Source organism: Mustelus asterias, chromosome 29 (assembly GCF_964213995.1).
Source record: "Mustelus asterias chromosome 29, sMusAst1.hap1.1, whole genome shotgun sequence".
NCBI classification, from domain to species: Eukaryota; Metazoa; Chordata; class Chondrichthyes; order Carcharhiniformes; family Triakidae; genus Mustelus; species Mustelus asterias.
This window is the reverse complement of record NC_135829.1, coordinates 3,714,704-3,772,002: the sequence shown is the minus strand read 5'-3', so window position 1 is coordinate 3,772,002 and position 57,299 is coordinate 3,714,704. Positions and strand designations below refer to the sequence as shown.

At 49.3% G+C, this 57,299-nt stretch overlaps 1 protein-coding gene across 1 annotated transcript; it reads right to left on the bottom strand.

The window, feature by feature from the left end:
* Positions 1–9,024: 9,024 nt before the first annotated feature.
* adamtsl5 (ADAMTS like 5) lies at positions 9,025–54,321 on the bottom strand. The gene is made up of 13 exons (XM_078199828.1): positions 54,295–54,321; positions 49,845–49,917; positions 46,786–46,904; positions 43,594–43,654; positions 41,289–41,400; positions 33,147–33,274; positions 28,232–28,355; positions 27,456–27,539; positions 24,252–24,415; positions 21,565–21,757; positions 19,600–19,692; positions 10,975–11,046; positions 9,025–9,517 (listed from the first exon to the last, which is right to left on the bottom strand). The coding sequence occupies exons 1-13, from the start codon at positions 54,312–54,314 to the stop codon at positions 9,183–9,185; spliced, it is 1,578 nt and encodes a 525-aa protein (XP_078055954.1). The 5' UTR covers positions 54,315–54,321; the 3' UTR covers positions 9,025–9,182.
* Between the last annotated feature and the right edge of the window lie 2,978 nt (positions 54,322–57,299).

The following is a 57,299-nucleotide window of genomic DNA, read 5'->3' as shown; positions in this document are numbered from 1 at the left end:
CCTCACAACGCCAGGAACCTGGGTTGGATTCCCGGCTTGTGGGGAGTTTGCACATTCTCCCCGTGTCTGCGTGGGTTTCCTCCCACAGTACAAAGATGTGCGAGTTAGGTTGATTGGCCATGCTAAATTAACCCTAGCTTTGGGGGAGATTAGCAGGGTAAATATGTGGGGTTATGGGGATAGGGTCTGGGTGGGGATTGTTGTTGGTGCAGGCTCGATGGGCCGAATGGCCTCCTTCTGCATTATAGGGATTCTATGATTCAATCAGGTTCCCTCCCTCAGCCTTCTCTGTTCCAGGGAAAATAATGCCAGCCTAACTGGCCTCTCTTCATAGCGGAAACACTCCAGTCCAGGCAATGTCCTGGTGAATCTCCGCTGCACCCTCTCCAGTGCAATAAGGCCTGGCCAAACATCCCACGGTGCATCACAGCAGCGCAAGCAAAATCTAACCGAGCTGCACAGGTAACCAAAACCTTGGTTTGAAGGAACATTGTAAAGGCAGAGAGAGTGAAAAGCTTCACACCATGCTAAGGATGTGAAAGGCGCTATTTAAATGTACTCATGCCACATAATCATGTGTTTTGGTTCAGTTGCATGATTTTTGGAAAGTTCCTCTCTAAAAACTCACCCTCTGCCTCATCTTCCAAATCCGGCCCCTCTATCATCTCCCCCGGGAATGATCAGTAAAATAGTCACCAGCTGGCGGGGAGGAAACGTCAGACATTGAGACACAAAAATACATTCCCTCCCCATCAGATCTCAGCATCAAACCTCCAGGGCACAAACACAGGAACAGAGCGAGGCAACTGCACAGAAAATACAATCCCAATAATCTTCTAGTGACATTTCCAACCATACTTAAAAATAGAACAAGAAGCTATGGTTATAGCAGAACAAATCTATGGGGCTGAATGGCCTCCTGCTGTTCCTGTGCAACAGGTTCGAGGGGCTGAATGGCCCCCTCCTGTTCCTGTGTAACAGGCTTGAGGGGCTGAATGGCCTCCTCCTGTTCCTGTGGGATGAGCAGCAATGGGTTAAACGGCCTATCTGCTTATTTGGGTTTATTTTTGGTATTTCTCCCTTCCTGCACTCTTTTCCTTTCCCATCTTGCCGCCTCTTTGCTCTCCCGCAGTCCTTCCCCCTTTCATCCTTCGCTCTCTCCATTCCTCCTAATTCTTTCCCTGATTCCCCCCCCTGCTCTCCTTCCAATCCTATCCCACCCCTTTCCATCTCTCCGCCGCTCACCCTCCTCTCTCTGCCTCTCTTCTCTCCCCTGTTGACTCGAAGTGGGCTTCAGCGTTGGCTACTCCCAACGGGTTCAAACTCTTTCCTGGGAATCTCCAGCTTCCAGCAGGGAGGGGCCGTGTAATCGATCTCACCTCTGACCCTCCGTCAAGTAACACGGATGTACACCAGAGAATAAATATTTACAGTTAGCCAGTAAAAGAACTCCACTGGTTACTCTTCAAACCTCTCGACTGAGAAATTATCTACCTTCCACATTCCTGAAATGTTTGGATATTGGGTTAGCTTGAAGCTGAGGAAAGCCCCTCACGGAATGAGGGCAACAAGAATGAAATACAACAACAATAACATTTTAAAACACCTTCAGCAGCAACACACACAAAACCCTGAGCTGCTGCTGGTAGGGTTGCACCAAAACCGGGGTTCAAAGACAGTGGACTGTTCAGGGAATCCTTCGAGTTCAGTCGTTTACCCAGTTCGAGATGACAAATCAGGATAACACTGGCGCACAGGCGCTGAGATAAATGCAGACACACTGGCGCAGAGATAGACACACAGACAGACACACAGGCACAGAGCTAGAAACAGACAGACACACAGGCACAGAGCTAAACTCACAGCTAGACACACACCATAGTATTTTACACAAACATTCATGTGTATCTCCACTGTTCAGTTTGTGTGTTAACCTCTAAAGAATCGATGTTTAACACATCTCCACCCTCACAGTTCGGGAAACAGCTCATTCATTTTGGAAAATCAGGTTATTTTTCAATCACTGACACAAAAATACTTCCTTTCTCAAAAAATAACTTTTTTCACCTGGTAGGAATTGGTTCTTGCTCTATGGCAGGGGAAGGAGCAAACTATTTGCTGAGTATCTGGTGAGTGGTCAAGGTCTATTCTATTTCTGAGGTTTAAAACAGTACAGGAATTTGTGATGATGACTTATAATTAATAAGATTAATAAAAATTGAATTAAATAATTAAGTAATTAATTGAAGCACTCGAGTCTGGCAGGGGAGGTGATGCGTCAAGGGTGCAGCATGTGGGACTTTCTGGGTATCAGGCCACTCACCTGAAGAAGGGGCTTGGAGCTCCGAAAGCTTGTGTGGCTTTTGCTACCAAATAAACCTGTTGGACTTTAACCTGGTGTTGTTAAACTTCTTACTGTGTTTACCCCAGTCCAACGCTGGCATCTCCACATTATCAGTGTTAACACAGTAAGAAGTTTAACAACACCAGGTTAAAGTCCAACAGGTTTATTTGGTAGTAAAAGCCACACAAGCTTTCGGAGCCCCAAGCCCCTTCTTCAGGTGAGTGAGTCACATCAGTGTTATCCAGGGCAAACATGTCTGCAGTAAGTGTCTGCGGCTCAGAGTAACTGAGCTGGAGGCTGAGCTGCAGACACTGCGACACATCAGGGAGGGAGTAACCTTGATGTTTGAAACCTACAGAATACTGAGAGGCCTAGCTAGAGTGGAGAGGATGTTTCCACTAGTGGGAGAGACTAAAACTCGAGGGCACAACCTCAAAGTGAAGGGACACTCCTTTAAAACAGAGATGAGGAGGAATTTCTTCAGCCAGAGGGTGGTGAATCTGTGGACCTCTTTGCCGCAGGAGGCTGTGGAGGCCAGGTCATTGAGTGTCTTTAAAACAGAGATAGATTGTTCTTGATTGATAAGGGGATCAGGGGTTACGGGGAAAAGGCAGGAGAATGGGGATGAGAATCATATCAGCCATGATTGAATGGCGGAGCAGACTCGATGGACCGAATGGCCTAATTCTGCTCCTATATCTTATGGTCTTTGTACCAGGTGGTGCTCACACCTCATTAGGATAGGTTCTTCTGATTTGCAAAGTGGTCAGTGGACAGGAGAGTGTGAGTGCTGCTGAGACAAGCAATGGGACCCAGGGGCAGCAGTGCAGGAGTGTCAGCCTCTGTAATCATCCAGCAGGGTCCGAGGTTCTTTCAGCTTGTTTGGAGGAGTGTGTGGAGGGCTGCACGGTGGCTGAGATGACAGACCAGGGCACCGTGGTACAGGAAGATGTTACGGTGGGGAAAGTGTAGGGATCTGGGTGTCCGAGTGCATGAATCACAGAAGATGAGTATACAGGTACAGCAAGTTATAAAGCTAATAGAATGTTATTGTTTATTGTGAGAGGAATTGATTAAAAAAGTAGGAAGGTTATGCTTCAGTTGCACAGGGCATTGGTGAGACCACATCGAGAATACTGTGTACAGTTTGGTCTCCTTATTTAAGGAAAAAAGTAAATGTGTTAGAAGCAGTTTAGAGAAGATTCGTGAGACTGAAACCAGCAATGGACGGTTTATCTTCTGAGGAAAGGGAGCGCAGATTAGATTTGTATCCACTAGATTTTGATTTGATTTATTATTCTCACGTGTATTAGTATGCAGTGAAAAGTATTGTTTCTTGCACGCTATACAGACAAAGCATACCGTTCATAGAGAAGGAAAGGAGAGGGTGCAGAATGTAGTGTTACAGTCATAGCTAGGGTGTAGAGAAAGATCAACTTAATGCAAAGTAGGTCCATTCAAAAGTCTGACGGCAGCAGGGAAGAAGCTGTTCTTGAGTCGGTTGGTACGTGACCTCAGAGTTTGTATCTTTTTCCTGACGGAAGAAGGTGGAAGAGAGAATGTCCGGGGTGCGTGGGGTCCTTGATTATGCTGGCTGCTTTGCCGAGGCAGCGGGAAGTGTAGACAGAGTCAATGGATGGGAGGCTGGTTTGTGTGACGGATTGCGTGATAATTCAGAAGAGTAAGAGGGGACTTGATCGAAACCTTTAAGATCAGAGGAGAGCATTGACAGGGTTGGATGTGGAGAGGGTGTTCCCTCTTGTGGGAGAATCTAGAACCAGAGGTCACTGTTTGAAGGTAAGGGGTCGTCCATTTAAAACAGGCCGTGGGTCTCTGGAACTTTCTTCCTCAAAAGGCAGTGGAAGCAGGATTTTGAATCTTTTTCAGGCAGCACCAGATAGATTCCTGATTAACAAGGGGGTGAAAGGTTATTGGGGGTCGGTAGGAATGTGGAGTTGAGGTTACAATCAGATCAGCCATGATGGTATTGAATGGTACAGCAGGCTCGAGGGGCCGAGTGGCCTCCTCCAGCTCCTAATTCGTATGTGAAGAGGCAGAATGGGCTATTTACAGAATATACACATTAAGGAAAAGAAACCAGGCTTTTTTAAAATCTGTTCTATTTATTGGATTCATTGCTGCTGGTTACAAGGCAGACGGGGGAGGGGGGGGGGGGTTAATCTGCTGCAGTCAGCGTAGACAACACATTTCAAACTGGCTAGAATACACACCTCAGTTCAGGAAGCCCTGGATAGGTCGCTTTGCCCCTTTCCTGCCCCTCGCCAGCCTCCCTCTGCCACTCCCCAGACCGCCCCCACCTCTCCCAGCCTCCCTCTGCCCCTTCCCACCCCACTACTGCCCCTTCCCCCAGCCTCTGCCTCCTCCCCACCCAGCTACTGGCCCTCCCACCCCGCTCCTGCACCCTCCCGTTCCCGCTCCTGCCCCTTCCCCCGCTCCTGCCCCCTCCCCACCCCGCCCCTGCCCCTTCCCCACCCCGCCCCTGCCCCTTCCCCACCCCGCCCCTGCCCCCTCCCGCCCCTGCCCCCTCCCCACCCCCTCCCCTGCCCCGCCCCTGCCCCCTCCCCGCCCCCTCCCCTCCCCTCCCCACCCCGCCACTGCCCCCTCCCCTCCCCGCCCCCTCCCCACCCCTTCCCCTTCCCCTTCCTGCTCCTGCCCCTTCCCCCGCTCCTGCCCCCTCCCCACCCCGCTCCTGCCCCCTCCCCACCCCGCTCCTGCCCCCACCCCTTCCCGCTCCCGCCCCCGCCTCACCCCGCTCCTGCCCCCGCCTCACCCCGCTCCTGCCCTCGCCCCACCCCCCTCCCGCCCTCTCCCCACTCTCGCCCCCTCCCCACTCTCGCCCCCTCCCCACCCCCCTCCCGCCCCCTCCCCCTCCCCCCCCTCCCCACCCCGCTCCCTCCCCCTCCCCACCCCGCTCCCGCCCCCGCCCCACCCCGCTCCCGCCCCCTCCCCACCCCGCTCCCGCCCCCGCCCCACCCCCGCCCCCGCCCCACCCCCGCCCCCGCCCCACCCCGCTCCCTCCCCAACCCGCTCCCGCCCCACCCCCACCCCACCCCTTCCCCTTCCTGCTCCCTCCCCACCCCCCTCCCGCCCCCTCCCCACCTCCCTCCCGCCCCCTCCCCACCCCCCTCCCGCCCCCTCCCCACCCCCCTCCCGCCCCCTCCCCACCCCCCTCCCGCCCCCTCCCCACCCCCTCCCGCCCCCTCCCGCTCCCGCCCCCTCCCCACCTCGCTCCCGCCCCACCCCCCTCCCGCCCCCTCCCCACCGCGCTCCCGCCCCCTCCCCACCGCGCTCCCGCCCCCTCCCCACCCCACTCCTGCCCCCTCCCCACCCCCTCCCCCCGCCTCTGCCCCCTCCCCACCCCTGCCCCCACCTCTGCCCTCTCAGCCCTTCACCCTGCCCCCAGTTGTTCATCGCTGAATCTCTCAGATTTGCTTCATGTTATTAAATCCAATTACTGAATAAAGTGTGTGCCCCAATAAATACTTTGATATACTTTAAACTGTGCATGATTTCTATAGACTGTTTTATACATTTAGTTTCAAATACTGAATAACTCTATGCCTAATCAGTCACCATTTAAAATAGTGACATTTATCTACTTGTAGATTTAACAGTTTAAACAGAATAAAGTTCTTTTACAATCTTAAAATGTTCAGGCTACACTTACACAGTGGGAAGATTCACTCTCTCGCTCGTTGGCTCATTTACATACTCCTCACCCACCCACCTTCCAAATGGTGCGGCACGGTGGCGCAGTGGTTAGCGCTGCTGCCTCACAGCGCCAGGGACCTGGGTTCGATTCCCAGCTTGGGGTCACTGTCTGTGTGGGTTTCCTCCCACACTCCAAAGATGTGCAGGTTAGGGCGAATTGGCCGTGCTAAATTCTCCCTCAGTGTAACCCGAACAGGCGCCAGAGTGTGGCGACTAGGGGAATTTCACAGTAACTTCATTGCAGTGTTAATGTAAGCCTACTTGTGACTAATAAATAAACTTAACTTTTAACTTCCAAATTCTCAGTGTACAATTCTGTGGAACTGGTTTTAGTCACGCACCAACACACAGACCAAGATGATAAAATTGCCTTCACTAGCCCTGTGTCACTGAAGGATTCCCCGACAGTGGTTTGCTACCTGTCCAACTTGATATCACAGAACTATTACAACACAGAGAGAGGCCATTCAGCCCATCATGTCAGCACTGGCTCTCTGTGTGAGCAATTCACCTCCACATATCCCTGCACATTCTTCCTTTCCAGATAACATTTTAATTGAACCTATAGAATCCCTACAGGCCATTCGGCCCATCGAGTCTGCACCGACCACAATCCCACCCAGGCCCTATTCCCGTAGCCCCACGTATTTACCCTGCGAATACCACGACGCTAAGGGGCAATTTAGCATGGCCGATCGACCTAACCCGCACATCTTTGGAGTGTCGGAGGAAACCCGAGCACCCGGAGGAAACCCACGCAGACACGGGGAGAACATGCAAATTCCACACAGACAGTGACCCAAGCCAGGAATCGAACCCGGGTCCCTGGAGCTGTGAGGCAGCAGCGCTAACCACTGTGCCACCCTTGTTACCTGCCTTCACCACACTCTCGGGCAGAGCATTCCAGACCTCAACCACTCACTGCGTGGGATTGATTTCCCTCATCTTGGCTTTTGCTTCTTTTGCCAATCTCTTTAATTCTGTGCCCTCTCGCTCTCGATCCTTACAGCAATGGGAACAGTTTCTGCCTATCGATTCTGTCCAGATCCCTCGGGAATTTGAATACTTTCCTCAGATCTTATCTCCGCCTTCCCCCTTCCAAGGAAAACAGTTCTAACTTTGACTTGTAAATGTTTGTACTCATAGATCATAGAAACCCTACAGTGCAGAAGGAGGCCATTCGGCCCATCAAGTCTGCACCGACCACAATCCCACCCAGGCCCTACCCCCACATATTTACCCGCTAATCCCTCTAACCTACGCATCCCAGGACACTAACGGGCAATTTAGCACAGCCAATCAACCTAACCTGCACATCTTTGGACTGTGGGAGGAAACCTGAGCACCCGGAGGAAACCCACGCAGACACGGGGAGAACGTGCAGATTCCACACAGACAGTGACCCAAGCCGGGAATCGAACCCAGGTCCCTGGAGCTGTGAAGCAGCAGTGCTAACCACTGTGCTACCGAGCCGCAAGTTAAATATAAGTGCGTTCATTTATCAACTAGTGTCTTCCACAATTACAGAGCATCTCAAAGAGCTCTGTAACGCGGTCACTGTCGGAAACATAGAAACCAATTTGTACACAGCAAGCGCCAGGGACCCTGGTTCGAATCCCAGCTCGGGTCACTGTCTGTGCGGAGTTTGCACAGTCTCTCCGTGTCCGCGTGGGTTTCCTCCGGGTGCTCCGGTTTCTTCCCACACTCCAAAGATGTGCAGATTAGGTGGATTGGCCATGCTAAATTGACCCCTAGTGTCAGAGGGGCTAGCTCGAGTAAATGCATGGGGTTATGGGGATAGGACCTGGGTGGGATTGTGGGTCAGTGCAGACTTGATGGGCCGAATGGCTTCTTTCTGTGCTGTAGGGATTCTATGATTCCATAAGCTCCCATAAACAGCAATGTGATAATGACCAGATCATCTGTTTTAGATTATTATTTGAAGGAAAGCTATTGGCTGGCCCTGGCCCTTCCTTGACATAGTGCCTCAGAATCTTTTATTTCCACCCGAGAGAACAGATGGGGCCTCAGATTAACATCTCGGGCAGGATTTTATGGCCTCGCTCGTCCCGAAACCGTAAAATCCCGCCCGAGATTAACGGACCTTCCCGTTGTCTGCTCCTCACCCGCTCCGATTCCCGTGGTGGGCGGGGCGGTATAATTCCAGCCCTCATCTGGGAGACATCACCTCTGACAGTGCAGCACTCCCTCAGTATCGCACGGGGGAGAGCCTGGGTTCATGCTTCTGGAGTGAGGTTAGGAGGAGATGGTGCATTCCACTGTGGCAGTCTGCAGACATTCGCACTGGTTACCGCATTGAGTAGAAATACAGAGAGACCTTTATCAGCTGATGACCATTGTTAGATCAGGCAGTAGACGCAGTTTGAGAGCCTGAATATAGAGGAATATCATCCCGTGAGGGATTCTAGTTTGCAAACCTTCGGATAGGTTTATGTCAGGGGGAATTAGCTTAGGGGCTTTAAAAAGAAAAGGGCGGCATGGACAAGTTGGGCCGAAGGGCCTGTTTCCATGCTGTAAACCTCTATGGCTCTATGAATGCAGGCTGCATGCCCTAGTCAGGTTATGGATAGGTTGGGATTGGGATTGTTTGTTCCGAAAGCTCCTGTAATGTCAGGAATTTCAAAGCTGTCCACCGGAACACTTCACTACACACAGTCCAATCTTACTGGTCACAATGATCCCAATCTGTCGAGCCGGACTTTGGCCGGATTGGGTTTGGATGGGTTTAAAAGGCCGACGCTCTTCTCCCGAACCTTCCCGTGGTACGGAAAAATCAATGGGCTTCATTACACAACATGTCTCTGGGTCAGGAGAGACAGGGTTTTAACCCCATTCAGCACAAACAGGGGCTACGTAAAAGCATGGATCAGTTTGGTTCTCTGCTGCTTGGAGGTGAAGCAAACACTTACAGAGGGCAGAGAGCCCAACGTGAAGTTTCTAACTGCTCTGTAGAGCCACCTGATCCACAGTTTGTTGCCTATTTGCCAGAGGTGCCAGAGATCCCATTGGTCTCTAGGTCTATCTTGAGTCCAGTCTCAATCAGCCTGCACGATGCCCGCAGACCGCAGTGCTGTGGGTTTGAGCTCTATCCAGGTGCGTTCACCCTCAGCTGGTACCCCTGCTTCTCACACTCTCTGTCCAAACCTTTCAGGAGTTTGTCCTGCCGGGGCCTGTAGGCTCGGACAAAGCTGTCCCCCTCCAGTAGAATCCTGTTCAGTGTCCGCTCATAGTTCACGTGTCTAAGTGCCATCACCACATACTCCCTCGTGGCGAAGAGCCTGGGACAGTCGCAGACGTTTGGGACCCACAGGAATTCCCGCGTTAGGACAGGGAAGTTTTTCTTGTAGGCAGTCACCACATGTGCATCATAGCGCGTTTCTGATCCAATGATTCTTTTGCTAAGAATCTTCACATGTAAAACTGGCAGGAAAAGAGAAAGGAAGATTCAGTATCACTGCTCAGGACAACAACAAACCCATGGTGGAACTGGTGGGGTCGGGATTCGTGTTGCTGTTTACACACCATCTGATTCCATCCCTCCTCTGCACAAATAAATAGACACCAATATCAATCCGAGTGTAAAGTCAACATTTCACCTAACTCCGCTGGCTCCTCACTCAGCGAACTCAGTGAAAATCACCCCCATTGAATCTGAAAATGGACCCAACATTACTTCCCTTTCAATGTTCTTCCCTGCTGACCTGAAGGTGTTGACTCCTCATGGAAATACCGTAAGATTCCAATAGCACCAAGCTCCTACTCCAGCAGCTCACTATTCCGCTTGTGTGGATATCAGCACCACAACCTGATCCTGTTTGTCCACGCATAAACCAATGTAACATCGAGAACCCAGCCCATTTCACAGAATCTCTACAGTGCAGAGGGAGGCCATTCAGCCCATCGAATCTGCACCGACTCTCCGACAGAGCATTCCACCCAGACCCTATCCCCGTAACCCCCATATATTTACCCCACTAATCCTCCTTAACATTCAGATCTTGGATGGCAAGGGACATTTTAGCATGGCCACTCCTGCACATCTTTGGAGTGTGGGAGGAAACCGGAGCGCCCGGAGGAAACCCACGCAGACACGGGGAGAACGTGCAGACTTCACACAGGCAGCGACCTGAGTCCGGAATTGAACCCAGGTCCCTGGCACTGTGAGGCAGCAGTGCTAACCACTGTGCCACCCCAGGTAACCCACAGGATGGTCACATTGGCATTCTTCAGGCCAATGAGTCTCTGGATCTCCATCCACAACCAGCCTGACCATCGTAAGTTGGGTTTGGGGTTGACATTGTCCCAGTGATGGAATCTAAATAAATGTGTTGGTATCAAATTTACAGAAGATGTGGAGATGCCGGTGTTGGACTGGGGTGGGCACAGTAAGAAGTCTCACAACACCAGGTTAAAGTCCAACATGTTTATTTGGTATCACGGGTTTTTGGAGTGCTGCTCCATCACCTGATGAAGAGGCAGCGCTCCGAAAGCTCGTGGTTCCAAATAAACCTGTTGGACTTTAAGCTGGTGTTGTGAGACTTCTTACTGTGCCAAATTTGCAAGAGTTTGCAGAGGGTTCGCTAGTCAATTGGTTCGATTGGAATTAAGGGGTCTCTCGATAGATGGGTCGGTCACTTTACTCTGCCTGTGAGCCAGTCGTGGAGTTTGTTGATCCATCCTTTCCCAACACTCGACAGTGCCTCATTCCTCAGGATGAAGCAATGAGGAATTGTTAGTGAATAACATCTCTGAAATTTCTGGCCAGCAATCCAATCTGGAGAGTTGCTGAAGAAGCAGGAAACCTCTGTTAATGCAAACCAGAGACCAGCAGAACCTCAGCTTGATTGAGGAGAATGAATATCCAAAGAATGACTCACCAAAATCTTTCTCACAGTACTGCCTGACGCGTTTCGATTTTCCACGAACCTTTCGACACTTGCCGCAGTTGTCTGGGGATACAAAGTGAGAAAGCAAATCACAGTATAGGATGCAGCAACTCACCAAGGCACCTTCCACACAATCTTCCAAACTTGTGACCTCTTTATCATCTAGAAAGACAAGAGCAGCAGACTCATGGGGACACCACCACCTGGAGGTTCCCCTCCGAGCCACTCACCATCCTGACTTGGAAATATATCGGCCGCTCCTTCACTGTGGCTGGGTCAAAATCCTGGAACTCCCTCCCTAACAGCACTGTGGGTATACCCACACATCATGGACTGCGGCAGTTCAGGACGACAGCTCACCATCACCTTTTCAAGGACAGGTGGGCAATAAATGCTGGTCTAGCCAGCAATGCCCACATCCCGTGAATGGATAAGAATAGGAACTGGGTTGAGATTGGTAATGAGGGAGCAGAAAGGTTTGCCCACATTTGTATACTGCCTTTTACATCCTCAGAAAGTCCCACAGTACTTCATTGCCATTGGAGTACTTTTGAAGCGCAGTCACCGTTGTAGGAAATGTGGCAGCCAATTTGTGCACAGTAAGATCCCACAAACAGCAATGTGATCATCTCCAGATCACTCTGTTTTTTGTGATGTTGGTGGAGGGATAAATATAAAGCTTATTTATTAGCGTCACAAGTAGGCTTGCATTAACACTGCAATGAAGTTACTGTGAAAATCCCCTAGTCGCCATACTCCGGCGCCTGTTCGGGTACACCGAGGGAGAATTTAGCATGGCCAATGCACCCTAACCAGCACGTCTTTCGGAGTGTGGGAGGAAACCGAAGCACCCGGAGGAAACCCACGCAAACACGGGGAGAACGTGCAAACTCCGCACAGACAGTGACCCAAGCCAGGAATCGAACCCAGCTCCCTGGCGCTGTGAGGCAGCAGTGCTAACCACTGTGCCACCATATTGGCCTCAGAACATCACTGAGAACTCCCTGCCCCTTCTCCAGTTAGTGGCCCGTGTAATAATTCTTTTGACTCTGGGTCAGAGGTTACTGGGTTCAAGTCCCACTCCTGGGCTTGATCACAAAAGGAAATCTGGGCTGATACTCTCAGTGCAGTGTTGAGAGACAACTGCATCGTCAGAGGTGCCAAATTTTGGATCAGACTTGGAACCATGTCTGCTCTCACGGTTGGATGTGACAGATTCTATGCTTCATTTCGAAGAGAAACTGGGGAGTTCTCCCGGCTGTCCTGGCCAATATCTAACCCTCAACTAACATCATTAAAAACAGATTATCCAATCATTCTCACATTCCTGTTTGTGAGATAGACTCATAGAATCCTGACAGTGCAGAAGGAGGCCATTCGGCCCATCGAGTCTGCACCGACCACAATCCCACCCAGGCCCTATCCCCGTAACCCCACATATTTACCCTACTAATCCCGACATTAGGGTCAATTTAGCATGGCCAATCCACCTAACCCGCACATCTTTTGGACTGTGGGAGGAAACCGGAGCACCCGGAGGAAACCCACGCAGACACGAGGGAGAATGTGCAGACTCCACACAGACAGTGACCCAAGGCCGGAATTGAACCCGGGTCCCTGGCGCTGTGAGGTGGCAGTGCTAACCACTGTGCCACCGTGCCACCCAATCTTGCTGTGCATACATTGGCTGTTATGTTTCCCACATTACAACAGTGACTACACTCTCTCCACTCACATTGTCTGTACCTTTAAGACTGATTACCTGTAAAGACTCGCATCCCAACCATTATCTTGCAATTGAATTTGTGTCTATATATGCCCCTGTTTGTGAAACAAATCCTACACTCACCTGACGAAGGAGCAGCGCTCCGAAAGCTCGTGCTACCAAATAAACCTGTTGGATTTTAACCTGGTGTTGTGAGACTACTTACTACACTTTGGAAGCATTTCATTGGCTGTAAAGCACTTTGGGATGTCCCAAGGCGCTATATAAATGCAAGTTATTTGTTTCTTTTAGTTTTGGATATGTGTTACCAATGGAGACAAAGATTGAAGCCACCATTTTTAACAGTGTGGTGTTTACATTGGTTGCTATTGACTCCAGAGTTGATGTTGGCATTTGCCCAGTAGTGCAATGTTGAACTATCTTGCACCATTGCCAATGTCCTTGGCACATGTTTCCCTTTCACAGCTGCCTCCTTCTGTTACTAAGTATAAAATGTTGGGGAATAGTTAGTGGGCTGCAGCTGTTCGCCAAGAGTGCGGCCGCACTTGGAGTACTGTGTGCAGTTCTGGTCCCCACATTACAGGAAGGATGTGGAGGCTTTGGAGAGGGTGCAGAGGAGGTTTACCAGGATGTTGCCTGGTATGGAGGGGAGATCCTATGAGGAGAGGCTGAGGGATTTGGGATTGTTTTCGCTGGAAAGGCGGCGGCTAAGAGGGGATCTTATTGAAACATATAAGATGATTAGAGGTTTAGATAGGGTGGATAGTGATAGCCTTTTTCCTCTGATGGAGAAATCCAGCACGAGGGGGCATGGCTTTAAATTGAGGGGGGGTAGTTATAGAACCGATGTCAGGGGTAGGTTCTTTACCCAGAGGGTGGTGAGGGATTGGAATGCCCTGCCAGCATCAGTTGTAAATGCGCCTAGTTTGGGGGCGTTTAAGAGATCCGTAGATAGGTTCATGGACGAAAAGAAATTGGTTTAGGTTGGAGGGTCACAGTTTTTTTTTTAACTTGTCGGTGCAACATCGTGGGCCGAAGGGCCTGTTCTGCGCTGTAATGTTCTATGTTCTATGTTAAGAGAGATTGAGATAATTCCTTTTAAGAAGTGTTTATTTTCATGAGGGGTCTTGACAGGGTGGTCGGGGAAAGGATGTTTCCTATTGTGGGAGAACCTGGAACCAGGGGTCACTTTTTAAAAATGAGGGGTCACCCATTTAAAACGGAGACAAGGCGAGCTGTATTTCTCTCAGAAGGTTGAGAGTCTCTAAAACGCTGCTTCCAACATCTTCTCAGGAAGAGAGTCTATGAATATTTTTAAGGCAGAGGTGGATAGATTTCTGGGAAGTAAGTGGGTGATAGTTTATCAGGGGTATAGGCTGGATGACTTTGAGGTTACTATCCGATCGGCCATTAAGCTTGAGGGGCGGAATGGCCTTCTCCTGCTCCTTGTTCAATCAACATGAATGAAGCAACATCACAGAACGTGGCCCTCACTATAATCTCTGTCCGTACCTCTTGGCATTCCTCGGTAGATAGCTTGGCATTCTCTAATTAATCCTATCACAACATTACCTCACCCTGTTTTACACTGATGTCATCTCCCTTGTTCCTCTCACTCTCTACCTCTATCCCCAGCGCAGAACCAAGATTCATCAAGCGCGGTGGCATAGTGGTTAGCACCGCTGCCTCACAGCCCCAGGGACCCGGGTTCAATTCCGGCCTCAGGTGATTGTCTCTGTGGTCTCCTTATCTGAGGAAGAATGTCCTTGTTTTAGAGGGAGTACAGCAAAGGTTTACCAGGCTGATTCCTGGGATGGCAGGTCTGTCATATGAGGAGAGACTAACTTAGTTAGGATTGTATTCACTGGAGTTTAGAAGAGTGAGGGGGATCTCATAGAAGCTTATAAAACTCTAACCGGGTTAGACAGGATAGATTCAGAAAGAATGTTCCCAATGGTGGGGGAGTCCAGAACTAGGGGTCATAGTTTGAGGATAAGGGGTAACCTTTTAGAACTGAGGTGAGGAGAAATTTCTTCACCCAGAGGGTGGTGAATGTGTGGAATTCACTCCCACAGAATGTAGTTGGGGCCAAAATGTTGTCTGATTTCAAGAAGAAATTAGATTTCGCTCTTGGGGCTAAAGGGATCAAGGGATATGGCAGGGAAGGGGGGAATCAGGATATTGAATTCGATGATCAGCAATGATCATAATGAATGGCGGAACAGGCTCGAAGGGCCGAATGGCCTACTCCAGCTTCTAGTTTCTATGCACATTGTTCTCGTGTGTGCGTGGGTTTCCTCCGGGTGCTCCGGTTTCCTCCGAAAGCCATGCTGGTTAGGTGGATTAGCGGGGTAAATACATTGGGTTACAGGGATAGGGCCTGGGTAAGATGCTGTGTCGGAGAGTCGGTGCAGACTCGATGGGCCGGATGGCCTCCTCCTGCACTTTGGGATTCTATCATTCATTACACTATTTCCTGATTTAGCGAGCAGGAATGATTGAATTCAAACCTGATCAAGGCTTTTCAATCCTGAAAGTGTTTGATTGGATATAGAAAATATTTGTGAACAGACCAGAGAAAACTATAACAGTCGCAACTAAAGCTAATGGGCAACACAGAGAAACCTGTTCGCCCAGGGACTGGAGAGAATGCGGATGCCTACATCCCATTGGAGAATGAATTAATAAAAGTCTGCAGTGAGTAGTTGAGTCGAACAATATTGGAGCAGTTATTGGGAAGCAGGATAGAGACACATGGGAGAAAGGGAAAGAAGGGAATGCAGATAGGGTGAGGAGGAAGGTGGCTCGTATGGAGCATAAATATCAGCATAGACCTATTGGGCCAAAGGGCCAATCTTTAACAAATTCACCCTTGGGACATGGGTGTCGCTGGCTGGGCCAGCATCTATTGCCCATCTCAAATTGCTCTGGAGGTGGTGGTGGTGAGCTTCCTTCTTGAACCGCTGCAGTCCCGGTGGTGTAGGTACATCCACAGCGCTGTTAGGGAGGGAATTCCAGGATTTTGACTCAGCGACAGTGAAGGGACGGCGATATATTTCCAAGTCAGGATGGTGAGAGGCTTGGAAGGGAACTTGCAGGTGGTGGTGTTAGTATGTGTTTGTCCTACTAGATGGAAGTGGTCATGGGTTTTGGAAGGTGCTGTCTAAGGAGCCTTGGTGAGTTCCTGCAGTGCATCTTGTGGATGTGTGTAAATTCTATGTAATTCTTTCGTGAAGCTTCAAGGTTATGAAGCTGGACTGAACGGGGTTAAACTCATTTCACCCTTTACTGGCAGTAGGTTCAATCCCAGGAGTCCTGGACTTGAACCAAGTTTGAGGAGGTTCTTAGCCCTCAGTCCCTGACCCTCTCTGAAACCTTTCCATGTTGCTAACTTCTCATCTTGATGAACATCACAGCAAGACAGTTACTTTACAGAAATAATAGGGGCATTCGGAACAAAAACATTATAAGCTTGTCAAAAAACAGCAAACTCTTTGGCATCCATAACCATCACCAATTAACTAGGGATTTGATTGGTTCATTAGGGTTAAATCATTTACTGAATACTTGCCAGAAATCTTCCTGCAGTTTGACAGTATAAGCAGCAAGAGTTTGAAAGGCAGAGATTCTGGAACATTCTCTCAGGCATGAACACAGCACCATATTAGGAAAAGGTATGGTGGTAAAATGGAGCCAAGCATTTTCCAATAGATCAGTGCACTCACCGTCAATTTCCCCATCCTATTACTGTCTTCTGCATCATAATGTCACCATCCAAACTTGACTTCCCCAAATTCCTTCATCCTCTCTCTCACCAACAACCTGTCCTGGTCCCCCCCATGCCGACACTATAGTTAAGAAAGCCCATCAACGCCTCTACTTTCTCAGGAGGCTAAGGAAATTTGGCACGTCCGCTCTTACCAGCTTTTACAGATGCACCATAGAAAGCATTATTTCTGGTTGTATCACAGCTTGGTATGGGCTCCTGCTCTGACCAAGACTACAAGAAACTACAAAAGGTCGTGAATGTAGCCCAATCCATCACGCAAACCAGCCTCCCATCCATTGACTCTGTCTACACTTCCCGTTGCCTCGGCAAAGCAGCCAGCATAATTAAGGACTCCACGCACCCCGGACATTCTCTCTTCCACCTTCTTCCGTCGGGAAAAAGATACAAAAGTCTGAGGTCACGTACCGACCGGCTCAAGAACAGCTTCTTCCCTGCTGCTGTCAGACTTTTGAATGGACTTACCTTGCATTAAGTTGATCTTTCTCTACACCCCAGCTGTGACTGTAACACTAAATTCTGCACTCTCTCGCTTCCTTCTCTATGAATGGTATGCTTTGTCTGTATAACGCGTAAGAAACAATACTTTTCACTGTATGTTAATACATGTGACAATAATAAATCAAATCAAATTATCCGCGGTTGAGGTCTTGCATCTTAATCTTGAGACTTTCAACACAAGAAGACTTGGCAAAACCATGGTGCCCCCCCCACCCCCGGCCGGCTAGGGGATATTATATACTGTATGGTGAGCTACTCTAGGTGAGCGAGTAAGGGCAGAGGAGACATCAAGTGAAGTTAGTATCATCTGAGGCACTCTTTGAAGAGTGACATTAAATTGAGGTCCTCTGCTTTCCCCCTCAGGTGGTTGTCCAAGATCCCAAACCACTGGTCAATGAAGCCTCGGAGTGTTCTCCCTGGTGACTTTTTAAGAATTCATTTGTGGGACATGGGTGTCGCTGGCTGGGCCAGCATTTATTGCCCATCCCTAGTTGCCCTTGGAGGGCAGTTGAGAGACAACCACATTGACAACCTCACCCTGCAGTATAAATATCGCCCACTTTCTATGCCTTTTAGCTTTGACAAAGGCCAGACCGGGTAAGGACGGCAGATTTCCTTCCCTAAAGGGACATTAGTGAACCAGATGGGTTTTTCCGACAATCGACAATGGTTTCATGGTCATCAGTAGATTCTTAATTCCAGATATTTTTTATTGAATTCAAATTCCACTGTCTGCCGTGGCGGGATTCGAACCCGGGTCCCCAGAATATTAGCTGAGTTTCTGGATTAATAATCTAGCGATAAAACCACGGTCAATATTTACCTAATCAATATCTACCTGGTCAATATCTGCCCTTCAACAAATATCACTCCAAACTTCTATTCTCTCTATGGACTGTCATTAGCAGCCTTTCCCCTTGTTTTAGTGGTAATGACCCAACCTCCCCCTGCAGTATAAATATCTCCCACTTTCTCTGCCTTTTAGCTTTGACAAGGGGTCATCTGGACTCGAAACGTCAGCTCTTTTCTCTCCTTACAGATGCTGCCAGACCTGCTGAGATTTTCCAGCATTTTCTCTTTTGGTATCACGCCAACCAGATTAACTGGTCATTATCGCATTGCCATTTGTGGCATCTTGCTGTGCACAAACTGGTCATGTTGGACAGACAGCAGCCAAAGCAGCTACACCAGTGAAAGCATTTCACTGGATGTGAAGCAATTTGAGACTCCCGGGGTTCACGAAAGGTGCTACAGAAATGCAAAGGTGTGTTGGGAGGTAAGCGGGCACTCTGTCCTTCACGACAGGCGGACGCTGATTTACATTTATTAACTTTAAGTGGAGCTGACATATTTAATCCTCTTTAACCAGCTTCCCGCGCCTTGTGAACCATATCCCCTCACGCAGCTTTTGTATAAAAAGGTCACTGCTGTGTGAGTTTAGGAGCTGTGGAGGCAGATTTTAAAGGATTAAGTTCCAGGGGGATCCAGCGGTGAAGCGGACAGAACTCCGAATCCCAGCTGTTGATGCAGAGTGTGTGTGTCAGCAAGTACAGAGGTTACACGGCTCACCAAAACAGCTCCCTCTCCCGTACCTCACCATCATTACTGGGACACAAGACAGGCTCTTTCCCTCTGTTACTGACAACTCCCTTCGGTGTGCGTACGCATGGTCACGTCTGCGTTATAGTGTGCGTTAGCATCTGTGTGCGTCTGTGTCTGTGTGCGCACCTGTGTGTATGTGCGCACATGTGAATTGTGCAAACGTGTGTGTGTATGTGTGTGTGTATATGAGAGAGAGACTGTGCTATGATCGCACAGGTCATAGAGTCATAGAGGTTTACAGCATGGACCCAACTTGTCCATGCTGCCCTTTTTTTAAAAAAAAACCTTAAGCTAGTCCCAATTGCCTGCATTTGGCCCATATCCCTCTATACCCATCGTACCCATGTAACTATCTAAATGCTTTTTAAAAGACAAAATTGTACCCGCCTCTACTACTACCTCTGGCAGCTTGTTCCAGACACTGTGTGTGTGTGTGCGTGCGTGTACACAGGTGTGTGTGCATATATCTGCCTGTGTGCTTATGCTAAATATAACCTCATTGCTTTTCATTTCTGTTCAAGTAATTAGCCCAAATATTCATATCTCATGGGTTTGGTAATCAGTGTGGTTACTTATAGAATCACAGAATCCCTACAGTACAGAAGGAGGCCATTTGGCCCATCGAATCTGCATCGACCACAATCCCACACAGACCCTAACCCCGTAACCCCATGTATTTAGCCTGTCAATCCCCCCTGACATTAGGGTTAATTTAGCAGAGCCAATCAACCTAACCCGCACATCTTTGGACTTTTAATGATTTGTGAATCTGTATCTCCAGATCCCCCTTGATCCTCAGACACTCTCACGCACACTCAGATTCACAGTGTGGAGGGCGCTGCCTCTCTCAGTAGCTCAGATTCTTTTCCCATGAATTAGGAGCCCTTCTTGCCGTCCTCACGGAAAACGCAGTCTCACGCTGACCTATGTTTCAATTCATTTGGCAATCACACAAGTTAAGTTCGGTCTCCAAGTACCCCAGGCTGGGAGCTGCACGAACCTGGTCTAGACGGAGATGGCAGGCGGTTTCTCTGTGCCCAGTCTTGTCTCTGTGAAGCTGTGCTGTAGCGAGGACGTGCGGGGGCCCTTCTAACTGAGAATATAAAAATAACAGCACCGTAAGAAAGATCAAAAATAGGCGCATTTCTATAGCGCCTTTCATGACCTCAGGACCGTTTCCACACTGCTTTATGATCAATGAAGCATGTTTAATTTGTAGTCATTGTTGTAACGTAGGAAACGCAGCAGCCAATTTGCGCACAGCAAGATCCCACAAAGAGCAATCCATTAATGACACATAACTTGCCTGATTTCAGCGATATGGGTTAGGGGGTCAATATTGTCAAGGGCACAAGGGAGAACTCCCTCTTTTTCTTTACCGCCCTCCCCCCTATTTTTATTTTGCATTTTATTCCCACAGTAATGAACCCCCAGTGCACTGGTTGCATCTTTATGGCCTTAGCAACTTGTTTTGCTGCTGTCAATGATTTGTGATTCTTGCTGATTATTTTGCTCCTCTGTCTCGGACAATTCCACCTTCGATGGAATCCCTGCCCCCCCCTCAAATAAAATTCCTCACCTCATGCTTCACGAGCTTGAGTTTCATTTGCCCTTTATCCATTCACTCTCTCAGCCCATTTATTTTGATGTGGTTCTCTACTTTCTGGGCGGCATGGTAGCACAGTGGTTAGCACTGCTGCCTCACAGCGCCAGGGACCCGGGTTCGATTCCCGGCTCGGGTCACTGTCTGTGTGGAGTCTGCACGTTCTCTCCGTGTCTGCGTGGGTTTCCTCCGGGTGCTCCGGTTTCCTCCCACACTCCGAAAGACGTGCTGGTTAGGGTGCCTTGGCCGTGCTAAATTCTCCCTCAGTGTACCTGAACAGGCGCGGAGTGCGGCCAACTAGAAGCCGATGAAAAGTCATCCACACTCGAAACGTTGGCTCTATTCTCTCTCCACTGTCAGACCTGCTGAGATTTTCCAGTATTTTCTGCTCTTGTGTGTGGCCACAACGATGGACATTTTATTTATTCATTCGTGAAACATGGGCGTCGCTGGCTGGGCCAGCATTTATTGCCCATCCCTAGTTGCCCTTGGAGAGCAGTTGAGAGTCAACCACATTGCTGTGGCTCTGGAGTCACATGTAGGCCAGACCAGGTAAGGATGGCAGATTTCCTTCCCTAAAGGGCATTAGTGAACCAGATGGGTTTTTCCGACAATCGACAATGGTTTCACGATCATCAGTAGATTCTTAATTCCAGATTTTTTTATTGAATTCAAATTCCACCATCTGCCGTGGCGGGATTCGAACCCGGGTCCCCAGAACATTAGCTGAGTTTCTGGATTAATAGTCTCGTGAGAATACCACTAAGCCATCGCCACCATGTTGAATGATCAATGGTGTAAGAGTGAGTGTGTGTGTGTGTGTGTGTGTGTGTGTGTGTGTGCGTGCGCGTGGTGGTGGTTGGGGGGGCAGGGGGCAGCTGTGTGAGGATGGACATGTTAGCACTGCTGCTCCACAGCTCCAGGGACCTGTGTTCAATTCCTGGCTTGAGTCACTGTCTGTGTGGAGTTTGCACATTCTCCTCGTGTTTGTGTGGGTTTCCTCCGGGTGCTCCGGTTTCCTCCCACAGTCCAAAGATGTGTAGGTTAGGTGGATTGGCTGTGCTAAGTTGCCCCTTAGTGTCCCGGGATGCGTAGGTAAGAGGGATTAGAGGGGTAAATATGTGGAGTTACGGGGATTACGTGGGATTGTGGTTGGTGCAGACTCGATGGGCCAAATGGACTCCTAAACTGTAGGGCTTCTTTGATTCTATAACCAATGGTGTGAAGGGATAGGGCCATGTTAGGATGGACATGTTGAATGACCAATGGTGTGAGTGTGGGGGCAGGGCAGTCATTGGTGTCAGGAATCCTCCAGGAATATCACTGACTGACGCTGGCCACCCCAGTGGTGAAGGAACTAACCTGAGACGGTTGTACTCGTCACCGGGATGGTGGTGGCCTCAATCCTCGGCGTGCGTGCGAGTGAGTGAGACATCTCAATCACGGTGTGATAGGCTCCTTGCGCAGCACTCCGATCTCCGTGGTACAGTCGGTATCGATCGTTGGGAAGCCAGTATTCGTAATCAATCCCAGAGTCTTGCTCCATAGATAGGACCTGTGAAAAGAAAGGCTCCCAGTTAAATTACACTGCGAACAACCTCCAGATGTTCCAAAGTGCTTTATAGGCAATGGCATCGTTTTGGAAACCTACTTACCAGTATCGGAAACTCAGCAACCAATTCATGCACAGCAAGATCCCACAGAGAGCAGTGTGACAATAATCAGACAATCCGTTTATTATCAAATTGATTGAGAGCTAAATATCAGCCCGGATTCTCGGGAGAATTCCCCTGCTCTTCGTTGAAATGGTGACCCCGGGATCTTCTACATCCACTGGAGAACGCAGACAGGGGTTTCAGTTTAAATTCTCACCAGGAGGAGGTGTAACACCAGTACAGCACTGGAGTGTCTGGCACGGGTTCAGGATGTGGAGTTGCCGGCGTTGGACTGGGGTAAACACAGTAAGAAGTCTCACAACACCAGGTTAAAGTCCAACAGGTTTATTTGGTAGCAAATACCATAAGCTTTCGGAGCGCTGCTCCTTCACTGACGCAACGACAACGGATGAATGAACACCGCTCGACAATCACCAGGCAAGACTGTTCTCTTCCTGTGGGGGAGCACTTCAGCAGTCACGGGCATTCAGCCTTGGATCTTCAGGTAAGCGTTCTCCAAGGCGGCCTTCACGACACACGACAGCGCAGAGTCGCTGAGCAGAAACTGATAGCCAAGTTCCGCACACATGAGGACGGCCTAAACCGGGATGTTGGATTTATGTCACATTATCAGTAACCCCCACAGCTTTCCCCCTGGTCTTGCAGAATCTCACTAGCTGTTCTGTCTGGAGACAATACACATCTCTTTAACCTGTGTTGAATGCTCCCTCCACCCACATTGTCTGTACCTTTAAGACCTGGCTGGCTGTAGAGATTCGCATTCTAATTAGTATTCTGTAACTTGATTTCTGTGTCTGTGCACTGTTTGAGAGCAGATATCCACTCCATCTGACGAAGGAGCAGTGCTCCGAAAGCTTATGGTATTTGCTACCAAATAAACCTGTTGAACTTTAACCTGGTGTTGTGAGACTTCTTACACAGGTTCAGTAACCAGAGCACACAGGAGGTGTAACACCTAGTGGAGGCGACAGCCTAGTGGTATTATCACTAGACTATTAACCCAGAAACTCAGCTAATGTTCTGGGGGACCCGGGTTCGAATCCCGCCACGGCAGATGGTGGAATTTGAATTCAATAAAAAACATCTGGAATTAAGAATCTACTGATGACCATGAAACCATTGTCGGAAAAACCCATCTGGTTCACTAATGTCCTTCAGGGAAGGAAATCTGCCGTCCTTACCTGGTCTGGCCTACATGTGACTCCAGACCCACAACACTGTCCAAAATGTCCCATGAATAAAACCCACAGTACTGCGCTGGAATGTCTGGTAGCGCCTACAGATCGGCAAAAGATCCAAATGAGGAGCTGGCGAGTTCTTTTCCTATGCGGCGAGTTGTGATCTGGAAGGCGCTGCCTGAAAGGGCGGTGGAAGCAGATTCAACAAGAACTTTCAACAGGGAATTGGAGAAACATATCATAAAGGAAAAACATTTGTAGGATTATGGAGAAAAAGCAGGGCCTGAGGGGGTTAATTGGATAGATCGTTCAAGATTATCAGGGGTAGATGAGAATGTAGAACTCAAAACACAAACAGACCAGCCATGAATAAAAGCAAATTACTGCGGGTGCTGGAATCCGAAACCAAAAGAGAAAATGCTGGAAAATCTCAGCAAGTCCGGCAGCGTCTGTAAGCTTTGACAAAGGGTCGTCCGGACTCGAAACGTCAGCTCTTTTCTCTCCTCACAGATGCTGCCAGACCCGCTGAGATTTTCCAGCGTTTTCTCTTTTGGTTTCAGACCAGCCATGATCTTATTGAATTGCGGAGCAGGCTCGAGGGGCCGAATGGTCTACTCCTGCCCCTATTTCATGTGGTCGCATGGAGCTGGCACAGGTAAAATGGACAGCATGGCCTCTTTCTCATCTGTAAGATTCTGATTCACTAATTCCGGTTTGGGCAGTGCACACGGAGAGTCTGTGCGAGAGAGCGGGCGCCAACGCTCCTTCTGCACAAAACCACCTTCTGTGGAGTTTTGCCAATTACATCTGTTCAGGACAAGATCAGAGAGAGTTTTATCTGAAGCACATCAGCAGAAATATTTCAAAGGAATGGCTGGAACCTTGGCACTGTTCCTTCACTACCTCTCCAATCCTTTCAGATCTGCTGCTTCGCTCAATTGAACACATCTGTGGCAAGATGTTTTGATTCCTGAGGCAGTGTTAGCTGAGAACCAAACATCTAAATGTTAGCGCAGGAGAATGCTCGGGAGAATTTAGACACCAAACTCAGCTTTTAATATTCATCAGATAGTGCAAAGTGAGGAAACCCACAGGTTCAAAGTCTTCAGAGTGATTGAGTTGGAGACAGAGTGAGGAGTCTCCATTTCCAGGCAGTGGGTGAGGAGTTCTGCTTGATTGCAATGATTGATTTTACCATCAAATGCAGGTCCTCTTTCGTGGGTCCAATCGCCTCCAGACTCTCTCCGTGGTCGGCTGACCGCCTGTAGTGGACCTTGGTCCCAGCTGCAGCGTACGTCCCTGGCCAGTTAATGGCCCAGTTCCCGTTGATGATGTAGTTATAGTTTCTGCTCTGTAAAGCTAATGGGAATTCAACAGGTGAAAGACTGAATTACAAATGCAAAACTTGCTCTACCAGAGTTACCGGTGAAACACAGAGAGAGGCAACAGCCAAGGGCTAACTCTTCTCCCAAACCACCCCCCCACCCCGGCTGAAGACACACAGTCGCTGGGACCCTGGTTCCATGGACACAGTGTATCTATCCCACCCCATTAGCATTCATTCACTTAAGCAACTCCTCCCTCCCCCCCAAGAGATGGTGACAAAAATCCCAAACACACCCATCTATTGCGCAAATCAAAACTGCCAATGGCTTATTCGATCGTTGGGGTTATCCAGTCCTGTCCTGCACCTGACACTCACTCACACACACACTCCAGTGGGGGAAAGCTGCCTCGTTGGGTCCAGGATCCAGTCAATCAGCTGCCTCAGTGTAGGCTGGAGTTAGTGTTCACTCCCTACAGGGGACACCGTAGCCTCACCTTCATCCCGGATCAACAGGTTTTTGCGGAAGGAAGTTCTAGATCCCCACTCCCTTTTGTGTGAGAATTGTTTTTTTATTCTTTTATGGGACATGGGTGTCACTGGCTGGGCCCAGCATTTATTGCCCATCCCTAGTTGCCCTCGGAGGGCAGTTGAGAGTCAACCACATTGCTGTGGCTCTGGAGCCACGTGTAGGCCAGACCGGGTAAGGACGGCAGATTTCCTTCCCTAAAGGACATTAGTGAACCAGATGGGGTTTTTCTGATAATCGACAATGGGTTTCATGGTCATCAGTAGAATCTTAATTTCAGATTTTAAAAAAAATTGAATTCAAATTTCACCACCTGCTGTGGCGGGATTCAAACCCGGGTCCCCAGGACATTCTGGGTTCATAGTTTCTGGATTCATAGTCTATCGATAATACCACTAGGCCATCGTCTCCCCTGGGTGTTACACCTGTGTGCTCTAGTTCCTGAACCCCTGCCAGTGCTGTGTATTGTCAGTGATGTTACATCTCCCCTTCCTCAGACGGCAGTTGAGAGACAACCACATTGCTGTGGCTCTGGAGTCACATGTAGGCCAGACCGGGTAAGGACGGCAGATTTCCTTCCCTGAAAGACATTAGTGAACTGGATGGGTTTTTCTGACAATTATTTCATGCCCACCATTAGAATTTTAATTCTGGATGTTTTTATTGAATTCAAATTTCACCATCTGTCAGAGCGTAACCCTGGGTCTCTGGATTACTAGTCCAGTAGCAGTGTGGGGGAGGCGATGGCCTAGTGATATTATTGCTAGACTATTAATCCAGAAACTCAGCTGATGTTCTGGGGGACCCCGGTTCGAATCCCGGCACGGCAGATGGTGGAATTTGAATTCAGTAAAAAATATCTGGAATTAAGAATCTACTCATTATCTCAGAGGGTCTAAAAAATAATGAGGGGTATAGATAAGGTGGATAGTCAACATCTTTCCCAAAGGTAGGAGAGTCTAAAACTAGAGGGCATAGGTTTAAGGTGAGAAGGGAGAGATACAAATGGGTCCAGAGAGGCAATTGTTTCAAACAGAGGGTGGTGAGTGTCTGGAACAAGCTGCCAGAGGCAGTAGTAGAGGCGGGTACAATTTTGTCTTTTAAAAAGCGTTTAGACAGTTCTATGGGTAGGATGGGTATAGGGGGATATGGGCCAAATGCAGGCAATTGGGATTAGCTTAATAATAAAAACTGGGAGGCATGGACACCGACAGGGCAGTTTTCATGCTGCAAACTTCTATGACTCTATGACTCAACTGATGACCATGAAACCATTGTCGATTGTCGGAAAAACCCATCTGGGTCACTAATATCCCTTTAGGGAAGGAAATCTGCCGTCCTTACCCGGTCTGGCCTACATGTGGCTCCAGAGCCACAGCAATGTTCTTGACACTCAACTGCCCTCTGAACAAGGGCAACTAGGGATGGGTAATAAATGCTGGCCCAGCCAGCGATGCCCATGTCCCACGAATAGAAATATCACTACGCTATCACCCCCCTTCTTCCTGATATCACCCCAACTGGTCCAGTTTAAATCTATCCCCTTGGTCAAGACTCCCCCGCCCAGAGGAAATAGGTTAAATCACCTTAAACACCTCAAATCGATCACCCCTTCATCTTTCAGATTCAAGATTAGTCTGTGCAACCTGTTCTCATCATTTAACCCTTTTAATCTCACCAGAATTTATTCAATGACCCCCCCTCCTGAGGAGAAACTGAGTAGACTGGGGCTATACTCATTGGAATTCAGAAGAATGAGGGGAGATCTTATAGAAACATGTAAGATTATGAAGGGAATAGATAAGATAGAAGCAGGGAAGTTGTTTCCACTGGCGGGTGAAACTGGAACTAGGGGGCATGGCCTCAAAATAAGGGGGAGCAGGTTTGGGACTGAGTTGAGGAGGAACTTCTTCACGCAAATGGTTGTGAATCTGTGGAATTCCCTGCTCAGTGAAGCAGTTGAGGCTACACCTCATTGAATGTTTTTAAGGCAAGGATAGATAAATTTTTGAACAGTAAAGGAATTAAGGGGTTATGGTGAGCGGGCGGGTAAGTGGAGCTGAGTCCACGAAAAGATCAGCCATGATCTTATTGAATGGCGGAGCAGGCTCGAGGGGCCAGGTGGCCTACTCCTGCTCCTAGTTCTTATTAGACACATCCTGTGTGAGTTAATTCACACAACCCGTACTTCCCTCTGTGGTGATTGCCCCCTTAAGGACAACACAGTAGAGTAAGGGTCACCTGGCTTGGGGGACCAATTGGGAGTCAGAGTGGGTAATCACCCCAGGGGTGGGGGTCTCTCAGGCAGAGAGACAGGTAGGGGACTTGGTGCAGTCGTGTGGCTGCTGTGCTGTTGAACACGTCTTATTAATAAATCCTCTTGTGTTTCTAATGAAGTCGATGAAAGTGCATAATTTCACCCTCCCGGAACAGAACATTGGAGACAGGGTCTCCCCAATGTTGACCTCAATTCCAAACTGGATTGTGGCATCAGGTGTCCGTCGAGGTTTTTAAATATTAAAGTTTAGAGATAAGTCATTACTCACCCAGATAGTTGCTGCTGTTATCAGTCACTTTAATATAAGTGGCACCGGCTGGGATCATGGTGACCTCGTTATATTCCAGTGAGCCTGAAGGGAGAGGTGAATCGGCCCTTATACACTGAGACAGTCCCACACACAGAGATACACGCATAGGGTGAGACACACTGACACACAGACCTGACTATTCAGGACAGCACCGACACACTGCCACACATTCCCACTGGATCTAGCAGGGCCGAGTGATGATTGGCAGAATCTCCACCTGTCATCGGGAGAAAGTCCCGCCTTGGAGAGCTGCCAGCCAATGAGGGGGTAGGGATGGACTTGGGGGGGGTGGGGGGGGGTGTCGGGGTCACAAAGAGGGTGATTGGGGTGTCGGTGGTGAGTTGGGGAGGGGAATGCGGGGGAGGTCTGGTGGTCTCTGGGCTCGAAGGAGGCCCAGTCAGGAGAGGACTTCTGTTGGAGGCAGAGGCTACTTCCCAGCCAAGATCAAACTTTGATGATTCCCTCCCCCGATCCATCAGCCTAAAAACTCAAGCTGAGGAGGAAAGGCCTTTATGCGGTTATTAAGTGGCTACTTCAGGGCTTCAGCAGGGCAAGGGTGGGAGTCCCGTCTAAGACATACTCACACACACATACATACAGACACACAAGGAGGACACCAACGCGCACACACGCATACACACACATGTGCCCACACACACCTTCACACATTCACATACACACAAGCACACAGGAGTTGTTCCTGGTCATTCACCAGGGGAGTGTCAAACAATCACCAGGAGTGAGATGGGGAGTGATGAAAACACTCCGATATTGCTGACACGTGTTGTTCTGGCCGCCACAGACACCGCACATATCCTCCTTCTCCTCGGAGCCCAGGATGTGACCACAACCGACTGCCTGAAGGAGAGAAGGTGGGTAGACAGTGACACACAGAATGATGCTGAAACTCCAAACATTATAAAAGCGGATACACGGGGAGAGTGAGAAGTTCAGGAGGGATCAGCACTGACACACCATGCTGAAAGGTGCAATGTCACTGACAGCTGCAGCCTGGGCCCTGGACTGGAACAGATCAACCGAGGAACTGGTCTCTGTTAGAGAGAGAGAGAGAACAGGGAACATTCTCCAACTGGGCAGAGGGCCTTGATTACAGCCCTGATTACATTCCTAGTCACAGTCCTGGTTACAACCACAGCCTTGGTTATAGCCCCTAGATTACAGCTCCCCCCCCCCCGCAGTAACTGGCTTGCGTTCTGGGCAGTGTTCCTCAGGAAGGAGTTATTGGCCTTGGAGAGGGCGCAGTATGGAGTGATCGCTGGGGATGGGAGAGAGTTAACTGAAGAGCCAAGCTGCATTAACAGAATGGGAGTGTCTTGTTTAAACGATTAAAGAATGATCGAATCAAGGTGTTCAAAATACTAAAATACAAAGATGGGGGGGAGTGGGAGAACGGTGGCGGGGGGGGGGGGGGGGGAGAAAGAGTGGGGGGAGTGGGGGACGGTGGCAGGGGGGGGGGAGTGGGGGACGGTGGCGGGGGGGGGGGATTAATTGGAACTGTCCAGGAGAGGGGCTTTTGGAAAGGGTTATCGAGGGATATGGAGGGAAGGTGGGTGAATGGGGTTGACGGACAAATTAACCATGATCTCAGTCTATAGTGGAACAGACCCAACGGGCCGAATGGCCTCCCCCTGTTCATGTGATAGATTTGACGATTTGGCGGCACGGTAGCACAGTGGTTAGCACTGCTGCTTCACAGCTCCAGGGACCTGGGTTCGATTCCCGGCTTGGGTCACTGTCTGTGTGGAGTTTGCACATTCTCCTCGTGTCTGCGTGGGTTTCCTCCGGGTGCTCCGGTTTCCTCCCACAGTCCAAAGATGTGCGGGTTAGGTTGATTGGCCATGCTAAAATTGCCCCTTAGTGTCCTGGGATGCGTAGGTTAGAGGGATTAGTGGGTAAAATATGTAGGGATATGGGGGTAGTGCCTGGGTGGGATTGTGGTCAGTGCAGACTCGATGGGCCGAATGGCCTCTTTCTGTACTGTAGGGTTTCTATGATTGTGGGAACATCGGGACAAGAGTCTCCTCTTACCTCCAGACTGTTTTCTTTATTCATTCGTTAGAGATGGGCAGCATTTATTGCCCAACCCTCGTCACCCTGTTCAATCCAATCCCAATTGATGGGATTAATGGCCCCTCTCTCCCCGTCTTTCCTCTGTCCAGTTTTGGCCCCAGCTGTCTTGAGGGGCCTGTCTCCTCACTGGGGGCAGGAATAACTGACAGCTCTACCCCAGGGTGGAGGCTCAGCGCTGGAGGAAGAATCAGGGAATAACTTGACAACACAGGAGTGACCGAGATGCAGGAAGGAGCTTCCCACGTCAGCCTGTGACAGTAACAGCTCACTCGCTGATGGGGGAGAGTGGTGGTGGGATGAGACATGATGCACAGGGATAAGGATGTCACTGAGATCTTGGGGCCTTCCCTGTTTGATGCAGTGCTTCACTCACAGAGCTGTATTTATATAGGAGCTTCAACACTCCTACATACGTCACAAGAACACTCCCGAACACAACATGACACTGACCAGGTAAGGAGAAACTAGGACAGGTGTTTGATTTGGGACGTGGGTTTTAAGGAGTGTATTAAAGGAGGAGAGAGTGAGGTTTTAGGGAGGGAGTAGCTGACCTCAGGACCCAGGCAGCTGAAGGCACGGCTGCTGATTGTAGAACAATGGGAATGGGGGTGGCACGGCGGCACAGTGGTTAGCGCTGCTGCCTCACAGCGCCAGGGACCCGGGTTCGATTCCCGGCTTGGGTCACTGTCTGTGTGGAGTCTGCACGTTCTCCCCGTGTCTGCGTGGGTTTCCTCCGGGTGCTCCGGTTTCCTCCCACAGTCCGAAAGATGTGCTGATTAGGTGGATTGGCCATGCTAAATTCTCCCTCAGTGTACCTGAACAGGCGCCGGAGTGTGTTGAATAGGGGATTTTCACAGTAACTTCATTGCAGTGTTAATGTAAGCCTTACTTGTGACTAATAAATAAACTTTAATATTGAAGAGATCAGAAACACCCTCAATTGATGCTGCTGTTCCCCTTTTATTTGATAAGTGTCCACAGAGGGACACTGTAGCACAGTGGTAATGTCACTGGACTAGCAATCTTGAAGCCCAGGCTAAGGGGTTCGAATCCTATCCGGGAACTGGTGGAATCTGAAATTAAAAATTTAGTCCCAGTAATGGTAACCATTATTGTAAAAATCCACCTGCTTCACTATAGAAATCTGCCATCCTTACCTGGTCTACAGGTGACTCTTAATTGTCCCTCTGAAATGACCACTTATGAAGGTAATTAAGGACAGGCAACAACTGTTTAAGAGTCCATAGGACTCTTAAATCAGCCTCGCAGGTAGAGGAGGTGGTTAAGAAGGCGTATGGTGTGCTGGCTTTCATCAATCGAGGGATTGAGTTTAGGAGTCGGGAGATAATTATGCAGCTTTATAAGACCCTCGTCAGACCCCACTTGGAGTACTGTGCTCAGTTCTGGTCGCCTCATTACAGGAGGGATGTGGAAATGATTGAAAGAGTGCAGAGAAGATTTACAAGGATGTTGCCTGGATTGGTTGGCACGCCTTATGAGGATAGGTTGAGGGAGCTCGGTCTTTTCTCCTTGGAGAGACGAAGGATGAGAGGTGACCTGATAGAGGTGTACAACATGTTGAGAGGTATAGATCGGGTGGATTCTCGGAGGCTTTTTTCCCAGGGCTGAAATGGCTGCTACGAGAGGACACAGGTTTAAGGTGCTGGGGAGTAGGTACAGAGGAGATGTCAGGGGTAAATTTTTCACTCAGAGGGTGGTGGGTGAGTGGAATCGGCTGCCGTCAGTGGTGGTGGAGGCAAACTCGATAGGGTCTTTTAAGAGACTTCTAGATGAGTACATGGAACTTAATAGGATTGAGGGTTATAGGTAAGCCTATATATAAGCCTAGGTAGGTAGGGACATGACCGGCGCAACTTGTGGGCCAAAGGGCCTGTTTGTGCTGTATTTTGTCTATGTTCTAACTGCTGGCCTTGCCCAGTGACGCCCACTTCCCATTGATGTCAGGAATACATTTGTTTTATAAAGTCCTCTCCCTCGGAGACGGGAGGCCAGTGAGCATCACCAACCCAGTGGATTGTGAGTGCCTTTTGCGACTGTGAGCCTCGCCCTCTGTTCTGCCTGGATCACAAAGTGACCCCAAGTTTCCCTTTCAAAGCTGCAGCTTTCTCATGAAGGGGCAGCCCAGGGATTATGAGCTGCTCCCTTAACCCCCCCACCTCTGACCTTCTGTACAAACTGCTTTTCTGTGGTAATATTGTTCTGGAATGATTCCGTTATTAGATTAAAATAGAACACAGATTAAAGATGTGGAACAGGTCCCAGAATTTTAAAAAAATAAAGAATTTGTTCAATTGTGCCTTCTGGAGGTCTCGGCCAGTGAAGTACTTTTAGAAGCGTAGTCACTCGTTATAATGTAGGAATTGCAACAGCCAATTTGCACACAGCAAGACCCCACAAATAACAATCTGATAAAGACCAGATAACCTGTTTTTGGGATGTTGACTGAGGGAATATTGGCCAGGACACTGGGGAAAACTCTCCCATTATTCTTCGGAATGGGATCGAGAAAGCAATTGAGACCTGGACTTTGCGATGAGTCAAATGGCCTCCCACAGTGACTCCTCCAAAAGACAGCACCTCCAACTCAACAGCACTCCCTCAGGACCGCACTGCAATATTAGCTTGGATATTGTGCTTAAACTTCTTTTGATTCATTTGTGGGACATGGGCGTCGCTGGCTGGGCCAGCATTTATTGCCCATCCCTAGTAGCCCTCGGAGGACAGTTGAGAGTCAACCACATTGCTGTGGCTCTGGAGTCACATGTAGGCCAGACCGGGTAAGGATGGCAGATTCCCTTCCCTAAAGGGACATTAGTGAACCAGATGGGTTTTTCCAACAATCGACAATGTTTCCATGGTTATCAGTAGATTCTTAGTTCCAGATATTTCTTATTGAATTCAAACCCGGGTCCCCAGAACATGAGCTGAGTTTCTGGATTAACAGTCCAACGATAATACCAGCAGGAATCGCTTCTCTCTGGAGTAGATCTTTCTGACGCAGAGTTGTCAGAGAAACCCAGAGTCACAGCTGACTCGCTGATACAAAGAGGTGACTTTCTACTAACATGAATGCTCCTGGTTAAAGTTGTTTCGTGGTTCATAGATCACAGAATCCCTACAGTGCAGAAGGAGGCCATTCAGCCCATCGAGTCTGCACCGACCACAATCCCACCCAGGCCCTATCCCCATAACCCAGACTTTTAGCTTAGCTAGTCCCCCTGACACTAAGGGCAATTCAGCATGGCCAATCCACCTAACCCGCACATGTTTGGACTGTGGGAGGAAACCGGAGCACCCGGAGGAAACCCACGCAGACACAGGGAGCATGTGCAGACTCCGCACAGACAGTGACCCAAGCCGGGAATTGAACCCGGGTCCCTGGCGCTGTGAGGCAGCAGTGCTAACCTCTGTGCCGTCTGTCTCACCTGGAGCTAGTCAGTGAACAACACTAGTGCAAATTGTGCTTCAGTCTCTATGGAGGCATTACCACCTCTTAAATACCTCCTCTCAGACCCTCTAATCCCCGGTTTCACTTACCAAACACTGTCCATTGATGCAGACACCATCGGAACCAGCCTCACATTTAGTCCCGTCCAACACCCGACCAAAATTGTAGTAAAAGTTCTTCCCTTTGGCTAAACAATTGAGCTCACATGGGCTGGAGGCTAGAAACACAAAGTGGATATCAGTCAAACAATGGGCTGAATGGCGTTCAGCCGTTTTGATTCAGTCATCACCACACGGTTCCAGCATAAATCAAACTGCCTCAGCAAGGTGACGCTCACAATCTCTTAACATTTAAAAAAAGACTTACATTTCTACAACACATTTCATAGGTCATTCAATCTTTGGCTTACAGAAAGGAGGCCACTTGGCCCATCGGGTCAATGCTAGCTCTCTGTGGAACAATTCCCATTCTTCTTTTCAGAACCTCATGAATATTTCAAAATGCTTTAAAGTTTATTTATTTATTAGTCATAAGTAAGGCTTACATTAACACTGCAATGAAGTTACTATGAAAATCCCCTCGTCGCCACACTCCGGCGCCTGTTCGGGTACACTGAGGGAGAATTTAGCACGGCCAATGCACCCTAACCAGCACGTCTTTCAGATTGTGGGAGGAAACCGGAGCACCCGGAGGAAACCCACGCAGACACGGGGAGAATGTGCAGACTCCGCACACGCAGTGACCCAAACCGGGAATCGAACCCGGGTCCCCGGCGCTGTGAGGCAGCAGTGCTAACCTCTGTGCTGCCCCCTTTAAAGTCAATGAAATGAGATTTTGTTTGGAAGTCACTGTTGGAATGTAGGAGATGTGGCAGCCAATTGACACACAGCAAGCTCCCAGAAACAGTGCTACCGATAACGTGTTCTAATTCCACTGATGTTGTTTGAAGGATAGATATTCACCTGGACAATGGGTATAACTCCCCCTTCTCTTTTACAGCAGCAGTGGGCAACCTGCAACCCTCGGGTCACATGCGGCCCACCTGGGTTCCGAGTGCGGCCCACAAGACATTGCGTTGTCCCTTGCCCGTCTGCGGGGTTGCCACATTCCACTGATTTCCCCCCACGTAGATTTGTTCCTCCCGGTCTGACTGAAGTGATTCGCACGTGAAGCAAGGGCAGGGTGAAGTAAGGTGTGTGCTGATTGCCCACAACACTGACTGTGAGAGCCGTGCTCTGTGTCCAAAGCATCAATATTTCTTTTGGTTTTAGCATTTGCAGTTGATGACAGTTCTATTAATATTATAAATCACTCAGCATTATCTACAACTCGGCACAGTGGTTAGCACTGCTGCCTCTCAGCATCAGGGACCCGGGTTCGATTCCCGGCTTGGGACACTGTCTGTGCGGAGTCTGCACATTCTCCCCGAGTCTGCGTGGGTTTCCTCCGGGTGCTCCGGTTTCCTCCCACAGTCTGAAAGACGTGCTGGTTAGGGTGCATTGGCCGTGCTAAATTCTCCCTCAGTGTAACCCGAACAGGCGCCGGAGTGTGGCCACTAGGGGATTTTCACAGTAACTTCATTGCAGTGTTAATGTAAACCTACTTTGACACGAATAAACAAACTTTAAAACTCGTTATGAAATATTCAGCATGTATTAAATGTATTTAATCTTATTCATGGGGTCCCAGTTAGTGAACAAGCCTGGTTTCAATCTTGTGGCCCACCGAAATGGAGGGCCACTCATGCAGCCCACTCATTCACTCGCCCCGATTACCCATCGCTGTTTTACACCCACCTGATAGGGCAGGATGAGGCATCAGTTTAACACCTGATCCAAAAGTGAGTGTGCAGCACTCCCTCGGTACGGCACTGGAATGCCAGCCTGGATTATCTGCTCAGGTCTCCAGAACCTACAACCTTCTGACACTGAGGCAAGATTGCTACTGGGAGATGAATGAGGAAACGAGGAGGATCTCTCGGTTTGAGGGGGTTATTGTGAGGTTTGGAGAAAGACGTTAGCTCACAACCTATTCTTAGATGAGAATAGTAAGAAGTCTCACAACACCAGGTTAAAGTCCAACAGGTTTATTTGGTCGCACGAGCTTTCAGAGCACTGCTCCTTCATCAGGTGAGTCTCACCTGAGGAAGGAGCGGCGCTCCGAAAGCTCGTGCTACCAAATAAACCTGTTGGACTTTAACCTGGTGTTGAGAGACTTCTTACTGTGCCCACCCCAGTCCAACGCCAGCATCTCCACATCATAGCTCAGAATAGACAGCTTAGTCTTAACCAGTCTCCAATCATCACCTTAACTAAAATAGCAGCTCAAGACAGACAATACTGAGCGTTGGAGGAGTTTGATGCCCTTCCTTTGAGTGCAAGTTTGATCAAAGTGAAGATTTTTCTATTGACAAAAGGACAGGCGTCGCGCGGGTACAGGCGGCAGCAAGGACAGGCGTCACGCGGGTACAGGCGGCAGCAAGGACAGGCAGCGGCAGTGGGTACAGGCATCTCACGGGTACAGGCCGAACAAACCGACTAAAGGGTGAGAGAGACATGGGTTACCAAAGAAATTCAGAGACAGAAAACAAAAGAAAATGAAATGATGAGTCAGAGAGAGAGAGAAATAGAGGGGAAAAACTAGAAATAGATTGTGGGAGAGAGTCACAGTAACCAAAGATGGCGATAGGGCAAATGGCATGAGGAATTTCTTCTCTCGGACGGGAGTGAATCTGTGGAATTCTTTCCCCGCAGAGGGCTGTAGAGTCCGGGTCGTTAAGTATGTTCAAGGCTGAGATAGACAGATTTTTAATCAGTAACGGAATCGAGGGTTATGGGGATAAGGCGAGAAAGTGGAGTTGAGGATTATCACATCAGATCAGTCATGATGTCACCGAGTGGCAGAGCAGACTCGATGGGCCGAATGGCCAGCTGGTCTTCTGACCTGACCGTTCTCAGCACATCAATGCCAGGCTAAATTAAGCTTTTGCAAATGTGCTTAAAAACATCTCAATGTTAAACTGAGCGAAACAAGTGCCAGGAATGGACGTGGGTGCCTGAATAGATCTCCAGAACTGCCTGATCTTGGGCAGGGAGTCAGTGAGTCACGGAACACGCACTCAGTGATCAGACAAATGCTGCACATGGAACTGGAAGGTTGCTCTAACTGCAAAGAAAACGATTGTAATGAAAACTGATTCCCGATCCTCCACAAACAGTGAGCGCAGTTTATCATCTTAATCCAGGACTCAGAACCCCGGAAACAAAGTGGTCAAAACTTGTTCCTGTTGCACAGCCCCATCCAAACAAGCTTTTCCTGTTAACCCCTCAGTGTTTTGATGTTAGGAGGGAAAGTGAAACAGTTCCATTGGGCGGTTATTGTAATAACTTGAAAGAAAACAGAACGCAGCTGATTAAAGATGCCCCGTAAGTAGTCTCACAACACCAGGTTAAAGTCCAACAGGTTTATTTGGTAGCACGAGCTTTCGGAGTGCTGCTCCACTCATCTGGTGAAGGAGCAGTACTCCGAAAGCTCGTGACTCCAAATAAACCTGTTGGACTTTAACCTGGTGTTGTGAGACTTCATACTGTGCCCACCCCAGTCCAACGCCGGCACCTCCACATCAAAGATGCCCCAAAAGCCTCTTGAATTTGAAAGACTGAAGAAGTGGAGAGCGAGGTTCGTTTGCTACACCCTGTGCTCGCCTGACTTTACCCCGCAAAACTTCTTCACCAATCAGGACACTCGCAAACGGTTTGTTATTCTGGCCAATCCCAGAGCGTATGTAACTTTCAGACCAGAGTGTAAAATTGGTGAAGAAACAGAAGGATTCTGGTTAAAACATTGGTTCAGTTTCTGCATTGTCCCCCTGCCCAATCTTCAGAATGGGTACAAACTGCTTAACATTCTAGAATCATAGAATCCCTACAGTGCAGAAGGAGGCTATTCAGCCCATCGAGTCTGTACCGACCACAATCCCACCCAGGCCCTATTCCCGTAACCCTCATTTACCCTGCTGATAAAAAGTAAAAGTAAAGTTGTATTTATTAATCACAAATAGGCTTACATTAACACGGCAATGAAGTTACTGTGAAAATCCCCTAGTCGCCACACTCCGGCGCCTGTTCGGGTACACTGAGGGAGAATTTAGCACGGCCAATGCACCTAATCTGCTAATCCCCCGACATTAGGGTCAATTTATCATGGTCACTCAACCTAACCTGCGTATCTTTGGAGTGTGGGAGGAAACCGGAGCACCTGGAGGAAACCCACGCAGACACGGGGAGAATGTGCAAACTCCACATGGACAGTGACCCGAGGCTGGAATCGAACCCGGGTACCTGGCGCTGTGGGGCAGCCGTGCTAACCACTGTGCCGCTCAAGAGTTCCACAGAGTGTGCTGGTTGAATGGGAAACTCCCTCCCATATAAAACAGCGGATAATTGAATCATTTTCAGTCTGAGGTGGGGATAGTTTTTGCTGCCCGAGGGCGTGGATACGGAGGCGAGGTGGGTGGATGAGGTTTAGCTCCCAAATTAGCCATGTGGGTGAGTGATTGGGTGAGTCAGGCTAGAGGGGCTGAATGGCTCCTCCTGTGGCTGTTGCCAGAGCTCCAAGCTTGTTTTTCCCCCTGGGTGGGGGCAGGGATTACATTGCTGGGTCCTGGAACTGGGGGTGGCCATTCGTCCTGTTTGATATGGGACTGCCCACCTTTCTGTAGAGAAAGAAATAGAGCTTTGAGCCCGCATAATTCTTCTTCAGAGTTGATAATACTTGACTTTGGCAAGAGGGTCAGGAGACTTTCTTTCTATTTCGCCTTGGCGAAATCTTACTCAGATCTCAGCAGAGGTTGACAGATGCCCTTTGCTCCATTTCTGCCCCTCTGCAGGTTCTAGCCCACAGATCCCTGGATGCTGCCGGCAAGTCCTGGGCAGGAGACTGGCAGTCAGGAAAGTTTATTTATTACAGTCACAAGTGAGGCTTACATTAACACTGCAATGAAGTTACTGTGAAATTCCCCTAGTCGCCACACTCCGGCGCCTGTTCGGGTTACACTGAGGGAGTATTTAGCACGGCCAATTCACCCTCGCCAGCACATCTTTCAGACTGTGGGAGGAAACCGGAGCACCCGGGAGGAAACCCACGCAGACACGGGGAGAACGTGCAATCTCCACACAGATGGTGACCTGAGTCAGGGTTCCTGGCGCTGAGAGGCAGCAGCGCTAACCACTGTGCCACCGTGCCGCTGGGGGGCAGAGATCCCCGGTGTGGAACCTTGGTGCGGATCTGGATTTCTCATACACACGAGGTCTAGTTTAGTCTCGATTCTCCGCAGCACTGCTTGGGAAAGATAAAAATGGATAAATTCCACAGCTAACAAGGAAGATGTTGAACCTTATCACATTCCAAAATGCTTTACATTAGTTCAATTACATTTTTTGGAATTGCAGTCTCTGTCGTCTGGGAAAACACTGGGACTAATTTTATGCAAGCAAGGCCCCACAGACCTCAGATGAAGAGATGAGCTCATTGATCTACTTTTAGTGATGTGCGGTGGAGGGGAATATTGGTGGGGTCGCTGAGGAGAACATCCCTGCCCAGCTGTGGAATCCTTCGAGAAAGCAGACGAGACCTTGGTTTGATGTCGCATCCAAAAGCCAGCAGGCCCGAGAGTGCGGCATTCCCTCAGCACTGCACCTGGAACGCCAGCCTGGATTTTGTGCTCAAGTCTCTGGATCAGGATTTGAACCCCCAACTGTTCAACTAAGAGACAAGAGTCCCAGCCACTCAGCCATTGCTGACCCCTATAGGGATCACACTAGTGCTACAACCACTGACTGTGAAATCATAGTAAGAGTTCGAACAACACCAGGTTAAAGTCCAACAGGTTTATTTGCTACCAAATAAACCTGCTGGACTTTAACCTGGTGTTGTTAAAACTCTTACTGTGTTTACCCCAGTCCAGCATCTCCACACAGTGAAATCATAGCCATTCTACAGAGATTTCAACACAAAATCTCGACCAATGCTCCCAGCGCTTCACTCAGGAAGTGCTGCGTGGTCACAGGTGCTGTCTTTCAGGTGAGATGTTAAACCAAGGTCCTGTCTGTAGAAGATCCCGTGGCACTACTTCAAAGGGCAGCAGGGAATACATCCCACTGTCCTCCGGCCAACATTTATCCCACAACCAACATCACAAACGACTATCTGGTCATTATCGCATTATGGAATCTTGCTGTGCACAAGTCAGCCACAGCATTTACTCCATTAAAACCGTGACTATGCTTCACAAAAGTATTTCATTGGCTGTAAAGTGCTTTTGGAAGTCCGGAGGTGGTGAAAGATGCTATATAATTTATTTTTAATTCACTCGTGGGACATGGGCGTCGCTGGCTGGGCCAACATTTATTGCCCATCTCTAGTTGCCCTTGGAGGGTAGTTGAGAGTCAACCCCACTGCTGTGGCTCTGGAGTCACATGTAGGCCAGACCAGGTAAGGACGGCAGATTTCCTTCCCTAAAGACCATAAGACATAGGAGCGGAAGTAAGGCCATTCGGCCCATCGAGTCCACTCCACCATTCAATCATGGTTGATTTCAACTCCATTTACCCGCTCTCTCCCCATAGCCCTTAATTCCTCGAGAAATCAAGAATTTATCAATTTCTGTCTTGAAGACGCTTAACGTCTCGGCCTCCACAGCCCTCTGTGGCAATGAATTCCACAGACCTACCACTCTCTGGCTGAAGAAATTTCTCCTCATCTCTGTTCTAAAGTGACTCCCTTTTATTCTAAGGCTGTGCCCCCGCGTCCTAGTCTCCCCTGCTAATGGAAACAACTTCCCTACGTCCATCCTATCTAAGCCGTTCATTATCTTGTAAGTTTCTATTAGATCTCCCCTCAACCTCCTAAACTTCAATGAATACAATCCCACAATCCTCAGACGTTCATCGTATGTCAGGCCTACCCTAAAGGGACACTAGTGAACCAGATGGGTTTTTCCGACAATCGACAATGGTTTCATGGTCATCAGTAGATTCTTAATTCCAGATATTTTTTATTGAATTCAAATTCCACCATCTGCTGTGGCGGGATTCGAACCCGGGTCCCCAGAACATTAGCTGAGTTTCTGGATGAATGGAATGAATGTCTGGAACGAGCTGCCAGAGGTAGTAGTAGAGGTGGGTACAATTTTGTCTTTTAAAAAGCGTTTAGGCAGTTACATGGGTAAGATGGGTATAGAGGGATATGGGCCAAACACGGGCAACTGGGATTAGCTTAGTTGTTAAAAAAAAAGGCAGCATGGACAAGTTGGGCCGAAGGAGCTGTTTCCATGCTGTAAACCTCTATGACTCTAATAGTCTAGCGATAATACCAGTAGGCCATCACCTCTCTGCAAGTCTTTCTTTCTTTAGCCAAAAGAGAAAATGCTGGAAAATCTCAGCAGGTCTGGCAGCATCTGTAAGGAGAGAAAAGAGCTGACGTTTCGAGTCCAGATGACTCTTTGTCAAAGCTAAAAGCCATAGAAAGTGGGAGATATTTATACCGCAGGGGGAGGGAATGAAAGATGAGTCATAGCCACAAAAACAAGGGGAAAGGCTGCTAACGGCAGCCCATAGAGAGAATAAAAGGTGTGAATGGCCAAACGGCAGAGAAGCTGTAAACTGTGACAGATGAAGATGTGGGGGGGGGGAGGGGGGAGATGGGTGGGAGAGGGGTAAAATGGAGAAAAAGGGGGAAAGGGAGAGCAAGGGGGAGAAAAGGTAAGGAAAGGGTGGGATAAAATAGGGGAAAAGAGTAGGGGGGGAAAGAAAAATAAAGAAAGACGATAAAGAAATATAAGGTAGAGAACAGTTAAAAATTAAATAAAATGAAAACAAAATGGCCGACGTGGGGTACAGCGAATCATCTGAAGTTGTTGAATTCGATGCTCCAGCTTCCGCAGTAATTTGCTCTTATCTGTTCTTTCTACACAAGATCTCACAGCCAACCGTTCAAGTAATACATAGAACCATTTCTTCAATATTTTCAGCAGCTTGTTTCATGTGAATGAATGAATCATCCAGTGTGGTTATGGAGGATGTGTGGCTGATCATTATCCAGCATGACGCCTTTCACAGTCGCACAGCTCACCATCCAGAGGCAGATACGGGGGAGGTGCACCAACAACCACCCCCGAGGGGTGTGGACCTTCGGGAGAGGAAGGGGAGTTGAAAGTGTGGAAAGTCTCTCACCTCCGTAAAAAGGAACCCACTCGAAGGAAGCGCCGCGCATCTGCAGGATTGGGCGGTCATTGTAGGCCGCACACTGAAGCTTTCGGAAATCCACTGTTCCCGGGGGACAGACCTGAGGGGGAGACAGAGACGCGAGACTGAGAACCCCACAGCCCCAATATTACCCCAGCCATCACTTGCAAACCCATCACAGTTACTGCATAGGGGCAGCACGGTGGAACAGTGGTTAGCACTGCTGCCTCACAGTGCCAGGGACCCGGGTTCAATTCCCGGCTTGTGTTACTGTCCGAGCGGAGTCTGCACATTCTCCCCGTGTCTGCGTGGGTTTCCTCCGGGTGCTCCGGTTTCCTCCCACAGTCCAAAGATGTGCGGGTTAGGTTAATTGACCATGTTAAATTAATCCTAGTGTCAGGGGGACTAGCTGGGGAAAATATGAGGAGTTACGGGAATAGCGCCTGGATGGGATTGAGGTTGGTGCAGATTTGATGGTCCGAATGGCCTCCTTCTGCACTGTCGGGATTCTATGATTGCTTTAGTCCAGCACTGGAGTCAGGATCTGGGGGAGTCTGGAGGGCCACAAAACCAGCCCACGACCAAGAGTATTACACTTAGTTTTTATTCATTTATAGGACATGGGCATCGCTGGCTGGCCAGTATTTATTGCCCATCCCTAGTTGCCTGAGGGCAGGTGAGAGTCACCAACATTGCTCTGATTCTGGAGTCACATGTAGGCCAAACCAGGTAAGGACGGCAGATTTCCTTCCCTAAAGGACATTAGCGAACCAGGTGGGTTTTTACAACAATCGACAATGGGTTTCATGGTCATCAGTAGATTCTTAATTCCAGATTTTTTTATTGAATTCAAATTCCACCATCTGCCGTGGCGGGATTCGGACCCGGGTCCCCAGAACATTAGCTGAGTTTCTGGATTAATAGTCTAGCGATAATACCACTGGGCCATCGCCTCCCCATCAGGGTTATAACCCATCAGGACACTATCCCACATTCGGGTATGATGCCCAAATTTAGGGGTTGTTGGCATTTATTATCAATACTCAGTTGAGATGATGGCATAATTTTCACATCAGTGGGTAACCACTTTGGGGACTAGGGTCACATATAGTGCCAGAATGATCCATTGTGAACCCGTAGGAGCTCTGACAACCAATGCCTGCAATTTATTTCCAGATTTTATGTTAAATAAATAAGCAACAGGATATAGATTGGTTGGAGGCTTGGGCGGAGAGATGGCAGATGGAGTTTAATCTGGACAAATGTGAGGTATTGTATTTTGGAAGGTCTAATACAGATAGGAAATGTACAGTAAATGGCAGAACCCTTAAGAGTATTGATAGGCAGAGGGATCTGGGTGTACAGGTACACAGGTCACTGAAAGTGGCAATGCAGGTGGAGAAGGTAGTCAAGAAGGCATACGGCATGCTTGCCTTCATCGGCCGGGGCATTGAGTTAAAAAATTGGCAAGTCATGTTGCAGCTTTATAGAACCTTAGTTAGACCGCACTTGGAATACAGTGTTCAATTCTGGTCGCCACACTACCAGAAGGATGTGGAGGCTTTGGAGAGGGTACAGAAAAGATTTGCCAGGATGTGTGCCTGGTATGGAGGGCATTATCTAAGAGGAGAGGTTGGAGAAACTTGCTTTGTTCTCACTGGAACGACGGAGGTTGAGGGGCGGCCTGATAGAAGTCTACAAGATTATGAGGGGCATGGACAGAGTGGATAGTCAGAAGCTTTTTCCCAGGGTGGAAGAGTCAATTACTAGGGGGCATAGGTTTAAGGTGCAAGGGGTAATGTTTAAAGGAGATGTACGAGGCAAGTCTTTTACATAGAGGGTGGTGGGTGCCTGGAACTCGCTGCCGGGGGAGGTAGTGGAAGCAGATACGACAGTGAGTTTTAAGGGGCATCTGGACAAATACATGAATAGGATGGGAATAGAGGGATATGGTCCCCGGAAGGGTAGGGGGGTTTTAGTTCTGTCGGGCAGCATGGTCGGTGCAGGCTTGGAGGGCCGAAGGGCCTGTTCCTGTGCTGAAATTTTCTTTGTTCTTTGTTCTTAAATGGAATTCCAAATCTCAAACTGACAGGGTGGGATTTGAACTCATTCTCTAGAGTACTTGTCCAGGCCTTTCATTTACTAGCCGGTAACGTAACCACTGCACTACCGCACCCTTCTCTTGGGAAGACCCCCACGCGGGGTCACAGGTATCATTAGAAAAGGGACCCGTTGAATTGGAGTGAAAAATGTGGCCGGTAGAACTTTCCAGAATGTTGTCAGACAATCTTACCTCAACAGCGCACACCTTGTACTGCCTCTGGTCACCAGAACAGGGTTTCCTGAAAGGATGTCTGGGAATGAAAAACAGACAACATTTAGTGATGCACCCAGCGCCTCCAACATAACCTTCCCTCAACTTTTCCGGAAACGTCCTTCTTTGCACACTTCCCCCACCCTCACGGTGAGTGTCACCTGTGACTGGGGAGGACGATGGAAGAGGCTAAGAGAGGGAAGGAAGGGTGGAAGGAAGGGATCGAGGGATACGGGTAAACAAATCTTTCAAAGCAGCGTGACAGATCACCAAAAAGTTAAAAATGCTGACACAGCACGGGGATTTCTTCCCAAGGTGCAGAATTCAAGAGTAATGAAGTACCAGGCAATGGCCTCGTGGTATTACCATTAGACTATTAGTCCAGGAGCGGCACAGCGATTAGCAGTGCTGCCTCACAGCGCCAGGGACACGGGTTTGATTCCCGGCTTGGGTCACTGTCTGTGTGGAGTTTGCACATTCTCCCTGTGTCTGCATGGGTTTCCTCCGGGCGCTCCGGTTTCCTCCCACAGTCCAAAAGACGTGCTGGTTAGAGTGCATTGGCCGTGCTAAAGTCTCCCTCAGTGTACCCGAACAGGCGCAGGAGTGTGACGACCCAGGGATTGTTACTGTAACTTCATTGCAGTGTTAATGTAAGCCTTACTTGTGACACTGATAAATAAACTTTAAACTAGAAACTCAGCTAATGTTCTGGGGACCCGGGTTCAAATCCCGCCACGGCAGATGGTGGGATTTGAATTCAATAAAAAAATATCTGGAATTAAGAATCTACTGATGACCATGAAACCATTGTCGATTGTCGGAAAAACCCATCTGGTTCACTCATGTCCTTTCGGGAAGGAAATCTGCCGTCCTTACCCGGTCTGGCCTACATGTGACTCCAGAGCCACAGCAATGTGGTTGACTCTCAACGGCCCTCCCAGGGCAACTAGGGATGGGCAATAAATGCTGGCCAGCCATGTCCCACGAATGAATTTTTTAAAATGTTAACTTTGCACAGGACCCTAGTCAGGCCACACTCACGGTATCGAGCACCGTTCTGCTGTCCATTTTATAAAAAGGATATAGAAAGACAACAGCAAGTGCAAAAGCGATTTCCAAGGATGCTACCAGAACTGAGAGATTACAGTTTAAAGTTTAAGTTTATTTATAGTGTAGGCTTACATTAACACTGCAATGAAGTTACTGTGAAAATCCCCTAGTCGCCACACTCCGGCGCCTGTTCGGGTACACTGAGGGAGAATTTAGCACGGCCAATTCACCCTAACCAGCATGCCTTTCGGACTACAGCTATTGGCAAAGATTTGGGATTTAGAGAAGTGGGGACTAAGGGGTGGCCTAGTAGAGTTCTTCAAAATGATGATTGGTTTGATGCAGAGAGAATGTTTGTCTTTATGGGAGAATTCAAAACGAGATGTCAGAAACACAAGATGGTTACCAACCAATCCAACAGGGTCACAAGAAGAAATGTCTTTATTCAAGTGAGTGGTGAGGATGTGGAACTGGCTCCCACAGGACGTGGTTGAGGCAAAATTCTTCGATGATTTGAAAGGGAAACGAGATGAGTATGTGAGAGAAAAGGGAATAGAAAGATGTGCTGGAAGGCTGAGATGAGGGTGATTGAATGGGAGGAGACTGGTGTAGAGTATAAACACCAACACAGGGTAGATGGGCTGAATGGCATGTTTCTGTGATGTATGTTCTACTGTAAATAAGACAATTTGTCAATTTGCCTTGTGTATTTGTGGGTTTTTTGAATTCAGACTTGCTGTTAGCTGTTTGTTTTTTTATTATTGATTGATGGATGTGGCTTGCTGGCTGGGCCAGCGTTGGTTACCCATCCCTGAGGGTAGTTAAGAATCAACCACAATGTGAAGAGTTTGTGAATAGTCGACACAAGCTTCGAGCTTTATAAAAATCTTTGGTGCTGGGATAAGACGAGATGGTCAACATGATCACCGGCACCGGTTTGTGTGAGGCGTGTTGGTGAACATGTGAAAGGTGCAGAAATAATCCCGATAGACACCAGGTTTAATCCCCTCCCTGTCTCTCTCCTGTGAAGAATTTCCCGTGACTATGTGACAGCTACAACTGCCAATTACAACACCCCCCCCCCTCCCCGTTACAACATCACCCCCCAGTTACAACATCAGCACCCCAGTTACAACATCAGCACCCCAGTTACAACACCCCCCGCCCCGTTACAACATCACCCCCCAGTTACATCAGCACCCTGTTACAACACCCCCCTCCTCATTACAACATCACCCCCCACTGTTACAACATCAGCACCCCGTTACAACACTCCCCTCCCTGTTACAACATCACCCCCCAGTTGCAACATCAGCACCCCATTACAACAACCCCCTCCCCGTTACAACATCACCCCCTGCTGTTACAACATCAGCACCCCGTTACAACACTCCCCTCCCAGTTACAACATCACCCCCCAGTTGCAACATCAGCACCCCATTACAACAACCCCCTCCCCGTTACAACATCACCCCCCGCTGTTACAACATCAGCACCCCGTTACAACACTCCCCTCCCCGTTACAACATCACCCCTCCCCATTACAACATTACCCCTGCCCGTTACAACATCACCCCTCCCCGTTACAACATCATCCCAGTTAGGTCAGGGGTTACAAATAGGGTGGGGTTGGAGATTAGGAATGGTTGGGACCGGAGGTTAGGAAGCGGGATGGGGTGTTATGAATAGGGTGGGGTCAGGATGGGGTTGAAGGTTAGGGGTTATGAATGGTGTGGGGTCAGGATGGGGTTGAAGGTTAGGGGTTATGAATGGTGTGGGGTCAGGATGGGGTTGAAGGTTAGGGGTTATGAATGGTGTGGGGTCAGGATGGGGTTGAAGGTTAGGGGTTATGAATGGTGTGGGGTCAGGATGGGGTTGAAGGTTAGGGGTTATGAATGGGATGGGGTCGGAGGTTAGGAATGGAGATTAGGAAGGGGGTGGGGTCAGAGGTTAGGAGCAGTGGGGTCAGGGGTTATGAATAGGGTGGGGTCAGGGTGGGGTTGAAGGCTAGGTGTTATGAATGGGATGGGGTCGGAGGTTAGGAATGGTTAGGACCGGAGGTTAGGAAGGGGGTGGGGCTGGGGTGAGGTCAGAGGTCAGGGGTTATGGCTGAGTCAGTACCTGAAGAAACATCTCCTGACCCTGGTGGCTGCTCCGCCTCCACATGTCCTGGAACACGGGGACCAGGCCTGCCAGGGGCCCCAAGCACCGCCCGGATCCGACTCCAGCAGCCCAGCTGTCTGATAGAGAGACAGAGAAACCACACACCATAAATGAGATGGCAGCAAAACAGACAAAAAAAACACGCACCCCTTCCTCAGAGCCGGCCGGGCCAGGAGGGGGCGACTGGAAGGTGCGAGGATGAAGGGTTGATGTAAAGGTGGGGATGGAGGCCCAGGAATTGGATTCATCTTTCAAAGAGCTAGCACAGAGACGCGGGGCTGAATGGCCTCAGGCTGTGCAATAGCATTAATCTACATGTCGAATAAACTATTCCAGCCCCGGCTTCACTTTCCCATGACTCTGCCTGCTGTAGCCAAATAACCCTGGAAAGTCAGGCTGGGTTCACAGACTGTTTGGAATCAGCTCCGACAAAGCACTGAGGCTTGGTTCTGGGAACCAGAGAGATATGAAACCGAGATAAATCAGTGAGAGGCGTTAGTGTGCAGGAGGGGGAATTAATGGCTGACTCAGCACGAGCCGACAGCGAGGGTGATGAAGCTACAGGTGGACGTTGTTCAGGTGACTCTGAGCTTCTGTCGGGGCTTGTTTCACAAATGCCTCAGTTTCGGAACAGTGGGTTTAATCTCGATTCCCCGCAGGTCCCTGCAGGTGAACCGGTTACCATGGAAACAGGAGGAGACAACAACATCCCATAACATCAGTTTTCATTTCAAAGCCAGTATTTTGCCCAGTCTTCTCCTGCAGCCCGTCGCTGGAATATTCTATGGAAAGATTCCTGCTTCTGACTGCCATCCAATAACCCCCCCCCTTCCCAATTCCCCCCCCATACCACCCACCTCAGCACCACAACACCAGCCTCTGTGGGCCCCACCCTGTGAAGGCTCCAAGAGTTGAATCCCCCCGACTGACACTCGTGCAGGGTTTGAATCATAGAATCGCTAGAGTGCAGAAGGAGGCCATCCGGCCCATCGAGTCTGCACTGACCACAATCCCACCCAGGCCCTATCCCCGTAACCCCACATATTTATCCGGCTAATCCCCCTGACACTAGGGTCAATTTGGCATGGCCAATCCACCTAACCCGCACATCTTTGGAGTGAGGGAGGAAACCGGAGCACCCGGAGGAAACCCACGCTAAATTCTCCCTCAGTGTAGAGGAGAACGTGCAAACTCCGCACAGACAGTGACCCGAGGCTGGAATTGAACACGGGTCCCTGGTGCTGTGAGGCAGTAGTACTAGATTAAGAATCTACTGATGACCATAAAACCATTGTCGATTGTCAGAAAAACCCATCTGGTTCACTAATGTCCTTTGGGGAAGGAAATCTGCCATCCTTACCTGGTCTGGCCTACATGTGGCTCCAGAGCCACAGCAATGTGGTTGACTCTCAACTGTCCTCGGGCAACTAGGGATGGGCAATAAATGCTGGCCCAGCCAGCGACGCCCATGTCCCATGAATGAATAAAAACGAAGTATAATACTCTTAGCCGTGGGCAGGTTTTGTGGCCCTCCAGACTCCCCTGGATCCTGACTCCAGTGCTGGATTAAAGCAATCATAGAATCCCTACAGTGCAGAAGGAGGCCATTCGGCCCATCAAGTCTGCACTGACAACAATCCCAGTCAGACCCTATTCCCGTAACCCCACATATTTACCCTACTAATCCCCTGACACTAGGGTCAATTTAGCATGACCAATCAACCCAACCCACACATCTTTGGAGTGTGGGAGGAAACCGGAGCAAACCCAGGCAGACACGGGGAGAATGTGCAAACTCCACACAGTCAGTGACCCGAGCCGAGAATCGAACCTGGGTCCCTGGTGCTGTGAGGCAGCAGTGCTAACCACTGTGCCGCCCTATCCTCCCAGGATTGTCCTGAGAATCTTCAGGAATGAGGATTCATCTTTAAATCTTGGCTAAAAACCCAGGTGAGAAATCTTCGCTGAGCTGAAGTAAACCAAAATAAACAATAGTGCATACATTTTAGTGTCTGTGGTCTCCTCATTAGACAAATATTGGAGAAGGGGGAAAAAGAGACTGCTCGACAGAGTGGGGCACTTGGAGGCTGGATGTCACAGCAGGTCAACCCTGGGTGAGAAAGAGCTTTGATTTGACTGTGAAGCCTACTGTGGTCCAACAGTTTTTAAAGTTTATTTATTAGTGTCACAAGTATGCTTACATTAACACCGCAATGAAGTTACTGTGAAAATCCCCCAGCCTCCACACTCCGGCGCCTGTTTGGGTCCACTGAGGGAAAATTTAGCACGGCCAATGCACTTAACCAGCACGTCTTTCGGATTGTGGGAGGAAATCGGAGCACCCGGAGGAAACCCACGCAGACACGGGGAGAACGTGCAAACTCCAAACAGACAGTGACCCAAGCCGCCCTTTTTTAACACAGGAAAGCTGTGATCGATCGCCCTTATCGTCCTCACACTATTCAACATTGGGAGGCAACACAGCTGGGTCTGGCCTGGCCCTCACTTGATGTCAGAGGTGTGCAAGGAGTGTGGTTTTGGGCTCAGTTGTGATGTCTTCCATAGTTCAGCATCCCACTCACAAATAAATCTGGAATTAAGAATCTACTGATGACCATGAAACCATTGTCGATTGTCGGAAAAACCCATCTGGGTCACTAATGTCCCTTTAGGGAAGGAAATCTGCCGTCCTTACCCGGTCTGGCCTACATGTGACTCCAGAGCCACAGCAATGTGGTTGACTCTCAACTGCCCTCCAGTAAATGGGCAGTAAATGCCAGCCAGCGACACTCATGTCCCACGAATTAATAAAAAAAATCAGACTGATATCTGGCCCCTCCTTGAGATCCAGGGGGAGTACGAAGGGAAATAGGGTGGTCAGAATTCCCCAATCATCACACTACGGGGAGTGGGGGGGGGGGAATCACACTGCAGAGTGCAGTGTGAGGGGTCCTCACATTGTGTGAGGGGGAGGGTATTACTAATCCAGGACAAACAGGTCTGGAGATTATACTCACCACAGCTCGTAACTGGGTCAGAGCAATGGATCCAAGAATGAGGATGGCCACAAGCAGAGATCCAGGCCGGAGTCTGTCGATACAATCAGAAAACAGAAACTGTCAACCCATTCCCCTCCTCCCCAATCCTCTTCCCTACTCCTCTCTCGGTTTGCTCTCTTAAATCCTTCCTGTTCTCCTCCAGCCTGAATCCTCCTCTCTCCCTCTCACTCCTGTCAGCCTATGGACAATGAGGTACAGTATGAACTATTCTGTAAATACTTAAATAACTGAAATGTGAATGTCTTTGATTCAAATAGATTCTGAGTGACTAAATTAACCGAAATACTCTAAACTGGATTCCATCTCAACTCAAGAGACCATGCCCATGTCAGATAGTCTCATTCCACAGATCCCTCTGCACTGTCCCCATCAAACACTCCCAGGACAGGTACAGCACGGGGTTAGATACAGAGTAAAGCTCCCTCTACACCGTCCCCATCAAACACTCCCAGGACAGGTACAGCACGGGGTTAGATACAGCGTAAAGCTCCCTCTACACTGTCCCCATCAAACACTCCCAGGACAGGTACTGCACGGGGTTAGATACAGAGTAAAGCTCCCTCTACACTGTACCCATGAGCTGAGACGGGGCAGAGTTTAATTATGTTATGGACGTGGGAAGAAGTGGCCTTAGTGATGGCACAAGTCTGAAGCTTGTTTTAGGATGAAATGTGACACTGAGATTATGGACACACTGCTTTAATCTCAGCCACAGGAAAACCACAGCAATTCCAAATCCAAACATCTACACTGGAACAATGAGGGGTTTACATTGCGCTGCTGAACCATCTAACCGATACACAGACACAGATTTCAATATCCAACCTACAGGTTCTGTGGCAGCCATGTGCTCCGTGAATGAACATTGTGTAACAGGGAGATAGGGTGACTGAGTGGGTTAATGGTTAACCATCACAGGCTCACTCCCTCTGGAACACTCCCACTTTATGAATGGGCAGAAGAGTAATTGGGGCATACTGGTATACGGCAACTCGTTCGCAGCAAGATCAGCACTCCATCATCAACAGCAGCCCTGGCTAAAACTCCCTCCTAACCTGTTCCTCCAACTCGCTATATAAATATAAGTTGTTGTTGTATAATAGTTATAACTGATTGAAGATGGAGATGGGGGGCTGTTTGACTGCATGATTTTAAAATGTATTCTTGTCTCACAGTGCCAGGGATCCGGGTTCAATTCCGGCCTCGGGTCACTGTCTGTGCGGAATCTGCATGTTCTCCCCGTGTCTGCGTGGGTTTCCTCCGGGTGCTCCGGTTTCCTCCCACACTCCAAAGATGCTCGGGTTGGGAGGATTGGCCATGATAAATTGCCCCTTAGTGTCTGAAAATGTGTAGGTTAGGGGGATTAGCGGGGTAAATGCATGGGGTTACGGGGATAGGATGGGAGTGGGCCTGGATAAGGTGCTCTGTCGGAGAGTCAGTGCAGACTTGATGGGCCGAATGGCATTCTGCGCTGTAGGGATTCGATGACACACAATGAGGAAACAAGCTGAATGCAGAGGGTTTTGAGAAGAGAGACTTCAGACCATAATAGTATTGGTATAAATCGAGAATGAAGGCAGCCCTTCAGTTACACCGATCCACCCTGCTGGTTAGAGAAACCTCCGAACACTGGGTGAAGATGAACGTTCAAAACAGACCCCGCAGACACCAGACCAGCTTTAACTGTCTCTTTCACTGTAATTATCGCTATTCGATGGCACTCTGCACCCAGACGATTATTTCTTGAGTTTTACTAACCTAAACTGCGGAGTGTGCCATATGAGAGGTTCAAAGTTCTACAAAAAGTGACTGAATATCTCCGAGTGTCAGTGTAAGTTAGCGAGTGATTGACGTTAGATCTCTCTCCGTGTCACAGGGCAATGTTAGGCCCAGTGGACCGGGACAGTTTCCCGTGGGAATTCTATCGAATGTGCTGGGCCAGTTTCTGCACTCTCTCCAATGCCTTGACATCCTTCCAATCCTGCCCAGAACCGGTCGCAATATCTCGACTCAGGCTAAACTAGAGCCTTGTACAGCTTCAACATAATCTCTCTGTGGCCTCTGCCCTATCAATGAGGCCTCGATACAGGATGCTTTATTAACCGTTCTCTCATCCTCTCGTGCTACTTTCAATGATTTATACACAAATACACCCATGTCCCTCTGCTCCTACACCCCCTTTTCGAGTTGTACCCTTTATTTTATATTGGGCCGAATTCTCCCTTTTTGAGGCTAAGTGCCCTCACAGGTGGAAAAACGGGAGTGTTTCCCACTTTATTTTCATTTCCCTTCACACTCGAATGGATCTCAAGTACCCCATTGATCCTGACCGCAATGTTGACATTCTAAGCCTGATTGACAGCCAATGCTTTCTTCAAAACAATTGTGGTTTGCAAAAGAGGAAGTGAAATCACAGGCTGTCAATCAGGCTCAGACTCTGTCAACACTGCGGTCAGGATCAATGGGGTACTTGAGATCCATTGGAGTGTGAAGAGAAATTAAAATAAAACACAGGTGGCTGGCTGGAGGAGGAAGTCTTTTCAAGGCATTGCACCTTGAATTTGTGAAAGATTGTGAAAGGGTTCCATTGGAATGGAGAGTGTTTCACAGATTCCAGCTTGTTAGGAACTTCAGATCAAAGCTGTGTGCTTACACTGGGACTGAGTGCACAGTGTGCAGAATGGAACCCCCCCCCCCCCCCCCCCCCGTCAGGACTTCAGTGGGGTCTGCTCTCATCTGCAACCTCTGACTGGAAAAAGGGAAATCTCTGCTGCAGAATGGAGTGCTGCAATGATTTAAAATCCTGCCAGGTGATCGGGGGCATGGAGGTTAAAGTGACCTGGCCACTTCAGGGGGGTGAGTGGGTGTCTGGGGAGGGAGTGGGGGTCCGCAGGGGGGGGGGGGTGAATGAGGGTCCGCGGGAGGGGGTGGTGAGTGAGGGTCGGGGGGGGGGGGCGGGGGGATTGTGAGTGAGGGGGAAGGGGGGGCTGAGGGGAATCGGATTGGGTTACCCTCACGCCTGTGCGGTGTGTGGGAGGAGGGGGGAATGTCCACCTTTTCTGGGGGGGTTGGTGTCATTCCCATGGTGGGGGGGTGGGGTCAGATGAATGGTGGGAAGGGAGGGCGGGTGAATGGTGGGGAGGGGGAGGGGGGCCAGCGAATGACATTTAAATTAACGGGCTTGCATCGTTACTGGGCTGGTTGGATCCCAACAGCCCTGACACCCGTCGGGAATCCTGAGCTTTTGGTTGATGTCCCTGTCCTCGGGCATGGCGGTTCCCACTGGCCGTCTGGAGAGGTCGGAGAGGCGGCTCCCTGTCCCCAAAATGAACTGCTGCATGTTTCTCACCCGGGACCTTATCTGTCGCCTATCCGTCCACCCCACCAACTTGTTTCTATCCTTTAAGATTCTCCATTCGCCTCCTCACAATTCACAGTGTCATACCAGCCACAGATTGCGAAAATCTGCCCTGCACACCACCATCCAGGTCATCAATATAAATCAAACGGCGAATTGAGATTCCTGAGTTGGGTGTGGGGCCAGAAGTGAGCACAAAACCAGATACCAATCACAGATCAATAAAACTGGCCCTGAATGAAGCACGAGGAACGCAGGAGGACAGTCCGTGTGTGACTCGAGGAAAGGGTTAGAGTGGGAATCGAGACCAAGCGCAATGTCCACCAATCTCTCTCACCTTCTAACTCCAGAACTGAAATATTAATCTGTCTTTCCTCTTTCGGTCAGTGACACACCTTTTCTCCTCTAAAGACTGCGGGTGAGCACAGCAAAAGAAAAACACCCTAAATGATGGTCAATAATCCAGCAGCTCCTTCTGCCTGCACCCTGTGTCTCTGCACTCTCAATTCTCACTCCCAGCTATTCAGAACTTTAGTCTGACACACACAATAAAAGCAGAAGAGTAGCGAACACACACACACACACATACACAGGTAACCAAGCACACATACCTGCACACAGATAGACACGTACACACAGATAGACACATACACAGAAAGGGACAGTCACACACAGGTAGACACAGGAATGGACACATGAACAGATAGACACACAGAGAGAAATAGACAAATGCAGACACACCCACAGAGAAATAGACACACAAACAGATACACATACAGACATAAAATAGACACACACTGACAAAGAAATGGGTACACACACATAGAAATAGGCACACACAGACAGATAGACACACACAAAGAAAATAGACAGACACAGACAGACACACACAGAGAAATAGGCGTGCAGACACACAGATAGACAGGTAGTGAAATAGTCACACACAGAGAGAGATCTACACACACTCAGATAGACAGACAGAAACACACTCATAGACAGAAACACACAGGCGGACAGACAGACACACACAGAAACACACGCAAACTCTACCTGTCCCGGATGATGAACATATTGCCGGCAGAATCCAGTGGCAGGCTCCGGTGTCCAGCCCTCTGTCCCTGGGCTCTGGAAGGCAGTGAGTGCAGCTGTGGAGTGAGGGAGTTTTTAAACAGCAGCAACCTCAGAACAGGAGTTTCCACTGATCACAGGCACTCTGGAAATCCTGTGCGGATCGCTTTCACACGATGTTGAGGCACTTTGCATTTTTAAAGAATGTCAATAAATAAAACAAGGTGTTGATACAGAGTCCCCGAGTTAACACCAATCACTGTCCCCACAGCCTGGCTCATTGCTGCTTCAATAAAGCGCTGAGTCTCAACTCCGTCCTGTCTCGAAGCAGGAAACACAGAGAACATATCTAACTGGTTAAAAAACCTGGAACATCAATCAGTATAAACACCTTGTCCCGGGACAGCGAGATCAGAGCCGGGCCGGTTAAACACTTCACAGAGAAAGCCTTTCAGTGAGGGACAGTTAGAAACTTTCCCCCAATCTTCACATTATCTCAGAACTGCAGAGATTATGTAAACCTCTCTCTCTCTCCTGCCCGGTGCTTGCTATCCCTCTGTGGCAAACTTTCTCTGAGCCTCCCCCTCCCTCCCCCACTCCCCCTCCCTCCCCCACTCTCCCTCCCATCTCCCCCCCCCCTCTCTCCCTCCCATCTCCCCCCCCCTCTCTCCCTCCCATCTCCCCCCCCCTCTCTCCCTCCCATCTCCCCCCCCTCTCTCCCTCCCATCTCCCCCCCCCTCCTCCTTCATCTCCCTCTCCCCGTCTTCCCCCACTCTCCCCATCACCCCGTCTCCATTTCCTACTCTCCCCATCCACCCTCCCCCCCCTCCCCATCTACCCTCCCCCCCCTCCCCATCTACCCTCCCCCCCCCCTCCCCACCTACCCTCCCCCCCCCTCCCCATCTACCCTCCCCCCCTCCCCATCTACCCTCCCCCCATCTACCCTCCCCCCCTCCCCATCTTCCGTCTCCCCCAACCGTCTCCCACCATCCCCGTCCCCCCCATCCCCCCTCCCCTCCCTGTCTCCCTATCTCCCCCCATCCCCCCCACTCCTCTCCCCGCACCCTCCCCCACACCCTCTTCCCCACCACCAACCCCCACCCCCGTGAGAGTGGGAAGTCCATTTGGAGTCTGGATGGAGACAATGGATTCTGTGTGAATGCTGCCCCATTCAGTGTCCCTGAACATTCACAGCCCGAGAATCCCGGTGCAACCTCAGAGTCAGATCAACAACCTAAAGCTGAATTTTAGTACCTGCTGGAGCCCAAATGGAGATGGAGGAGGTCATTCAGCCCATCATGATTGCACTGGCTCTCTAAAGGAGCAGTTTAGCTGGTGTCTTCCCGCTCTAACTCTGCACCTTCTTTCTTTTCAGATGATAACTGAGGCAAACCCATCTTATGTGGTGCCCTCACAGCCAGCACTCAGCTTATTTAAAACAACTGGGCTCGAGATAAATCGGTCACACACTTAACCAACCGCAGAAAGATAGTCCTAAGCATCAGATCCCCTGGCACAGTACCAGCTTTCCAACGTATCTACAAGAAACAACTTAAAAGGAACAGTAGTCGGATTGGCACAGAGTGGAATGTGACAAGTGTGGCTCACCCACCTCCTCCTGACCCTCTGCTGTGACTCTGTCCATGTTTTGAGTTCCAGCCCACAGCCTTTATTCATACCCTCATTAAAGGAATGTCAGTAAATTAAAGAACGGCATCTGAGTGACTGGAGATGGTTATTTATACAGTTGGGTGTGTACAACAGCTGCCCGTTCTTCCTAAACCATACGGAAATTCTTTGGATCAACACTGGGAACACATTGTGGTGTCGAGATTTGACAGAATAATTTTTCCGATTTAGCTCCTTCCCTTTTCTCTGGAAGGTCCAGATTTTCTGATTCCACAGGAGATGGCACAGAACTCAGAGTGGTTCTTCCTCATGGATCATTCTACTGGGTGTTAGGGGCTATTTGTGCATCACGTGTGACTGATCTTGCCCCCTTCTACACACAACCCACCAACCCCCCCCACTCCTCCACCACACACGCGCACACACACCCTCACTCCCAATGTCCTTTAATATCCCACCCAGTTTAATCCTACTCTCCTGCTCACCATCCCATCTCTTTTACTTTCCTTTTTTGATGTGGAGATGCCGGCGTTGGACTAGGGTGGACACAGTAAGAAGTCTCACAACACTGGGTTAAAGTCCAACAGGTTTATTTGGTATTAACGAGCTTTCAGAGCGTTGCTCCTTCATTATGGTGAACGAGCAGCGCTCTGCAAGCTCATGATTCCAAATAAACCTGTTGGACTTTAACCTGGTGTTGGGAGACTTCTTACTGTTCCTTTTTTGAAAAAGAGGAATATCAGACTTGAGAACGGAACAAAACTGAGTCAAGACTCGCATTGATAGGAGTCGTTACTGTAAACTGAGATGAAAAGATTCCGACCTAATTTAACCATTAGTTGACAAGCTATTCAAAATAGAAACTAGAAGCAGGAGGAGGCCATTTGGCCCTTCGAGCCTGCTCCACCATTCATCTTGATCCTGGCTGATCATCGAATTCAATATCCTGATCCCCCCCCTTCCCCCCATATCCCTTGATCCCTTTAGCCCCAAGAGCGAAATCTAATTTCTTCTTGAAATCGGACAATGTTTTGGCCTCAACTACTTTCTGTGGGAGTGAATTCCACACATTCACCACTCTCTGGGTGAAGAAATTTCTCCTCACCTCAGTTCCAAAAGGTTTACCCCTTTTCCTCAAACTATGACCCTCTAGTTCTGGACTCCCCCACCATCGAGAACATTCTTTCTGAATCTACCCTGTCTAACCCTGTTAGAATTTTATAACCGTCAATATCATCATGGATAGATCTGATCCAATCAGCCCTCATTCACAGAGTTCCTCCCCGGCACAAACCCACATCCCCCCCCCCCCCACTCACAAACCCCTCAGTCGACTCCTCACACACACACACGCACGT

Bases quoted from the DNA above. Each gene is read 5' to 3' on its own strand.
- adamtsl5 (XM_078199828.1), bottom strand. From the start codon at position 54,314: ATGTTCATCATCCGGGACAG. The intron at 28,356-33,146 runs GTAAGTGAAACC...TCTCTCCTTCAG, and splicing joins GCATCAATGGACAGTGTTTG to GCAGTCGGTTGTGGTCACAT. The intron at 19,693-21,564 runs GTTAGTTCCTTC...TTATATTCTCAG, and splicing joins GACGAGTACAACCGTCTCAG to TTAGAAGGGCCCCCGCACGT.